Source organism: Musa acuminata, chromosome BXJ3-9, assembly GCF_036884655.1.
Source record: "Musa acuminata AAA Group cultivar baxijiao chromosome BXJ3-9, Cavendish_Baxijiao_AAA, whole genome shotgun sequence".
In the NCBI taxonomy this organism is placed as follows: domain Eukaryota; kingdom Viridiplantae; phylum Streptophyta; class Magnoliopsida; order Zingiberales; family Musaceae; genus Musa; species Musa acuminata.
Window position 1 is genome coordinate 41,371,681 of NC_088357.1, and position 58,022 is coordinate 41,429,702.

The window sequence follows — 58,022 nt, forward strand, 5'->3', positions numbered from 1 at the left end:
CGAGGATAAAAAGGTCTTTGTAGCTAAGAGATCAGTGTTCCTTGAGAAGGAACACATTCTTGGCGGAGATAGTGGGAGAATGATAGAGTTGAGCGAGGTTGGAGAACCAAGCTCAAGCACAACTCTACAGCCCGAGTCTGTTCAGGTACCTAATACACAAGTATCAACTTTACGCAGGTCTGATAGAGTATCCCATCCTTCTGAGAGATATGTGGGACATATTAGAGGAGAGGATGTAGAGGATATTGATCCTCAGACCTACGAGGAGGCTATTATGAGTATAGACTCCGGGAAGTGGCAAGAAGCCATGAATTCTGAGATGGATTCTATGTACTCCAATAAGATTTGGAACCTAGTTCATGCGCCCGAAGGTATTGTACCCATCGGTTGCAAGTGGATCTTTAAGAAAAAGATCAGAGTAGATGGAAAGGTAGAGACCTATAAAGCAAGGCTAGTTGCTAAGGGGTATCGTCAAAGGCAAGGTGTTGACTATGACGAAACCTTCTCACCCGTAGCAATGCTAAAATCCATCAGAATTCTATTGGCTATTGCAGCACACTATGATTATGAGATCTGGCAGATGGATGTGAAAACCGCATTCCTCAATGGGAACCTTGAGGAGGAGGTGTATATGATGCAACCTGAGGGATTCGTGTCTAAGAACTGCCCAGATAAGGTGTGTAGGTTGCTTAGATCCATTTATGGACTAAAGCAAGCTTCCCGAAGTTGGAACATAAGATTTGATGAGGCAATCAGATCTTATGACTTCGTTAAGAACGAAGATGAGCCTTGTGTATACAGAAAGGTAAGTGGGAGCGCTATCACCTTTTTGGTGTTATATGTGGATGACATCCTCATCATTGGGAATGATGTAAGAATGCTATCCACAGTAAAGGCTTGGTTATCTAGACACTTCTCCATGAAGGACTTAGGGGAAGCATCCTATATCTTGGGGATTAGAATCTATAGAGATAGATCCAAAAGGATGCTTGGCTTGTCCCAGTCCCGGTACATAGAAACTATTGTCAAAAGGTTTGGCATGGAAAATTCCAAAGGGCAAACATGAATATGATACCTTATGCCTCAGCAATAGGGTCTATCATGTATGACATGCTATGTACTAGGCCTGATATAGCGCATGCTCTGAGTGTCACGAGCAGGTATCAGGCGGATCCAGGCTTGGAGCACTGGAAAGCAGTAAAGTGTATCCTTAAGTACTTGAGAAGGACTAAGGATCTTTTACTGGTATATGGAGGTAATAGCCTTAAGATTGAAGGCTACACTGACTCAAGTTTTCAGTCTGATGTCGATGATAGCAAGTCAAATTCAGGGTATGTGTACACCTTGAATGGAGGAGTAGTGTGCTGGAAGAGTTCCAAGCAAGATACCACTACTGACTCAACCACAAAGGCGGAGTACATTGTCGCATTAGATGCAGCAAAGGAGGGAGTTTGGGAGTCGATACAGATAGCGACAAGTCGACTTCCTTATATTGCAACAACTATGGGGTGATTACTCAAATAAGGGAACCCGGGTCTCATCAGAAGTGTTCTGAGGAGGTTCTAGCTTATAAGAGAGATCGTAACCCGAGGAGATGTAGCAGTGGAAAGAGTGCCATCCGAAGATAACATTGCAGATCCACTGACAAAGCCATTGTCTCAGATTGTCTATGAGCGTCACAAGAGTCTGATGGGGATCAGACACATAGGTGATTGGCTTTAGGTCAAGTGGGAGATTGCTAGTCATAGGTGCCCAACAAGCCAATCACGTGAGTGATGGCACGTGTGACTTGATACAGAATCTTTTTGCTTATTATATTTTGGCATATATCACTTTATAACTGTTGCATAAATGCATACATATATTGTGATGTCCTTGGATTTGTGCAATGGGAATCGGATCGTGATGAGATCACGATAATGAGATCGATTCACCTTTAAACACATATCCTAAATAATCCCGGTCATAGGTTACTCGAGAGGGACATCGTGATAACCGGATAGACTGGTGTGCTGTATACCCGTTCATATGATGGATGCAGCTTGTCTCATAGCTGCTCGTGTAGGGACACTAGGGATATAGTACAGGTGCTCATTGGAGAATGAGTTCACTGATTGATCCGCTTACGGAATGCTGGATGGTTGATGATGCCTTATTGTCAGACAGTGATTCCATAGTCCTTGTGGTGTATCTGGTCCTTAGACTTGAGACACCAAGGATGTCCTGTATGAGTACTCCACTCTTTGATACTAGACTTATAGGTTTGACTGTCCCCAGATCTAGTACAGTTGGTCATTGGGAGTGATAGTCGACCTTACGAGGGCTATTGAGTGTCAATAGAGGATCATCCACTCTCGGCGTCATGAGAGGAATATCCTATGTGTTCTTGCTCAGACAAATCCCTGGCCAGGGTCATTCGGGTTGAGAGAGAAAGAGTTCTCCGGGAGAATCCGATTAGAGCGAGACTCGAGTAAAAACCGTATGGGTCTGACAGCACCATGCTTGATATACGGTCTCTGGGATATTAAATGGATGAGGGACTATAGGTACATGGTAACTGAGGACAGACAGGTCCAATGGATTGGATTCCCCTGTATCGTTTGGGGACTACGGCGTAGTGGCCTAGTACGTCCGTAGTCGATGAGTCGAGTGAATTATTACAGAGATAATAATTCACTGAGTTAGAAGGAGTTCTGACAGGTATGACTCACGGCCAGCTCGATATTGGGCCTAGAGGGTCACACACATATGGTAGGCATTGCGATGAGTAGAGGTTCGGATATGAGATATCCGACGGAGCCCTTGTCTTATTGGATGCAGATCCAATACCCACTAGGGAAGGACCCATTAGGGTTTGACATGGGATCTCTATAAATAGGAGGGATTCACAGCCTCATAGGCTAGAGTCTTTGCTTGCCTTTCCTATTCTCCTCTCCCTCTCCACCTCAGAGTAGGCCTGGAGTTTTGAGGAGCGCCGTCGCAACCCTGCTGTGTGAATCACCGCTAGAGAGGAGGACGCTTGACCTCCTTCACCCTCTCCTAAGGATCTGCAAGGAAACAGGGATATACGATCTCCCTAGGTAACACAATCAATATACGCAGTTTTATGTTTCGCGGATTTTTCGCACCAATCTTCGCACGACGACGAACATCTTTTTGGGAATCGGGGATTTTGTTTTCTTGTTCTTCCACTGCGCATGTGATGTCGCCCCCATTGATTTCCCAACAGCTGCCCTTGCGGTTGCTTCGCCCGGGGCCTTTTATGCTCTCTCGCCTTCCCGACATCCATGCTTCAGCTGCAACATATTAGTTGGCTCTCTGAAGCATTTCTGAAACTGCAGTGGGGGGCCGTTCCACGAGGGACCAAAAGAACCTAGAGGGGTGGAGACCCACCATGAACACCTGCATCAACAGGGAGGGGTGAGCCTCTGACAAGCCCCGGATTTCCGTGGCAAACCGATTCACATAATGGGAGAGGGGTTCGTCCTCTTTTTGGTTTAGCCCGAGGAGCAAGGCGACAGATGGCTTTGGTCGAGCCAAAGCTAGGAAGTTGAGCTCGAACTCCTTGACGAGCTGATCGAAGGAGGTGACTCCCCTGATCCTCAGGCCGCTGTACCACGTGCGAGCAGGCCCCCTCAGGGTTGTAGGAAACGCCCTGCACATTAGAGCGTCAGAAGTTCCGTATAGCGCCATTTGAGTCCGAAAGGCGGACACATTGTCCGCCGGGTCAGTGGTGTCGTCGTAAGCGTCTAAGGAGGGGAGTCGAAATTCTCGGGTCGGTCGGCAGGGTTTTCCACTGCTTGATCTCCTAGGGGAAACATCTAGGCCTGGGGCGAGCCAGGGGGTACCAGGGGGGCAACGTGCGTGGGCACGGAGGGGTCCAGTCGATGTGCAGTCTGGTCTGCCGACGAGTTTGCCGATTGGGGAATGAGTGGAATGATGGTCTGCACCATTCCCGTTAAAGTTCGAACCTGGTGTGCAAGGTTCTGGAAGGCCTCGGTCGACACGGGCTAAGGGACGCTAGGAACGCCTTCGGGCGGAAGCAGACCTGGGTCGTTGAATAGATGCCAGTAGCGTTCCGAAGTCGCGGCGAGGTCGTCTGCCCGCGGCCCTTCGCGCGAGGGGCGTACGACCGGCGCCTCTGCTAAGAATGACCCCTCGGCTGCGGGCTCGTTGGTGTCAGTTTGTGGATCCCTCGACATTGGCGGGCCCTTCCTCTAGCGCCAATCTGTTGTGGTAAACAACCTTGAGCCGTGGCCTCGGGGCTGACGCGGCTTGGTTCGGGTCCGGGTGACAGGGATCTTCATGAGACGGCCTTTGAGCCCGCCGAGGCGGTCGACACTGAGGTCGGGACGGTGTCGTCGTGCCCTCCGTGTAGGAACTCCTCGCCTTTACACCTCACGGGGACCTTCGGCTTCGCCCTTGCACAAAGGTCGGGTCGGGGTGCTCAACCCGACCCCTCTGACGATCAAGTTAATCAATGACAAAGGGGATTCAGACGAGGAAGTTCCTTTTTCTCCTCCCTCTCTCCGTTTAGAATGCGAGGGTACTTATAGGGAAGCTCACTGTTTCCTGATATGCCCGCTTGCAGAGGGCAGGCTGGTAGCGTCTGACATTGGTATTGGTGTGGCGTAAGGAACCGAGCCTGAGCAAGTCGTTAATGCGCCTCAGTCGGCGTTCTGATCTGTTTGACTAGGAGTTATTGTGTCGATCGAAGCGTGAGGTGTCATATGAAGTCAGCCGAGTTTTATTATAATTACTATCCTCGTCAGGGGGAAATTATAATCTCATCTTCGTAAGTATACATACTGCTCATGAGAATGGCATCCAACGTGGACCTCACACATTAAACTATTCTGACCTAACGCCGAATGTACTATCCAAAGAGATAAGGAAAATGAATTGTAGAACGAAAGGGAGACTGTTATTGCGAAACAAAATTCCTCAAAGCATACTAAAAAGAACTTATATGCACTTCATTTATGTCCAACGCTGCTTTGATTTGGTTCATGATGTTGCCGAGGGCGGCGCGAGATTGAGGTCGGTTGTACACGCTTTGGTATCCCGGTCACAGAGAACGAGCCGAGACCACCAGGAGACCGGTTTGAACCCGAGCGTGAGCTCGAGGCCGAGCTCGTCCTCCTCGGTCTCGTCCGGCTCTCCCTGGCTTACGTGCGACGCCTCCTCCGCGGTGTCCGCCAAGGACATGCACTCGTTCTCCCGGCACTCACCGCCTTTTCTGTTTCGCTCGACCACTGCAGCGGCGGGCTCGGTCGGGTGGCTGGCCTCCGACTCGTGGCTCCGGGCGCGAGGGAACTCGGGCCGGGTGGTCGCCGTCCTGGCAGCCTTGGAGCCGGAGCGCTTGAACAGGGACCGCGGCCTGTTGACGTTGTGGAGCTCCGCGGCGGCTCTGGGTTTCTTGAAGACGTGGCGGATGTCGCAGGCCTGGAGCGGCGGGGCCGGGGTGGAGGCCGCCGTCTCGGAGGGGATCTGGACGATGGGGGCGCCCTTGAGCACCGCCTCCACTGCTGTCTGGCACAGCTGCCAGCTGCCGGACCACAGCAGCCCGACGGATCCGTAGATTGGGTTGACGATCCGGCCGCAAGCCTCGTACAGCAGGGATCGAAATATGGCTGCAAGAAAGAATCCAAGGATCGTTAGCACGCAAATGAATTCATGAGCAGTGGAAGCGGTAGCACGTACTTAGTAGGAGGAAACACTGACCAGGTTGGAGGTGGTCGGGGACCGCGTTGATGAGGTTCATAAGGCCTGCGCGGCCATAGAACTTGGCGAGGAAGACGGTGGCATTGGCCTGCGACTCGGGGCTCTTGATCCACTGCAGACAGGGGCGGATGCTGCAGTTCTCGCCGCACCCCTTGCGCAGCACGCGGCATCCATTGCAGCTCATCCTCATGACGCTAATCCTACTCGATTCTAAACCTCCAACTACTGTGAGCAAGAGACAGAAGACAGCATGACTAGGGAGGAAGGACCAAGGGAGAGGGGCGTATATAAGCGTGTTTCTCCTGGTTTTCCAATCTTGGCCTCTGGTTTCCAAGGAGCAGGAAAGCGGGTTTCGCACGTTTCTGACACCAAGATTACCACCAACCCTAAAATAAAAGCAGAGGCAAGTGAGGTGAACCAACGAGGAGACTGCTCTAATTTACCTCCGCGTCCATTGGAAATGGCCCCACTCGCCATTTCCATCTTTGTAGACCACTCAATAGATTACCTGAATCTCGCAGAGCGAGACAAGACGAGAAAGGAGACAAGAGAGAGAGAGAGAGACAGGTGGCTGACTCGAAGCGCAGCACCTGGCCGATCTGCTTCTCGCCATCAAGTAACGTAAAGAACACAGGTATCACTGACACTTCGTCGTCGTCGGAGGATGAAGGCGGACGTGGAGGCAAGTCGTCGTGGTCACAGCATTCTCTTGGGGAATTTATTCTTGAGTCTTCAACTTACCAGCTGGCCAACCTGCCTTACGATTGGACGCAGTAGGTGAACTGCATTCCGGTACCCCGTGGGTCCCATTTGACCCATTCCCATATTCTTGTGGTTCGGGTTCATCAAATTAGAGCTAAAGTAATCCCAAGTTCTTTAATTCTTTAATTTACATTAATAATCTTCAAAAAATTACTCACATAGGATGAGGAGAATATTGACATCAGACATGGTATTAATTATTGATTAATTTCGATCAAGGACTGTGCAAAACCTTTCATCGACGGATTTGGGATGGAGGGTGGAATTTGAGTCCATTAATTTTATTGCATGATGCGTTTGCGTGCTTCAACTTGTCCGAGGCATGTTATCACCCACAATGGCGAATTCTCCTCCTTCACGGTGTCGTGCCCCCACTCACCGTGAGTCCACCGCTGCCTCACTCCCCGTAAAAGATGGATGAAAGCTCAAGAACACAACCCCACCAAAAGAGACATGACGGTTCCTCCCATCTTCCTCTCTACCAATAATGAAACCTGCTTTTTATTCTTCTCTCAGTAACAAGAACCCATCACCACTTGCCCACTCGGTTGTGATTGATTCCATTCAACCTGGAGAAGAAGAGAGACCCTCACTGAAGAACAATCCATCTTGCAGCAGTCCGCCCCCCTGTTCTACTCTGCTTCTTGCTTGTTCTGCAATCCAATGGGCAGTAGGAGAAGGGAAGTTAAACCAGCATAAATCTGAAAACAGAGGGCAGGCAGATTGTGGTTGGGCACTACCTGCAACTGCAAGCTTTGTGCTGCAGCTGCTGCCAATTTAGTGGATGCATTTAGGGGACTGAGGGATGTCGCAGTTTGGAGACCTCACCTTAAGTCATGATTGGTAATCTTATTTAATATATTTTATTAAGCGAATTCTGGAAAAAGATATTCTTTTTTTATTTTCGGATTTTTTTAATAATATATATATATATATATATATTTGGAATATCCTTTTTCTTTCTTTTCTTTCCTTTTTTTTTTCTATGGACCTGTTCAGGGTGAGTCAATTCAATTACAATATTTTTAAACTGTATTATTATATTTTTTTTTAATATTATTAAAAAACCATAATATAATATAATATAATATAATATAATAGTTTTGTATAAATTTTGTAAATACTGTAATACAATATTGATAATGTATTTATATTATGTTACATTAATTTCAACAATACCAGAAATACAAAAACATTATGACACTCTAGTATTTTCTTAAAATTATTGAAAATACTGTAGTATAATATAAAAATATTATAATTAGACCAATTCTCTATATGAATCGGTTCATAGAAAAAAAACAGTAAAAAAAATACAAATCACTATGGTTTTTATATCAAATTGTTCTTCACTATTTATCCTTTGAAATAAGAAAAAAAATACAAGTGAACAAGTTGACCTGAATAAAATTGATCCATATATTTATTGATGATTTGGACCGGTTTGGGCCGGTGGGTTGAGTTGGTAATGAACCACGAGCTTTGTTCTAATATGCACCTGGATCAACAACTCCTCGCCCGACCCGTTCAATCGGGTTCGACTCATCGCCTACATAAAACCGAGTCCGAGATCTTTGTCCATTACTCGTAGCACGAATCTTAAGGAAACCAATTAATTAGAATTGCGTCCGAACCCCGGTAACTCCGTTAACGCAGGCAGACACCGGTACTCATCGAATTGATGACATCTGTTCGGAGCGGAAAGGGCCATTGATGCTTTACTGTGTGCTGCTGATCTGGTTGATTTCTAGGGTTTGAAGATCTGGATGGGTTGGTCTTTCTCGTGCGGAGATGTCCACCTTGAATTCCATCTTCAATCGAGCCTCCTTCGGGACGAGATGGTTCGTTTTCCTAGATTCATATTCCTGTATTCCCTTCTCTCGTCTTTTTCTTTCTTGGTTTTGTTGGTAGCCTCTCCCTTATGACCAGGGAAAGATGGCTGTTCTGGATCTGGTTTCATTATTGATCGTGGCAAATTAGATTGGAATTTTCTGTTTTAATCAATTTGTTTACGACAATTGATTAGGAAAACTTGGCACCTAATTTGTGCTTCTTGGAACTCCCATGACTGATACTTTGAACTAGTTTGAAGAGCTTGCCATTACATTTGCGGGTCATTCTTATCTCATGTTCTAGGAATTTTTTGCAGAAAAACATGTTGGTGTTTGTGAGGCTTCACTTATTGCCTTAATGTGATTAGAATTAGAAGAAAGAATTGCAACGTTGGTGCTAAAAGACTACGTAGGGAACATGACCAAGCAGAATAAAATTACTTCCACCTCACAGACTTAGTACTGACTCCTAATAGCCTTGAAACCTTCTCTCCATTTTTGCAAAACATATTAAACTAAGGCTGTACCACCAGGAATTATATTATACATCTACCAAAATAGTGTATAGACTTGGACTAGAACTAGGCCTAAACTAATTCTAACAATATGGACCCTGATCATATCACATGAACAGTTCAGAAATTGAAAATGTTGAGAATTAAGTCAATCTCAAATGCCATAAGTTGAAGATAAGCCTTCTATTAAACAATGTAGGGCGTAGAGTACTTTGATTCTGCATACTCAGGTTGCCTTCATAGTGTCAAATCAAATCTTAACCCTGAACCATCACTAAATTTGTTTCGTGACTAATAAATTTGTCCAATCTAGAAATGTGATCTGACTTGCGGTGTTTGGGATTGGTCAGCACCCCATACATAATCATTTGTCTCCTAGATCTATAAGTTTGTAGCAAAATTATTTGGTTCACTTGTGATGACACTTGCTCTGTTCGTTGGCAGCTTTTGTTGGTTGCATAATTATTTGGTTCACTTATAATTAAACTTTCTATCTTCTTTGGGTGCTTTTTGTTGGCTTTGTTTGCAAATGGATATTATGTGTTCTATAGGAGGAACATTTACTGAACTTGTTGTCATGGCTATGTCTGACTATGTGCAGCAAGACCTGTTTGAATCTGGCTATATCATTCCTATTTTCATATTGTTGGCTGTGTACTTTTAAAAAAATTCTTTTTAGATTTTTTTAGAAAGTACTCCTATTTTCATAATTCCCTAACAAAATCGATTTTTTTTTTGCCTGATATCCGGAATACCATAGACATCTACCCCTTTTTCGTTTTCTATGAACCGATTCATATGGTGAATTGGTCTAATTATAATATTTTTACATCATACTACAGTATTTTCAATAATAGTAAGAAAACACTATAGTGTCATAATGTTTTTGTACTTCTGGTATTGTTGAAAATTGAAATTACTATAACATAATATAAATACATTGAATCACAGTAGTTACAAAATTTATTCACAAGTATTATATTATATTACATTATAGTGTTTTCTTAATATTATTGAAAATACTATAATACAGTCTGAACAGGTCCATAGAATAAGCAAAGAAAAAAGAGGAAAAAGGATATTTTAAGCATTAGGAATTTTTTTTAGAAAATTCTAAACATAAAAAACACTTCCCAAGCAAAAAGAATACCTTTTTCCAGAATTCGTCTAATAAAATATATTAAATAAGATTACCAATCATCATTTGAGATGAGGTATCCACACTGCGACATCTCCTCTCTGTCCCTAAATGCATCCACTAAGTTGGCAGCAGCTTCAGCACAAAGCTTGCAGTTGCAGATAGTTCCCACCCACAATCTGCCAGCCCTCTGTTTTCAGATTTATGCTGGTTTTTCTTCCCTTCTCCTACTGCCCATTGGATTGCAGAACAACCAAGAACAGAGTAGAACAGGGGGGCCGGAATACTGCAAGATAGATAGTTTCTTCAGCTAGGGTCTCTGTTCTTCTCCGGGTTGTAGAGAATCAATCACAACCAAGTGGGCATGTGGTGATGGTTTCTTCTTACTGAGATAAAAATAAAAAGCAGGTTGCATCATTGGTAGAGAGGAAGATGGAGGAACCCTCATCTTTTGGTGGGGTTGTGATCTTGAGCTTTCAGCCATCTTTTACACGGAGTGAGGCAGCAGTGGACTCATGGTGAGTGGGGGCACGACACTGTGAAGGAGGAGATGTTGCCATAGTGGCTGAGAACATGCCTTAGACAAGTTGAAGCAAGCAATTACATCATGCAATAAAATTAATGGACTCAATTCCACCGTCCCAGTGGACTCATGGTGAGTGGGGGCACGACACTGTGAAGGAGGAGATGTTGCCATAGTGGCTGAGAACATGCCTTAGACAAGTTGAAGCAAGCAATTACATCATGCAATAAAATTAATGGACTCAATTCCACCGTCCCCAATTACGTCGATGAAAGGTTTGGCACAGTCCTTGATCAAAATTAATCAATAAGTAAATACAATGTCTGAAGTCAATATTCTCCTTATCCTATGTGAGTAATTTATGAAGATTATTAATGTAAATTTCTGTTACATGTTTTGCGGATATTCCTAATAAAAATTTTGATTTGCGATGAAGAAAGGATTCAAGCACAAATATAATAATCTGTCAAAGTCTTTTTCAATTAAGCTATCCAATGCCTTCAATCAAATCTTATAATTGAGGATGAAAAAGAGTACAATGTATTTAAATTCCAATTTTGAAGATAGAGACGCATCTAATTAATCCTTTTGCTTAGTGGGATAAAAAGAAAATAATTAAACAACTTGGGATTACTTTAGCTCTAATTTGATGAATCTGAACCACAAGAATATGGGAATGGCAGGGATGGGTCCATCCTGGTGGGTCAAATGGGACCCATGCGGTAATGGCTTCTAGTTCACTTACTGCATCCAATTGTAAGGCAGGTTGGCCAGTGGGGAACATGAATACTCAGAATAAATTCCCCAATGTTTGTGAGGCTTCACTTATTGCCTTATTGTGAATAGAATTAGAAGAAAGAATTCAGCATTGGTGCTAAAAGACTATGTAGGGAACATGACTAAGCAGAATAAAGTTACTTCCACCTCACAGACTTAGTACTGACTCCTAATAGCCATGGAAACCTTTTCTCCATTTTTGCAAAACATATTAAACTAAGACTGTACCACCAGGAATTATACTGTACATCTACCAATATAGCATATAGACTTGGACTAGAACTAGGCCTAAACTAATTCTAACAATATGGACCCTAATCATATCACAAAAACAGTTCAGAAATTGAAAAAACTTGAGAAGTCAATCTCGAATGCCATAAGTTGAAGATATGCCTTCTATTAAACAATGTAGAATGTAGAGTTCTTTGATTCTGCATACTCAGGTTGCCTTCATAGAGTCAAGTTAATATTAACCATGAACCATCACTAAATCGTTTCGTGACTAATAAATCTGTCACAATCTAGAAATGTGATCTGACATACAGTTTTTGGGATCGGTCAGCACCCCATACGTAATCATTTGTCTCCTAGATCTATAGGTTTGTAGCAAAATTATTTGGTTCACTTGTAATGATACTGGCTCTGTTCATTGGGAGCTTTTGTTGGTTGCAGAATTATTTGGTTCACTTTTAATTAAACTTTCTATCTTCTTTTGGTGCTTTTTGTTGGTTATGTTTGCAAATGGATATGATGTGTTCTAAAGGAGGGACATTTACTGAACTTGTTGTCATGGCTATGTCCGAATATGTGCAGCAAGACCTGCTTGAATCTGGCTATATCACAAATTAAATTACTTCGAAATAAGAGAGAGTTGCAGCTCAAACATATGCGCAAGGAAATATCTCAGTATATTCAGACTGGTCAGGAAGCCATTGCTCGAATTAGAGTAAGTGTATAATTGACATTAACTAAACTACATTGTTGACTCTATACTTAATTAGCTATCTTTGTTCTGTCAGTTATGGTTAGTTATGGTTAATCCTTAGGTGGAGAATATCATCCGTGAACAAAATATCCTGGCTGCCTATGAGATTATAGAACTATTCTGTGAATTTGTTCTTGCACATGTTCTGATTCTCGAAACCCAGAGGTTTGTTATTTTATGTTATTTCATTTATACCTTTCTATTATTTTCTTGCTTTTTTGGACAAACTATTCTTATAACCTTGCTTGCTTTTATGGTTTCATGATTATTTATTGAACTAGGGATACATAGAGAAGAACAAAAAGGCTTAGTGTCATAATCTTTCTTCTCTTAGCAGAAAGTTCATTTATCACTGTTGCTGAATGTTGCATTATGCTTGTTTTGAAATAGTATTGTTCATCCCCAAGTAGGATGCCAAATAATGAAGGGGAAGATAGGATAAATTAAACTGGCAGTCACCTCGTTTCTAATCAATAATCCATCTACAGACACCTTGGGTTGGTTGATTTTGCTCATATGATGGTTTTTAAATATAATACAGCTGAACATGAAGCTGAAAATGTTATTTACATTGGTTGATGTCCATTACCTTATTGTCCGGTGAAACACAACCATATAGAACATCTCCTTTATGTATGATCTCTCTTCCACATCCACCACATATAGGGAGTCTCGACAGCCTTGGAGTACCAGAATGGAATTTTGAATATAACAGTATATTTTACAAAAGAAACATCCACTGATAGGTTAAGTGAATCCAGTGTGTTTATAATTTGATTCTAATGGTTTGATATGGTGCGCACTCCATGCTGTTATGGAATGTTAGGAAAATGGGTTGTTGTCTGCACCAAGGAAAACCTTCTCACAATATATCTGTTGTGGCTGGCACAGTAGGTGCCATTCACCGATTAGGCAATGACACTTTTGATGCAGTTGTGCCAATGAACAAAAAATATAAAATGAAGGAACAGAACAGAAAGGAAGAAAGAGCAAGGAACTCAAGTTTCTTTGATTAATAAAGCTGGTGAACACATGATTGGTCCTCCTTTCCTTGTTGAGGCATGTAAATGTTTGATGATGTTGTATGCTAGAGAAATGGAATTGCAAAATCAGAAATTCATTACAGTATATTAAGAGATGAAGCAAGAGGAATGACTTTTTTTTTCTTTTTTCAGACAGCAGCTGACGACACTGCATTCCCAATGAACAATGACAAACAAAATTTAACTCCCTAAGTAGAAATTAGAAAAAGAGAAATAGAAACTAGAAATTAAACATGTCTCACTTTCTCTCTTTTTCTTTTTATCTTCTGACTATCATCACTGTCCTTACATTCGAACTGCTTCAGTTCAGTCCAGGACTTCAATGATTGAAATTAAACATATTGAAGGTTTATAGCCTAAGACTACTGATTTTGAGCTGATGTTATATGCTTGTATAGCATCAGATTGAAATAATATAAAACAATTCTATCTGCTATAGTATTTACTTACTAAATCTTCTGACTTCAAGATTAGATAACAAACATAATAAAAAAAGAATTTGATAACAAACATAAGGTTTAAGTGAGTCTTTTCTACACATCCAGTGAAATATTAAAATTGTTCATGATTTAGCATCAGTTGAGGGCTTAAGTAGCAATAGAGTTAGGTAAATGGAAGCAGCTGCTTGAATTTAGAAGCACATAAGCTTGGATGGCAATAAAGGAACAATTTGTGAAAACAATATGTTTTATTACTCAGTTCTTATTTAGAGAGATCAGTCTTTCTTTGACTTTATACACAAATCATTCTTGCTGTCATTCTTTTACTGCAAATTTTCAGTGTGATCTATCATGGTCCTAGGATGAGTTCATTCAATTTCGTAGAAGAGATTGCAGAGAAGTTATTGTGTTTTCAAAATCTAAGCTACATATATATAGAAGTTAATTGTAAGGTACATAAGTTTAACGAAAGATAGAAGGGTTCACTTTTAGGGTAGCTTGGCAAGGAACATCAAAAAGACAAAAAGTCCTGGTTGGACCCTCCGAGCAGCAGTCATGGCATGACATGTCAGAAATTGCCTTGCCACTGCCAGCTGTTGCCTCAATTGTGAGCCATTGAACGAACTGATGAGATCTGCTAAGTGTTCAATGATGAATAACTGACATTAGATGTCGCTGGCCCCTGGCACAACCACCTTAATGGTGAAAGACACAGACTAACTCTTTCAAGGTATAAAGGATCATGGCTTTTGCAAAGCCATGTGTTGGATATCTATTTGTTGGATTACTAGCCTCAGCCAAATGGAGTCATACTATCTGAAACCTCTAATCCGTACTGTTACAGTTGGTAGTACAAATAATAACACCTCCATGGAACATAGGCTATAGAAGAGGATACAAGGATCTGTATTCTCTTTATTCATTCAATTTCACCTTGAAGTTTATCTTCAACAATAAGTTATGCTTGCAATCTAAATTTATACTTATCCGAAGTCCTTTACTAATTTGAAGATTCCTGTACTTAATGTTGTTGCTGTACTTGTAATATCAGGGTCAGAATTGTTTGGCATTTATTGTATAGTTGTTATATCCATTTAATAGGGCTTGCCCAGTAGAATTGCAGGAGGCTGTTGCCAGTATCATCTTTGCTTCTCCAAGATGTTCTGATTTGCCAGAGTTGCTCCATATCCGAAACTTATTTTCTACAAAATATGGTAAGGAGTTTGCTGCAGCAGCATCTGAGTTGTGGCCAGAAAGCAATGTCAATCGCATGGTAAGAAACACATTTTATCTGGTGCTTGTTGCTGACTTAATAATTGACCTTCTGCAGTAACTTCTACAGATTATTGAGAAGCTTACAGTGACAGCTCCACCTGCAGAGTTAAAGGTAAAGGTTTTAAAAGCAATTGCACAAGAGCACAATCTAGAGTGGGACTCATCAGACACTGAATCAGAATTAAATAAAAAACATGAAGACTTGCTGGTAAAGCCTTTACACTAGTTGTTTTTGATGTTTTATTTATTATCTGCATAAATCATCTATGTATTGTGGATCAAGGTGCTTTTTGAAGTTGTGATTGCTGCTTCTAAAACTTGGAACTCTGCCAACCCTGACTAGGCTGCCAAACAGTTTTTTATTTGGAAATTACCATATCCTGGTTCACATCAGCCTTTGTTTTGGTCTGTTGTACCAAAACATCAGTATATGTAGAGGACATGTTTGCTAGTGAAGGTGAAACGATCTCCCATCTTTTCTAGTAATCAAACACAACAACAGCAGTGATGGTGATGGTGGCAGTGAGGGTGACATTAAAGCTCTGAATCCAAGCTCCTGTGAGCTGTGGCTAAGAAGAATGGAGGACACAGGCTCAAATTAGGGTAAAAACTGTTGGACAACTTGCACAACTAGAAAAGAAAAGAAAAATATTTTACTTTATTAGTAAGTGATATGTTTTGAATCCATTCTCTTGCAAAATCTTTGAAAATGGAGAGTTTCTATAGATTTATACACCACATTATAACTGTCTATTTTATTTATTCGTCAATTCACAATTCTGTACTCTTTTGGACAGTGCATATCAAAGATGTAATGTTTAAGATAGTCAAGCTATTAGCTAAGGTCACTTGATAATAATTTGTCAATGTCACGGACTTAGTTGGAATTGCCTAAGTCGTGAGGCACCATTGCGGTCAAGACGCGAACTTAGCTTGAGTTGCCTAAGTCGCGACGCACCCTTGTGCCAACTTCTCGGACTTAGCTGGGATTGCCTAAGTCTTGAGGCGTCCTTGCGACATATGCGTCCGCAAAGGTTCAGCCTAGTTGCAACCTTGTATAGGTCCCGAAGGACCTGTAAAACAGAAAGTTAATTAGATTGAAAACTAGTGATGGACAAGTCCCGACGTCTCGCAAAGAGGGAAGCTTTACAAGCAATTCAGTAAGCACCTTGTGTATACAGGAGAAAAGAGAGGAAAGAGGAAAACAAGGACTTTAAAAGATAGAACGAACAATTATAAGTCCACAAACAACTACTCACCGGGTACCGGGCGCGAAGGCAAGTTCCCGTCAAGTCAACGTACGAACTTGTGAAGATTTTTCAACGCCCGACAATATACCAAAGCCCTATCCAGCCCTGTGCCACCCGGGGGGTTCTAGGGTGCTGAGATGGCTGATGTTTTGCGCACTGCTGCAGAAAACAGCCCGCGACACGTGAAAACAGAGCCATTTTAGGGCTTTTTGGCCTGGTGCGGTAAGCGGTCGCACTGCAGCGGTGCAACCTGTTCGAACATGTATTTTTACAAGCAAAACACACAAAACCAAGGCAAAACAGGTTGTCATGTCTCTGTTCAAGCATGCAAAAGCGACAAACGGTTCATTGAACGAAGTTGTTGCTAGTGTGCGATGACTGTTCGTGACATTCTCCCCCACTTAAACCGTCGACGCCCTCGTCAACGCTTGTTGGTAGTTATTGATGATTGCTTCTTCATGTCATAGGGCATCTTCGGGCTCCCAGCTGGCTTCAGTTTGGGGAAGCTTTCGTCACTTCACCAAGTACTCGGTTTGCTAAGCTCTATTGGGTAGCTTTATCTTGCGATCCGCCAGAATGGTTTCAACTCGCTCTTCGTAGGAGGCTCTGGTGGGGGGTAGCCAAGTTGGAACACTTAGAGAAGCATCTTACGGATTTGAGTGATAGGCTTTCAAGTTGCTGGCGTGAAAAACATTGTGAATTTTGAGCCACGCCAGCAACTGTAACCTGTAGGAGACGTTACCCACCCTACTGATAATTGGGAAAGACCCTTCATACTTGCGCACCAATCCTTTGTGTACTTTGTTCCTAAAGAATTGGAGTGATACTGGTTGGAGCTTCACCAAACACCAAATCGCCGACTTTGAACTCCTGCGGTCGGCTTCCCAAGTCGACCCACTTCTTCATCTTTTTGACCGCGTTCTCCGAATAAGCCAGTGCAATATCTGCATTTCAATGCCATTCTTTTGCAAAGTGATATGCTGACGGACTACTCTCAGTATATCCGATAGCTAAGGTATGAGGAGTCGACGATTGTTGTCCTGTAATGATCTCGAAGGGGCTCTTGTTGGACGCAGAGCTCCGCTGCAAATTGTAGGAGAATTGGGATACGTCTAACAGCTTCACCCAATCTCGTTAGTTGGCACTCACGTAGTGCCGAAGATATTGCTCCAGGAGCGAGTTTATCCTTTCGGTTTGGCCATCCGTCTAGGGTGGAGGCTTATGGAGAAGTATAGCTTAGACCCCAACAATTTGAATAGCTCGGTCCAGAATCGTCCCAGGAACTGAGCGTCTCGATCACTGATAATATTGTGCGGGACTCCCCAATACTTCACCACATTCTTCATCATCAACTTGGCCGCCTCTTATGCTGAACAGTGTAGGGGTGCAGCAATGAAAGTTGCATACTTTGAAAATCGATTGACCACCACGAGTCTCAATCCGAGTCCCCCTACCATCAGCAAGCTTGATATGAAATCCAAGGAAATGCTCTCCCACGGTCTTTCTGGTACGGGCAACGACTCCAAAAGTCCCACCGGCTTCCGCTGCTCCACCTTGTCTTGTTGGCAAGTGAGACACGTTCGAAGATATTCCTCCACATCAGAACACCCATCTGTGGCCAGTAGAAGGCCCTCTCTACGAGAGCCAAGGTTTTGTAAATGCCTGGATGTCCAGCCCAAAGGGAATCGTGACACTCTTTTAAGAGCTCACGCCTCAATTTGTCCATTCGAGGGATATAAACCCTATTCCCTTTTGTATAAACGAGTCCCTCCTGGATCCAAAATTGTCGTGCCTTGCCTTCTTTGATGAGCTGCATCAGGATTATTGCCTGGGGATCATTGTACAGTCCATCCCTGATCTTGGAAAGGAAGTTGGAGTACAACTGACTTGCTTGGCCTTTGCCCTCCAATTGTACGACATTCACATGCTCCACTTTTCGACTCAATGCATCGGTCACGATATATTTGCCTTTCCGGGCTTGTACTCCATTGCCCTATCAAACTCAGCCAGGAAGTCCTGTCATCATGCTTGTTTTGGGGAGAGTTTCTTTTGAGTTTGGAAATAACTCAAAGCGATGTTGTCTGTCCTCAGCACAAATCGCGATCCAAGAAGGTAGTGTCGCCAAACTCGTAGACAGTGGACCACCGCTGTCATATCTTTCTTGTGCACCGGATACTGCCGCTCGGTCTCGTTGAGCTTGTGGCTCTCGTAAGCCACCGGATAACCCTCCTGCATGAGTACTCCTCCAATAGCGAAGTCTGAAGCATCTGTATGGACTTCAAAGGGCTCCCCATAGTTCGGCAATTTCAGCACCGGTTCTTTCAACACAGCAGCCTTCAGATCTTGGAACGCAGCTTCACATTTATCAAGCCACCTCCAAGGCTGCTCCTTAAACAACTTCGTCAGTGGAGTTGCACGCTTCGAGTACCCTACTATGAAGCGTCGATAGTAGTTAACGAAACCAAAGAAGGATCTCATCTCTGGTACCTTCTTTGGAGTTCGCCATTTTGTAACAGCTTGCACCTTTGATTTGTCCGTCCGAATGGAGCCATCACCGATTCGATGCCCCAAGAATAAGATCTCTGTTTGAGCAAAACAACACTTCTCCCTTTTCACGAACAAAGTGTTTTCCCTGAGAACCTTGAAAATCGTTCGAAGGTGCTCGACATGCTCCTCGAGCGTTTGGCTGCAGACGATGATATTGTCCAAGTAGATGACCACGAACTTATCCAAATACTCTTTGAATAGTTGGTTCATAAGAGTGCAGAACGTGGCTGAAGCGTTGGTTAAGCCGAAAGGAATCACCAAGAACTCAAACTCTCTATACTTGGTCACGTAGGTAGTCTTCGCTTTGTCGCCTTCAGCAACGCGCACCTGTCAGTACCCCGACTGGAGGTCAAGTTTAGAGAAATACTTGGCTTTGCCCAATTGGTTGAACAAGTCCACGATGAGTGGGATGGGATACTTATTCTTCATCATCACTTTGTTGAGGGCTCGATAATTGACGCATAGTCGGAGGCTCCCATCTTGTTTCTTTTGGAAGAGAACTGAAGCTCCGAAGGGTGCCTTAAAATTGCGAATAAGACTACTGCTTAACAGTTCACCTAACTGCTTTCTGAGCTCTGCCAACTCTGGAGAGGGCATGCGGTAGGGTGGTCTCACTGGAGGCTTCACTCCTGGCTCCAGCTCGATGTGATGTTCCATGCCTTTGCGTGGCTGCAGAGTCTTCGATAACTCGGGTGACATAACATCTGCGAACTCCTTCAGGACGTTCGCCACCACAATAGGTTCATGAATGGCCTTCTTGTCAAGTGGCTCTAGCTTCATAACAGCCACGAATGTTAATTCACTTTTTCATATCCCTTTCTTCAGTTGTAATGCCGATATCTGTTGGGGTTCCCTGGTTCCTCTATGAGAGATGGGAACCACACAGGGGTCGTCACCTCCCATCATACATAGGGAGTTTAGGAACAACATTGGCACCAACTTCGTCATGTACATGAATTTCATTCCAAGAATCACTTGGAAGTCGTCCAGTGGCATCGCCATCATGTTTGTGCTCCCGCTCCATGTTCCGATCTTGACGGGAACTCCTTTTGCCAACCCGGAGATTTGCTTGGCCTCCAAGTTCACCGCCTTCTTTCGACTTGGTTCTTCTCCAAGATCAGCCCAAGTCGTTTTGCTTCTCGATTGGCAATAAAGTTATGGGTAGCGCCCGTGTCCACCATTGCACGGGTCGTTTGACCATTGAGCTTAATGTCTACGTACATCAACTCGTTACTTCCTGTTTTTTGTGGCCTTGTCTTCATGTTCTCCCCCACTTGACCCCGCATAGTGTTCAACAAATGCATTGCTCCCATCCGGGGTCCTTGCGACTCCTCATCGTCGCTGCTAGATTCTGAACTACTTGAACTAAGAGCGACAGCCTTGCCCTTGTCTGATTTGGGGGGGATGGATGGAAGCTGTTAAAGCATTGAGCGCATATTTCTGTGGGCACTCTCTCACCATGTGCGACCCTCCGCACAAGAAGCATCCGTCAGGTTTCGGGGCCTTGTCTTTTGAGCTTGGCCCTTTGTGGGAACTCTTCTTCCTTTGTTCGCCTCCGGGCTCCTTCCCTCAAGAATATTTTGGAGGGCGATTTCCTAAAGATGGTTTCCTTTTTCCCGGGTCCTCAAAGGAAACAAAGTCGGTGAGCCTTTCTGCGACAGCAATTGTCCCGATCACATCAGTGACATTCCTTCGATGTAGTTCTTGTTGAGCCCGTGGCTTCAAACCATCGAGAAAGCTGAATAGCTTATCCTTCTCGGACATGTCCTGTATGTCCAGCAGTAGCGTAGAAAATTGCTTCACGTAGTCTCGGATGGAAGTACTTTGGCGGAGTTGTCTTAACTTCCTCCTTGCAACGAACTCTATGTTCTCGGGTAGAAATTGAGTTCTCAACTCTCGCTTTAAGTCCTCCCATATGTCCACCCGGCATCGACCTTGTTGGATCTCCTTCCAATAGGTTCGCCACCAAAGTTTTGCATCCCCATTCAAATACATGGTTGCTATCGAAACTTTGGTTTCTTCAGAATCAGGCCTCGTAGCTCGAAAGTATTGTTCTATGTCGAATAAAACATTCTCGAGCTCTTTAGCATCTCGGGCACCTCCATAACAATGCGGCTCGGGTGCCGTCAAGTTTTGTGGCGGCGCAACGCGGGTGTTGCTTCCTCCCACATTCAGTGCTCTTGTGAGCATGGTCACCCTAGAAGTGAGTTCTGCCACGACTTCCTGCAGATGTTGCACGGAGTCTTTAGTGTCGTCCGATAGTCGATCGACTAGGGCCTCGACCTTGTCGATTTGGGATTGAACTTCTTGCGAGCTCTCTACCCCAAGAAACCTTCGCTGGCCTTGGTAGAGTTCCTCCAAGCTCGCTTCAAGAACATCCAAGCAGGTTTCCGCCACTGTGAGTCTCTCCTTATGGCTCTTCTTCCCGGTTGGCGCTCTAGATTACGCCTCCTCCGCTCGCGGAGAATAGCCAATTTCTCGCTCATCATGTTCACTGCCACGATCCTCCAAAGCGGCTCCAACGACATGAGAGCAAGTTTGCACTTGCAGCCCACCTATGGCTGCTTGGGGCAAAGGTCCGGCTTACCCCGCCTTGCTTGATTCGTCACAATGCTTTGCCATGGCGAAATTGTGAAGTTCCTTCGCTGCTTGCTCGAATTGCTTGCCCGCTCTGATACCACAATGTCACGGACTTAGCTAGAATTGCCTCAGTCGTGAGGCCACCTTGCGGCCAAGACGCGAACGTAGCTTGAGTTGCCTAAGTCGCGACGCACCCTTGCACCAACTTCTCGGACTTAGCTGAGATTGCCTAAGTCTTGAGGCGTCCTTGCAACATATGCGTCCGCAAAGGTTCATCCTAGTTGCAATCTCGTACAAGTCCCGAAGGACCTGTAAAACAGAAAGTTGATTAGATTGAAAATGAGCGATGGACAAGACCCAACGTCTCACAAAGAGGGAAGCTTTACAAGCAATTCAGCAAGCACCTTGTGTGCACAGGAGAAAAGAGAGGAAGGAGGAAAACAAAGACTTTAGAAGGTAGAACGAACAGTTGCAAGTCCACAAACAACTGCTCATCGGATGCCGAGCGCGAAGGTAAGTTCCTGTCAAGTCAATGTGCGAACTTGTGAAGATTTTTCAATGCCCAACAATATACCGAAGCCCCATTAAGCCCTGTGCCACCCGGGGGTTCCAGGGTGCTGAGATGGCTGACGTTTTGGGCGCTGCAGCGGGCTGTAGAAAACAGCCCACAACACGCGAAAATGGAGCCATTTTGGGGCTTTTTGGCCCGGCGCGGTGAGCGATCGCACTACAACGCTGCAACTTGTTCGAACATATATTTTTACAAGCAAAACATACAAAACCAAGACAAAATAGGCTGCCATGTCTCTGTTCAAGCATGCAAAAGCGACGAACGGTTTGTTGAACGAAGTTGTTGCGAGTGCGCGACGATCGTTCGTGACAATGAGGACCTCATTTAAATCTTTCATACCATAAGCTAGCAGCCCTTTTTTCCCTTTTGAATTATTTTCTTAATGTTATTACAGCAGCATTCAATTTCAGTTTGCAGTGTAATGTATACTAATTTCAATTAGTAATATGTTTGTCAAAGCACTTAAATTGTAGCATAAAACAGGCCATATACTGCAGTGTCTCATATATACGTGACTATCAATGTTATGCTTTTATCCTATTTTACTCTCTTCTTGTAACCATCTCCTCTGGTTATTAACATATCATCTGCAAATGTAGGATGGGTTGAATCATATGGAGTTGCAGGCACCTGTAATTGAGAGCTCCACTAATCCTTCACCCAGGGATGGAGTATTTGTTTCATCTGATAAAAGAAAGCCAGATCAACTGCCACAATCTCCTGCCCCTTCGATTAATAGCCCTTCCTTGCTCACGAACAAAACTTCTTCAACTGTTGCTGACAAACAAGATGCAGCAACTAGTGAAACCGAAGCACCATCTGTTATCCACAGATCATGTTCAAGTCGAAGTTCATCTGATGTCTTGGAGAAAGCACGAGCTGCTATTGCTTCGGCCGATCGTGCATCTGCTGTTGCACGCACTGCTGCTGAGCTTGTGAAGGTCAAACTGCCTCACCAATCTGGCAATTTCAGCCAGTGCAATTAGGCAGACTGTTATTTGCTGGTTGAACTTTAGCAAGCAAGATAAAGCTTAAAAGGATCAAGAGAAGTCTATTCTCTGATTACTTTATCAATGTAATGTGTATCTACGACTGTATGTACAATAAAAGTTATCATCCGATAAATCTTCAGAGAAGACCCTGTCAGTATTGGAAGTTAATATTGTCATTGTAAGGTATGTTAATGTTAGACGAGCTTTTTTGAGGTTACTACTTTGCCTCACAGCAAAAAAAAAAAAAAAAAGGTTTCATGTGTGGCACCAACGTACCATCCGAAAATAGTACGAAATGGTTGGTTTGATGTACCATATGTATCGATTAATACATATGATATACTGTACCCTATAAAATTGATGATACATAATGGTCCCAGCAATCGGTATGAAGATTAATCTGTTTCAAGCAGTATGGTGAAATATGACTTGGTGGGTATCGATCGGTACAATATACGTACGATCGTGGGTCGGTTGCAGTTAAAATTTGATTGTATTGAAAATATAAATTCAAATTTTCCTTCAAATAAGTTAGAATTTTTATTCATTTATGGTTAGATGTATTTATTTTTATTTAGAAATAATTTATACACTGATAAATTAGGATACAAGATTCTAAAAATGATTTTTTATTTTTCGATCATTTGTCGACTTTTTTTTCTATCAAAATCAATGTGTATCGCCCTATCAACCAATAGCTCCCCCCAGCGATCCGTTACCGTGAACGGACAGGTCCTTAGGTGGCAGAACATCTGTCTCGGCCAAGGAAGGAAACACGCGTCCCGTTTCAGAAGACAGGTGGGGGCCGCACACTGTTTAACATCGCCACGTGGCATCACATGTCGTGTGTGTATCACCTACTCTGCCTGCTTCCTGTTCGTGTTGGTGCATAAACTTAGCGCATGGACCAAACCAATCGTCACCCGCCACATCTCCTGTACGTCGTATGAAACCGAAAAAGCATGAGACCTTTCCTTATTATCCATCATCTAGTCACGTCAAGCGACTCATACAACGTAGACTCCTCGTTGTGCTGCTGAAGACCACTTGACGACAGAGAGCGCTTACTCCATCGTTGCTGGTCCTCATCTTGGACTGGAGAGGATGGCATCTGAGGTCTGACGTACGTTTTATAGGTTTTAAGACCAAAAGGACAAAACGCTCTTTGGGTTGGTTTAATAAGGTGACATGATCTCTCATGGTGTGGTACATGAACCCAGACGTTAGGCGTGTGAAAGACGAGATCGTACCTGACATATTGGTATGATGGGAAAAAATATGGTCGTATATCAGTAACTATATGACCAACCGATACTCTACTTTAGAAGATTAAGATTAAATCATAATATGTTTAAATAATGCTATTATAGATTAAAGGTGCCATCTAATAATATAACTTTAGAGTAGTGATGTGAGGATCACACCACATATTTACTTGTGTGCGGTGGGCCCCAGTCTACCTCTGTCACGTAAGGGTAACTTTGGTGGGATCATTCTGGGGGCACGAAATCGGGAATTCCAGTTTCCTTTCCTCGAATTCGTTATGGGGGGGGCACCGATTGGTCACCAAATTTTCTTCCTCTCACGCAGGGAGTCCGGAGACCCTCGGCGGGCCCCAGTCTAACTCTGTCACATAAGGTTAAAGTTGTTGGGGTCGTTTTGGGGGCACGAATCGGGACTCCAGTTTCCTTTCTCGAATTCGTTACGAGGGGTAACTGATTCCTCCTCTCGTCATCTATTTGGTCTCTCTCAACTTTTCGTCTTGGTTGCATCTGTCCATTGTATTGCATTAACGTTGGCCTCTTCGATTCATTTGTCTCCGCCATCGACCGAGGTTGAGGAGGAGGAAGAGGAACGATGAGGTGGGAGGGAGTGGACGAGGATCTCGCGAGGATGGTGTCGGAGACGAAGCTGGACCAGGCGCGCGAGCGTAGGAAGGTCCGCGAGGCCTTCAAGGACGTGCAACTTAACATCGATCATTACCTCTTCAAGGTATGATTGGCCGGACGATGATGATGATGATGATGTTGTTGTTCTTTGCCCTCCCCTGTTAAGAAAAGTACCACAAGATTCCCGTAACTAGTCATTGATATCGAGATCTGATGCGTTTCATTGAATATGGTTATTAGTTGATAATTTCTTGAGGTTCAGTGCATTAGAAAATTACTGCATCAATCGTCAGGTTGTTTGGTTGTGAAGGGTACGACGACATGGATTGATTTTTAAGCATAAAATTGTGGAAATTGTGTAAGAAAGGACAAGGAAACCTTATGGACCCAAAGAAAAGGGAGCAAAAAAGTTAATTTTGGATTAACATGCCCCCTTTCTAATTTGGCTTCTTGGTGTGTAATTTTTTATTAACATGCCCCCTCTACCTGGGGAATGATATTCCTTCTTGTCTTCCTTTCCAAAACGATCGTTCTTTTACTTCTTTCCTTTTCTGATTTGAATCTTCCACAATCTCTGCTTCCTGGTTATATTAGCTCAAACTCGAATCGTTGATGTAAGATTCTGAAATGTGTTTTCAGATTCTGATCGTATAGAACATGGTCTGTGATGAGGAGCCTTTGATATAATTGACGAGGTTATTGCTTTGTAATATTTGGACTCTTTATTGAATTCTCTTAGGACAATTTGGAAATGCTTTTCTTCTTCTGAAATCTTCGAGATTCATCAATGACAATTAACTGTAATTTCTTCCTATCGTTACCTGCAGGCAAATCATACTGGACTGAGGACAAAAGAGGTGAAACATTTGATCTTATTACCGTGTATTTAGTACTGTTAAAAATGGAGTCTGGATGGTTATTGCAAATTTGCTATTCTTATGACAGCCTGTTATGGATATTCTTCTTGGAGAAAAAGAAAATGCTTCTATGCAATTCCAATGTTCTCCTTCTATGTTTCCTTTTTTTTTTTCTTTTTATCTGACCCACACTTATTAAGCAGAAATCCTAATTGGATGACTGCCTCCAAAATATTTATAAGAAACTGCTAATGCAATTCAAACCAAACTAGATCATAATGCCTACTTGCTGATGGTTACTATCCTCAATTTAGTCATTTTTTTTTCTATGATTCATTCAGCTTATTTTAGAAACCTGCAATGTTGGTAGGTCCACAAAACTGTGTGTAGAAATTAGAAGTCCTTCTATTTAAGATTCTTGCTTGAAATGGATACCAATGTAGTCTCTTACATACAGTCATATGAGGTGAATGCCAGAGGTATAGAAATTTTCTCCAAAAGCTGGCTTCCGGAGAACTCCTCTATTAAGGCTCTTGTTTGTTTCTGTCACAAATATGGAGACACCTGCACTTTTTTCTTTGAAGGTATGCAGAAATTCGTAGTTTTCTCATATACCCTGTTTCTGATGAAGATCTACATGTCTCTTAATTGGTACACATGCATGCCTTAGGTGTTGCTATGAAGCTAGCGTCATGTGGATATGGAGTTTTTGCTATGGATTATCCTGGATTCGGTCTCTCAGAAGGTCTTCATGGTTATATACCAAACTTTGATTGCCTTGTAGATGATGTTGTCGAACATTTCTCCAAAATCAAAGGTAGAACGCTTTCACCAGTAATATGCACTGATTTGCAATTTTTTAGAGCTTCTTTTTTTGTAAAATCAATTGAAATATCTCGATCAAAGGTAAATTTACTGCAACACCTTCTGGAAACATGAGTTTATGCAATATCACATTGCTGGTATCGTGTTTTTTCTAACTACTGAATGCATTCCATATCGACTTAGACCCAAGTGAAAAAAAGGAAAAGAACAATGCCAGATATGGAACATGAGAGCAATATATCTATCTAATTAATGTTTAAGTTTTTTAATTGGAATATTACAAAGACACATTTTGCAATATATCTATGCCAGATATGAGCTGTAACCATGCTTTAGTTTTCCCCGCAAACGGTTCAAAATAAAGTTATCCATATGTTTGTTGCCTTTGCTTAAGACAACAACCAAATGCTGCTGGTTATCTGGATTATGAATTCCAGAATTTTGTGTGATGAGATGGAGCCTCGGTCTCTGGAACCAGCCTCTTCAAGTGCATCAAAGACCAGTGACAGAGCCATATGTACTATTGAGTTCAGTTCTTGTATCTTAATCTTTTACCTTCCGTCTTATGTCTTCTTTCTTGCGCCTCATAAGATTACTTGTTTCTGCATCACAGTGCACGCTTGAATTATGTTAGACAAGTTAGTTTTAGTTCTTGTGCTGCTAATTCATTTGGCTTGGTCTTTGATCGTCCATAGGGCTCGAGCCATTTTAAGAATTTCTTAGAATGTTGAACCTTCAGGTATGCAATCATCAGACTACTATTGCTAAGCTTCACTTGTGTGGACATGTAGGAATTGGTCGTCTTTGTTTATCTTTATCAATAAAAATGGCAATCCAATCTCTACTGGTGCCTTTGTGCCACATAATCCTGATTGTAAGTAACTTTTGGTTCTACTCTATACTGTTCAATTGCACTGCTGTGCTAATTCCAGGACACTGGTGCCTTTGTGCCACGTACTCCACACTGTTCATGGCACTGCTGTGTGAAAAGCAGGATACAGGAGTGTTCTAAGTTTTTAGAAATAATTCTCGAGTGTTTTTGTCAAGAGTTTTCCTTAGAAAATAAGCATTGTACTGGCGAAAATCAATGCATTCCTAGGAGTTAGAGTGCAATGATAGGTGCTATAAAATAAAATCTTAAGGCTTACTGATATAGAATCATTTTTAATTTATTTTTTGTTTGAATAATTTTGATTGTGATTAATTTAGGGGTATTTTTGCCAATGCATTATGTTGCCATGTGACAACATTTCTAATATTTCTACCTTAGTTTTTTAGATTACTACAGGGCAAGGAGAAAAATAAAAAATCAAAGTTTGATTTTAGTTGAAGATTACAAAACTTGATTGAAGATTTCATTTCATTAAGATTTAACATATTCTAAAAAGATGAACATCTATCAATTAGAAATTCAAATATGGGAAATATCTTTTTGAGAAAGAGTATAGTGTTTATAACAGTCTGAGTTGTAGTTCTAATTTTGAATAGTCTTGCCAGCTTTTTAATCATGACGTAATGCAAAAAGAGATATTGTTTCATAATTAGATTTTTGTGCTTTCAGAAATACTCATACCACAAGAAATCTCCAGATTTTATTATGTAGAGAGAGAAATCTCCAAAGATGTAGTATTGATACTGTCATATGAAATAGGAGATTTATCGTATCGTATTTGGAAACTTAACTAGTAAAATTGAGTTACTTTGCAACTTATCTTCTGTACTTGGTTTGAAATGCAGAAAATCCGGAATACGATGGACTACCAAGCTTTGTGTTTGGAGAATCAATGGGTGGAGCAGTTGCTTTGAAGGTGCATTTAAAACAGCCAGATTCATGGGATGGTGCAATTTTAGTAGCACCAATGTGCAAGGCAAGTCATTTGGCATGGACATCTAATTTCCTTCAATGTAATAATTTTTTATTCTCTAAATTGAAGCCATTTTCAGTAGATTTCAGAAAATATTATTCCACCATGGCCTGTGAAGCAATTTCTGATTGGCATGGCTAAACTTCTTCCAGAAAAGAAAATAATTCCTATAAAGGATTTAGGAGAACTGGCATATAGAGATCGGAAGAAACTAGAGCAGGTCTGTCTGCAACTCTGAGAAGATTATTCAGAAATTACTGCCCGAACCCGGTGGATTTCTCTTGATTGATATAAAGTAGAAAAGCATTTGGACATCAAGTGAAATACACTTCCTGGTTCTTGAACTGCAACTCTCTTGATTCTTATATGCAAGCTGGCTGTCTTTTTCTGAGTTTGTCAGTTGAATCAATATATACATATATCTTCTTTTGGGTGCAGATTTCATATAATGTGCTTAGATACAAGGGCAAAACACGCCTGAGGACAGGACTGGAGCTGGTGAAAGCTACTCGGGAGATTGAGCAACGACTAGAAGAAGTATGAACATGATCGAACATTTCTTTTTTAGGTTTTGCAATCTATTTGGAACGTGATGTAGAAGTCATACAATATCAGCTCTTTGTTCGTCTAATTCTCTTTTGTTAATTACTATGGTTTTGAATAATGAGTATTACAAACAGACTTTCATATGCATGCTTAAACCCGTAGATGAGGATAGCATGTTTTGATAATATTTTGCAAAAAATTAGGTTCAACAGTGCCTTTCTGGTCTTAATTACCCACAAAATTTGAGTTAGACATAATTACTATGCATGTTGTTGCTTTGTAGAGTTACAAAGTAAATATGAAAATTAGGTTAGATTTTGCCTGGCTATAGTGTTGCAGTTTAAGTGATCCAAGAACTTGTCTTAGTAATCAAATGCTGATGTTAACTTGAAGCTGGTTAGTTATCACCAAACAAACAAGAAAAAGGGAATTTTTTGTTTACATTTGGTGGGAAGATTAGATAACGAGTATGGCATATGAACCTCTTGATCTGTGGTCAAGAAGTGGTCTAGGATGAAGTTGTACCATTAGTTATAAATTGTAAAACTTGCTTCCCTGAATGACTAATTAGGGAATCACACTTGTAGCCACATGCAATACAAGGAAAATGGTAGCGTGATAAAACTTGATGTAGGAATTTTTCAAACCTTAGTTACATGCGACTTTAAGCACAGAGAGATGCATTAATTAGCATCACCATCATACTCTTATTTCCTGGTCGAAGCTAGGAGTTCCGTTTTGATGATTATAATATCATTTGCATTACCTGAACTTGATACTGTGCGTGTTAATTTTATTGAAATATCTGGCAAACTCTTGGATTTCTTATTTCAGGTGTGTCTGCCGTTGCTAATACTCCATGGTGAGTTTGACAGTATAACTGATCCTTCAGGAAGCAAGGGTTTGTATGAGAAAGCTAGTTGCACTGACAAGAAGTTGTGCCTTTACGAGGATTCATATCATGCTCTGATGGAGGGTGAGCCTGATGAGATAATATCCCAAGTTTTTGATGACATCTTCTCTTGGCTGGACAATCAAGTTAATAGAGTTAGGCGGTAACTGGTCATTTTGTTTCGCTTCATGCATAAGCTTAATCCATTCATGAAAAGGGCATTCTGGTCTGCAGAGAAAACTCTTATGTTAAAGTTGCCGTGACATTCTTAAAGAAAAGATCTATGCTACATGTAATACAGCAGCTCTATTCATAAGCTTCCGCTGTTAAATTATTTACCGCTGTGAATTCATCTGAAAACATAATCCATTGATAGAACATTTGATTTTCTATTTTTCGATGAAGCCTTCAAATATGTTACATTTGAATTTTTACTGATAATTCATTAGTTAGCATTCTAATGAAAGAATCAACTGAAATTTTATTATAGAGAAATTCAAGATTATATTCTTATTACGTTTGTTAAAGTTATAAAGACAAAAATATTAGCTATGAATATAGTAAAATATTTTTTTGTTTAATTTATTCTTAATTTTATTTATTTAAAATTTACTATAATAAAATTAACGATAAGTATAACTTAAATGAGTTAACTAGTATATGTTTTTAGAAAAAAAAAGATTAGAATAAAAAATATTCATAATATTTGACATACAACTTAAGAAGTGAATAATAATAAAAAAAGTTGAAAAGCAAATAATAATAAAAAAAAGTTGAAAAGAAAATCACTTGAGTTTATATATTATATAAATTTATAAAAAAATATTCATAGTAAAATGTTACTTCAATGACAAGAAAGGTCATGCGAAAAAAATTATAAGACTTTAATTTGAAAGAAAAATATATAAGTCTAACATTTACATGTTTTGAATCAATCGTTACAAAAGTCTTTTAAATTCCTCTTATAAATTATTTGGTAGATTGATACTAACACTTCAACTTATTTATTAATAATAGATATTTATTTTAATATAAAAACTAAAAGAGTATGAATTATTTATCATTACATGGAATCATCTTAAAATGAAAGCGAGAACAGTTGATACTTATTATCTATGCCCAGAGATGATTCATTTGATATTATATTTTTATATTTTTAAAAATTTAGTTTCTTCATCTAAAATTTGTTGAATCTCGAATTTTGATAATGAAACTAATTGATTGTGTTTAAATGTTTAAAAGCATTTTGAGTGATGCAGGTCTACTCGATCAGGATTAGACAGTTGACGCAGGAGGAATTGACGTTGCGCCGGAGGAGATCACGTCAGGATATTGGACGGCAGAAGGCTTCGGACGTCGGGCATCGGGCCACGGAGAGCGGAATTATGCCAAGGATATCGGGGTTGCGGAGGTCAACCACCGATTGGGCAACAAGCCGCAAGAGAGGACGATGCGCTGAAGAATCGGACGAAGCGCCAACCAATGACGTGCCGAGCAACAGAATGTCAATTTGCGTTGTAATAATTGTCTAAATCGGAATAGAGTTTTAGCTTGTGTGTGCAGGATTAACTACGATAACGACGAAGACATAAAGCAAAACAAAGTGTCGGAGTCAAGCGCGAAGGATTCGTTGCGAGTTCGAGAGTTCGACGGAAGTCCGAAGGTTCGTCGGGAATGCTGCCGGAACTAGCCGAGAATGAGTAGGGAGCTTGCCGAAGGGTTTTTCGGAAGCTCGCCGGAAGGTTCGTTGGAAGTTCGCGGAGCTCGCCGAGAAAGATCGGAGCTTGCCGAAGAAGCTCGTTAGAACTCGTCAAGATCAAATCGTAAAGTCTAGGAGCTTGCCGAGAGTTCGCAGAATGGTTTCCGAGAGTTTATCGGAAGACCGCCGGAAGTTCGCCAGAAGCTCGCCAGAAGAAGTCTTGACTTACAGACTTTGTAATAGCTTAGAAAATGTCTTTAAATTCATAGTTAGCACGTTAATTAGGGTTAGGATTAGGTGTTAATCCTATAACCCAAGTAGGGGCCAATTGGGCTCGAGTTCGGACTGGTTTGGGCCAAGTTTAGAGCCCAACCAGTGAGCTGAAATAGTGTAGGCGGTGGCACCGCTAGACTAAACGGTGGCGCTGCCCAGCACTCGAGAGGTCCGACGGTGGCACCGCCACCGACAGGCGGTGGCACCGCCGGCCTCGGAAACCCAAGAGAATTCAAAATTTGGAGCCCAAATTTGAATCCTCTTGGGGCCAATACCTCTCATTTCTCAGCAGAGAAAACAACCTTTGAGAAGCAAGAGATTGAGATAAAAGTCTTAGCAAAGCCTTTAGTAAGTTTTTATTTTCAATAACTTATGTGTTCACCTCCCTCTTTCTCTTTGAAAATTTGTAAGAGTGTGAACCACTTGTAAAAGGTTGTAAGAGGGGTATTTGTCCTTCCCCTTCAAAGTGATTTGCTAGTGGAAGTTGAAAGCCTCTTCGAAGAAGGCTTCGCAAGTGGATGTAAGTCATTTTGACCCAACCACTTTAAATTGGTGTGTTCTCTGGTTTATATTTACTTATTACTATTTACCTTACTGCAAACCTTCATACGTGCTTTACTTCCTCATTACTTTTGTTGCACACCTTTACGAACACGCTTTCAAGTTAAGAACTTCCGAGTTCGATTTTTTTTTATTTTATCGTACGAAAGAATTTTCCAAAACCGAAGTTTTAATCCGCTGCATTAATTCACCCCCCCCCCTCTTAGTGCCGCTCCGATCCTAACAATTGGTATCAGAGCCCGGTATTTCTCATTTCGGATTTACACCCAAGAGAAATGACTCTTCATAGTTTTCAAGAGGGCTTATCAGTTGTTCATCCACCGTTGTTTAACGGATTGGACTACACTAATTGGAAAACTCAAATGAGAGTTTTCTTGATTTCTATGAATTTGGATTTATGGAATATCATTGAAAACGGTTTTCAACTTCCCTCTAAACCGATGAACGAATGGTCGGATTTGGAGAAGAAGTATTTTTCTTTAAACGCAAAGGCTATGAATGCCTTATTTTGTGCTTTGGACAAAAATGAGTTCAATCGGATTTCTACATACGAAACGGCTTTTGATATTTGGCGAACACTTGAAATCACGCATGAGGGAACTAGTAGAGTCAAAGACTCGAAAGTTAACATTTTATTGCATGATTTTGAGCTTTTTCGAATGCAACCAAGCGAGATTATAGGCGACATGTACACCCGTTTCACGGATGTCGTCAATAATCTAAGAGTTCTTGGTAAATATTTTTCGAATTTTGATCTCGTAAGCAAGATCTTAAGATCCCTTCCAAAAAGGTGGGATCCTAAAATAATCGCAATACAAGAAACAAAAGATTTAAATATTTTTCCACTTCAAGAACTAATTGGTTCGTTGATAACATATGAAATGGTGCACAATGCACATGATGAACAAAATCACCTTCCAAAGAATAGAAAGGATTTGAAACTCCGGACAAATGAATACCACTTGAGCGATGACTCAAGTGATGAGGACAATGATGAACTTAGAACTTCGAACACTAACTCTTAATAAGTTTATTAAATAAAAATCTAAAAGAAACAATGAACTTGAACGGAGGAAGAGGCCAAAGAAGAGGAAGGCAACCAAAGACGAATCAAAAACTTCCAAAGGTGAAACGGTGAATTGGGCTTTGACGAGCCTCGACTACAAGGTAAGTAACTCAACTCTCTTGAATTATTTTGAAATTACTTGAAGTTTTTCATGAGTGCTTAATTTAGATAGTAGGAATAGGAAATAAAAAATTATTTTTCAAAAATTATATCATGTTTTTCTTTTTAGCATCTTTGAAAAATTAAAAAATTTAAGCATGAAAAGATAGATTCACCTAAAAAGAAAAATGTATGACTACAACAAATAACAAAATGATTTTGTTTGAAAATGTCTTATGCCCAATGAAACCATCATTGATGAATATGCTTTATATTTAATAGTTTCTTTGGCTTATATGCCTTATCATGATAAACGTTTTGAAAAGTTTATATCATACTTGATGATTGTTATACATGATGATTTATTGGTCTTGAAGTTATTATTAAATGAAATCATGTTTGACATGAAGTAATGAGTTGAAATAATTTTTTTTTGAATTATGTGTTGCACTTTTTTTTATGATTTTTTATCTTTCCGTTTTAAATGATGATGCATGGATTAAAAAAAAAAAAGGGACATGCATGTATGGAATCAATCAATAAGTTGAAACAAAAGGAGGAAAGAATTTTTTATTAAAAATTTTCTTTTTCTCTATCTTATTGATTTCTACCTAAGAGACCAATAAAATTATTTATGCCATTTTGAATCTCTTGAAAGAAATATTGAGATTTTGATGATTTGGACGATTTGAATTTGAATGAGTTTTATTCAAAATCATGATCTTGATTCCGTGATATTTACAAATTAAGATTTATTATGAATCAAGATTTTTTCATTAATCGATCTCCTAAGATTTTCTTTTGATTATTTATGAGTAGGTTTTTCAAAAAGAAATCATGCCTTTTGGTATTCATATGATCTAATCTTTCATGATATGATTTTTATACAATTCCTTGTATTCATGAAATGTTTATCGCATCACCCAATTACTTTCTTCTTGATATTCCTTATGTGGTGATATAAAATTATGCATGAAATACTCTTGATATTATTTTGATGCATACAAATGAAAAGTTATGATCATGAATGGTCGGATGAAATTTGACAAGTTAATACCATCATGATTTGAAACATTTATAATTTGAAATTATGCATGCAATTGCTTTGTATTGTGATGATATATGCATATAATGTGTATCATGAATACTTTATTATCATACATGAAAATAGTGATAAATATTTTAAAAATAAATATTTGTATCATGTTAGATAATTTTACATTTTGTGCATGATGAGTTATAGTGATGATTGAAATGATACGAATGATGATTTGGAATCATGTATATAATGATGAGTTTATATGTTTTGAAAATATATATGATGATTTGGTATTATGCATGCAATAATGATACACACAATGATGAAATATTCATGATAAAATTATTATTTTGATATTCATGACTTGAATCTTCGTTTCTTTTTGCCAATGACAAAGGGAGAGAAAGAGTTGCTAATGTACTATCTTGAATTGATGTAAAGGATAATCTCAAAGATAAATTAGCTACCTTGCACAAGTCAAGAAAATGTAAAAATTTGCTTACTTTCTTGCACATCTAAAGAAAAGATACAAATGTAACACTTGCCAAATTGTTTGCTTGCCTCATGTAAAACATGGTCCCTTGTTAGTTTGGTATTTTGCTAAGGAAGCAAAAATGACATTTCTGAAAAGAGAAGAAAGAGCTTACTTTCTTGAACATCTTTAATATGCTAGCTAGCATGATGTACAATTTGCTATCTTGAACATTACAAAGAAATACTATCATGCACATTGCAAAGAAAAGCAAATATGCCAACTTGTACATCTTTAAATTTGCTAGCTTATATGTAGTAAAACTTGCATATCGTAAAAGTTGTAGCTTATAGAGAAGCAAAGAATTGCTATCTCGAAAGAAGCAAAAAATACAAAACTTAGAAAACTTGCAATATAATTGCTCTTGCCATGCTTTGTATCAAAAATAGGTTGATATCCTTAAAAGCATCACATTAAATTTTTTAGTATTGCAATGTATCACATGTATTGCAAATTGAAAATTTTGAGACTATTATCATATCATGTTTAACAATTGATGTCTTTCATGACATGATTTCTTTGCATTTTTGTCTTATATGTATCATGTGATGATTGAAATATTGATTGATGCAAATTCATAATTTATGTAAAAGTTTAAATCATTGGTTCATCTCCTTCTTTTCGGCAATGACATAGGGGGAGAAAGATTGCTAGCTCAAGACAAATGTTGGCTAGCGTGTACTTTTTCCTTCTTTTCGACAAAACCAAAGGGGAGAAAGCTTTTGCTAGTTAGAACATGCAAAGAAAAGCAAAGTGCAATCTTGCACAAGAAGCAAGTGTTGAATTGCCATGATTGAACTTAAGAATTTTGCTATGCTTTTGTGCTTATATGTTGTGATGAAAATATAGCTTTATGTTGCAAAAACTTGCATATCTTTTAAAATAGCTAGAGCTACTTCTCCTTTTTGTTGATGACATAAGGGGAGAAGTATATTGATGACTTCATGCATTGAATTGAATATTTTATATATATATTTATATGATGGTTTAAATATTTTTCATAACATGTGATAAATGTTACTTGGATTTGGGATAATCCAAGTGTTCTATCAATGACATATTGATAGGGGGAGTTTAGTTAAACTCCGGGGAGTTAAGGTTAACTCCGTTAGTCATCAATTAGTTGTCATCATAAAAAAGGGGGAGATTGTTGAATCTCGGATTTTGATGATGAAACTAATTGATTGTGTTTAGATGTTTAAAAGCATTTTGAGTGATGCAGGTCTACTCGATCAAGATTAGACAGTTAGCGCAGGAGGAATTGACGTTGCGCCGGAGGAGATCATGTCAAGATATTGGACGACAGAAGGCTTCGGACATCGGGCATCGGGCCAAGGAGAGCGGAATTGCGCCAAGGATATCGAGATTGCGGAGGTCAACCGCCGATTGGGCAACAAGCCGCAAGAGAGGATGATGCGCTGAAGAATCGGACGAAGCGCCAACCAATGACGTGCCGAGCAACAGAATGTCAATTCGCGTTGTAATAATTGTCTAGATCGGAGTAGAGTTTTAGCTTGTGTGTGCAGGATTAACTACGATAACGACGAAGACATAAAGCGAAACAAAGTGTCGGAGTCAAGCGCGAAGGATTCGTTGCGAGTTCGAGAGTTCGACAGAAGTCCGAAGGTTCGTCGGGAATGCTATCGGAACTAGCCGAGAATGAGTAGGGAGCTTGCCGAAGGGTTTTTCAGAAGCTCGCCGGAAGGTTCGTTGGAAGTTCGCGGAGCTCGCCGAGAAAGATCGGAGCTTGCCGAAGAAGCTCATTGGAACTCGTCAACATCAAATCGTGAAGTCTAGGAGCTTGCCGGGAGTCCGCAGAATGGTTTCCGAGAGTTTATCGGAAGACCGCCGGAAGTTCGCCAGAAGCTCGCCGGAAGAAGTCTTGACTTACGGACTTTGTAATAGCTTAGAAAATGTCTTTAAATTTGTAGTTAGCACATTAATTAGGGTTAGGATTAGGTGTTAATCCTATAACCCAAGTAGGGGCCAATTGGGCTCGAGTTCGAACTGGTTTGAGCCAAGTTTAGAGCCCAACTAGTGAGTTGAAATAGATTTGGCGGTGGGACCGCCCAAAACCCGAGAACTGAGCGGTGGCGCTGCTGGACTGAGTGGTGGCACCGCCCAACACCCGAGAGGTCCGGCGGTGGCACCGCCGGCCTTGGAAACCCAAGATAATTCAAAATTTGTAGCCCAAATTTGAATCCTCTTAGGGCCTATAAATACCCCTCATTTCTCAGTAGAGAAAACAACCTTTGAGAAGCAAGAGATTGAGATAAAAGTCTTAGCAAAGCCTTTAGCAAGTTTTTGTTTTCAATAGCTCGAGTGTTCACCTCCCTCTTTCTCTTTGAAAATTTGTAAGAGTGTGAATCACTTGTAAAAGGTTGTAAGAGGGGTATTTGTTCTTCCCCTTCAAAGTGATTTGCTAGTGGAAGTTGGAAGCCTCTTCGAAGAAGGCTTCGCAAGTGGATGTAGGTCATTTTGACCGAACCACTTTAAATTGATGTGTTCTCTGGTTTGCATTTACTTATTACTATTTACCTTACTGCAAACCTTCATACGTGCTTTACTTCCTCATTACTTTTGTTGCACATCTTTACGAACATGCTTTCAAGTTAAGAACTTCTGAGTTCGGTTTTTTTGTTTTATCGTACCAAAGAATTTTCTAAAACCGAAGTTTTAATCTACTGCACTAATTCACCCCCGCCCCTCTTAGTGCCGCTCCGATCCTAACAAAATTGTCAAGATATTATTTCTTTTTAGTGCTGAAAATCTCATCATGATTTAATAGAAAAAATTTTAAATTCTATATGATTGTTTATACATAATTAATATGAATATTAAGTTTATAGTGATTCTATAATCAAATATTAGAATGACGCATGGTTTCATAAACTCCTTAAGATTATATATGCTTATATCTGTGGGTTATTTCATATTCCCTATTTTAGTATAGAAAGATATTTTATCATCTTTATAAATTACTTATTGAGATATGTCTATATATACCTAATTTATGTAAGGTCTTAAGTTGTTGATATTATTAGGTATCCATAAATAAAATAAAACATAATTAGATAGAAAAATCAAAATTATTAGATCTAATAAGGGTGATAAATTTTATGGTCCTTACGATGAATCCGATCATAATTCTAGGTTTTTTTGCTAGATTCCAAGTAAAGCGAGGAATTTATACTTAATATGTTTTACTAGATGTGTCACAACATAGCAGGATTACTAGAAGACAAAATTATGATATAGTTAGGAGTATGATGGATTATTTTTCTATACTCTGAATTAATATAAGGAGAAGCTCTAAGGACAATTATATATATATTGAATAAGGTTCTATTAAGTCAATTTCATCTAATTTCTTTTAAGTTATGGATTAGTAGGAAACCCAATTAGAGATATCTATATATTTAGGATAGTCCTGTAAAGATAAAAGTCTTCAATTTATATAAAAATAAATTTGATTCAAAAGATTTCTTTGAATATTTTATTATTTATCCAAATCATAGTACAAGGATAGTTGAATATGACAATGTAGGATTCTTAGAAAAAGCAAATAAGTATAAGTGAAAATCTTAAAATTTAATCTTGATATTTAGGAGATATAAGTTGATATTTATTTATTATTTTATATTAAAAATATTATTCCTTAAATTAGTAAACAAACCGATGAGGGTGAATAACAAAATAATATTAATGAACTCTAATATGAGATTGATGTTATCTCTAATGATCTTATAAAATAATCATAACTAGTCGTCTTGAGATCTGAAACATATCATTTCTAATTATTATATGGTATATCTATAAAAATCATATTATGATATAGGAATCAAAAGGATCTTTTGTTGTTTTCACACATTATAAAAAATAATGATTATGAAAAGTAGTATAATATAATAAAAGAAGAGTTAAAATTAATAACTAGAATAGTGTTTAAGAACTCATCAAATTAACTAATAATTAAAAAATTTTGTTATATAAACATGACTAAAAAGGTAATATCGAATAATATAAAAATCAAACTAGTGATTAAAGGTTTTACTTATAAAGAATACATTAATCATAATAAGATATTTTTTTAAAAATTTTTAAGTGAACTCATTAAGAATCATCGTGACATTAGTAGCTAATTATAATTTTGAGTTACATCATATAAGTAAAAAAATTAATTATCTGAATATGGATATAGATTTATATGAATTAACTTAAATGATTCACAAGAAAAATGAAATAAATATAAAGTCTAATATATATATTTAGGATATCTATTTATAACCTTAAACAAGTCTTAGTATATAAAATTTTATGATGCCATTACTTTCTTCAGATTTAAGAAAAATACTATTAATCAGTATTAATATCTGAAGGTCAGTAAGAGTTAGTTTATTATATTGGTTTATATATGGATAATTTTTTAATTTCTAGTAGTGATCATGGTTTATTATACCAAAGTAAAAAAAATTATCATGAATTTTAAGATGATTGATATGAATAAATATCTTATATTATTAACATTGGGATATTCAAAAATAGATTCTAAGAATTATTAATATTATCTCAATAATAATATATTAATTAAGTTTCAGAGAGATTTAATGTACAATGTTGTTCAGTATATAACATAAGTAGAAATTTCAATTAAAACAAATATTTTTAAAATTATTTAAAAAGAATCAGATAAAGAAAAATATTCATGTATATGTTGTTGGAAGTCTATTACATGGTTAAACATATACCATACCATATATTAATTTTATAATTAGAATACTAGTTATATATTAGAGTTACGAAACATTAAAATACTATAAAAAATAATAAGATATTTAGGAGAGATAAAAAATTATATCTCATATATATGAAATTAGATTAGTTTAAAATGATAGAATTTTTATATGTTGATTATGTCAATTGCCTTGATAATAAGAAGTCCACTTTATGTTTTATATTTATTAGTTAAAGGAGTAATTTATAAAGAAAAATATTAACCAATATATTATTATATTATCAACTATAGAAGTTGATTTTGTGATATGCTTTGAGGCCACTAATCAAACTTTATAATTGTAAAATTTTATATCAGGACTTAGTACAATCACTCAATTGTTAAGTTGCTAAAGATACTTTGTGACATATTATAGTAGTTTTCTTCTTTAGAATAATAAATACCTTTATGGTATATGCATTATAGTATAAAGTACCTTATGGTTAGAGAAAAAGAGTTAAGAAATAATTAATATTAATTAAGATATTAAGTTTTAATATATTGAGTACTAATTAATTCACTTGGGACTTATAGCCTAAAAGTGTTTGAAAGAACATGTTCTTATGATTGAGTTTATAAATAATCTATAAAAGATATAGTGATACATGTTTGAGTAGACATTATAATTGATGTTCTTATTAAAATTATTTATTTATATTATCTTATTCAGATTTATATATATACATATTATGATTAAATGTGTAAAATAGAACTATCTTGATAAAACAAATTATACGGGTTATTTTAGACTGTATTAGTAAGGACTAATAGTGTTATAATACATAGACGGAAATTTAATATTGATGACATACAACCGCTATGACTCACATCAGACCCAATGTGATATTATTATATTTATTGACTTATTGGCTTATTTTATAAAATTTATGTGCATGTGTAAAATATTTTTTTTGAAGTTTTAAAATCTAGTTAAGTAAAATTATTTTTAAATAATTTTTTATTTTAATTTTTTTATATCTTATCAATTAATGGCCAAGTGGGAGTATGTTAGAATATGTGACCCTATTTAATTTAGTAAGATATATTATAGATGTGATTATGACTGTTTACGGTTATCGATCAATAAAAAGAAAATCTAATTATGATAAAATTTCTTAGGAGATACCCTTAATGAGATATGGGATAGTCTCTCATAATTACTTATTTTGGACCATCTTCTCTTGCATGTAAATAGATAATATCTCCTAGGGACTCAACATAGATATGTGATGCAATGTTATTGAAAGATTACATATCTTCTCTCATCTTTCCTTAGTCACGTAAAATTATTGATATATTATAGATCTTCTTCTTATAGATTAACATCAATATAGTTTTCGAATTTGACAATAATACACTTGTAGATTAGATAAAGGCTTTTTGAGTAATATCGAAAGGAACGTATTGTAAATCTAATAAATCATTATTTGAATTTGACAATAATACACTTGTAGATTTTAATTTTAGCCCTAATTCTTATAAGAATTCTTTCATCCGTAATATTTCTTTACAAACCTTCTATAGTAGCAATATATTATGCCTCTATGGTAGAGAGTAATACACCTTTAAAATATGGATTATCATGACATAACTCCCATTGTAAAAATGAGTACAAAACTTGATGTGGACTTTTTCATATCAATATCTCTTGTCATATCTGTATCTATATAATCTGTCAATACAAGTGGTCTACCTCCAAAGCTTAAGCAAACCTTAGAGTTTCCTTTAAGATATTTAAAGATCCACTTCACTATTGCCTAGTGCTCTTTGCTTGGATTTATAAGAAATCTACTAGCAGCACCCATTTCATATACGATACCCGACCTCGTATATACCATCACATACATTAAATGTTCAATTACTGAAGCATAAGTAATATTTTGCATTTTCTTCTTCTCCTCATCACTTGATAAACTCTACTCTAAGTACAACTTGAAGTGACCTGAAAGAGGAGAACCAATTGGCTTTGCATTACTCATACTAAACCTTTCTAATACATTCTCGATGTATTTCTTCTGTGATAACCAAATCTTCTTGCTTTTTCTATCACATAAAATATGCATACCTAGTATTTGCTTTACTGATCCCATATCCTTTATTGCAAAGGATGTTAGGATCAAGAGCACAAAGAGGGGGGGTGCTGAATTACTGTAGCGGAAAACTTTCAACGATTGAAACTGTGTTCGTACGTTGAAATCCGATTCCGACATAAAAGTCATTTCATGCAAATAATAACTTTGAAAGCTTACGGAAACATATTTGAAGCAAAGTAAGGAAGACAGTTTGCAGTTAAGATAAATAGCATAAAGGAAATGCAAACCAGATTTTAGAGTGGTTCGATCAAACGTGACCTACATCCACTTTCGGCTTCCTCCTCCGACGAGGTTACCGACGTCCACTAGAGGCCTTCCTTTAATAGGCGAAGGCCAATCACCCTTTTACAGTTTCACTCCTTTTGACGGGCTTAAGAGACAACCCTTATAGAATTTTCTCTCCTCTCTTGAAAGATCAAAACTTGGAAGAAAAGAGGGAAGAGAACTTCTAACCTTTACAATACTTTTGAGCTCTAAAATCATAGAGTAAGATCAAGCTTTCGGTGCCCTTTCATGCAAAAAAGGGTGGGGTATATATAGGCCATAAACTGATTTAAATTTGAAGCTCGAAAATATCTTTTCCCAGATTTTCGGGGTCCTAGCGGTACTACCTCCTAACTAGGGTGGTACAACCGCCAAGCAGCTCGGAGACTGAGCCCAGGTGGTGCCACCGCTTGACTGGGGCAGTTGCACGCCCAGTCTCACTCGGAGACTGAGCCCAGGTGGTACCACCACCTGACCTGGGCGGTTGCACCGCCCAGCTTTCCTGGGAGACCATCTCTTGGGTGGTGCCACCGCTAACCCTGGCGGTGCCACCGCTTGGCAAGAATTCTGGTCCGAATGGGTTGATCTATTCGGCCCAATTTGGGTCTATCAAGGGCTTAATTGCTCTCAGATTAAGTTAATGGGATCACCTCCCATTCCTAACTTAATCTACATGCTAACTACGATATTTTTTAAGACATTTACTACAACTTGCTCCGGTGCGTTAATAGCTTCTTCCGGCGAGCTTCCGGCGAACATCCAATGAACCTTCGGTGATGCTCCGGCGGACTTCCGGCCAACTCCTAGACTTGCAACGATCCACTTGGTAAGTTCCGATGAGCTTCTTTAGCAAGCTCTTTGACTTCTCGGATTTGTTCCCGTAGAACCTCCGACGATCGTTCGGACTTCCGTCGAACTCTCGAACCCCCAACATGATCATGGTCTCGACTCCGGTGCAACTCCTACTGCATGTCTTTCTTCCATCGTAGTTAATCTTGCACGCTTATCTCAACATATGGATTAGATAATAAATAACAATTGACTTCATCATCAAAATCCGAGATTCAACAATCTCTCCCTTTTTGATGATGACAATCAATTAATAACGAAGTTAACCTTAACTCCCCCTATCTTTATGTCATACTTGAGATAAGTTATTCTTGAATTTAAAGCTTTTGAATTCAAGAGACATATTGATAAGTTAAGATCGTTTAATCTTATCAATACTCCCATCATGATTCCTATCATGATGTATTTCTCTAAAAATGATGTCAAGGCTTGACATCCATTTTCAGGTTTTATATTTCAAATGTGAAAGATAGCAATCGTAGCAATTCATCATATGGTAAGATATCAGCAAGTAAAATTATGATGCAAGTTATTGATATCTTAACATGATGCAAACATGGCATATGACAATCATAGCATTTCTTTCATCAATTTACCATATATTTCGTTGCAAGTTTTTTTTTTATATCTTAACATAATTCAAATTCAAATATGGCACTCATAGCATCAATTCATATATTTCTCTCACTTTGTCATCAACAAAAAGGAGAACGATATAAGCAAATTTTAAACGTAAATGCGTTAATGATTCATGCCATAACTAGGTTTATGTCACTTTTCAATAATGAGTGATAAGATATCAATTATACAAACATCTCAAGGAAAACGTGACATGGAGATAGCTTTCATTACTTCTTCCTCTTTATTTGTTATTATCTTTTTGCATGAAGAAGGAAAATCACTTGTGAGCTTACTTGAATAAATTTAAAATTGATAAGATATTAAAGCACACTTCATTTTTACAAGGATTAAGATATGTGTGTGAATCAAATCCTTGCATGTAAAACTATTTCTCTAAAGATATAAGAAGGAATCATCAAATCCATTTCTCGAAAGATATTTTTCACATGATAAGTCTATGAGAGATACATTTACTAGTTGATTCCATATGTCAAAAATCAATGATATGAATCAAACTCGATATGTTTATTAAGTCCAGAAGAGAATAATGTATCGAGAAAATCCGATTATTAGGATCAAGAAGATCCGAAAATAAAATTTAACACTTTCATACATTCGGACAAGGTTTTGCTATAGATTTTCAAATTCAATCATGAAGATAAAATATACTTATTATCATGAAAATTTTTTATCCAAAACACATAATTTCCAACATGTTATTAAGGCATGTAATTGTGTAAAATTCTCATTATAGCAATTATATCCTACCATGATCAAAATTTCTCCCCATTTTATCATTATAAAGAAGAAGGGAAGAACAAAATAGTATAAAATATTTTAATCATTTCAAGACATACAAGCCATAAATACAATCACATCATGTCATGAAAGATAAAATCACTTGAATACCAAAAGACATGATTCATTTTGACATATCTCCACTTTAAATAAAAAATGAAAAGAATTCTTAGGAGATCATGATATAGATAGAATTCATTCAATCTTGTAAGAGAACAAGATATTAATTCATGCATATAAAATCTTGACTTAAGCATAAGAAATCTCAATTTCTAAATTTTAAAAAATCAAGATAAAGCTCATTTAAATCATCAAATCAAGATTATTTTCAAGAGATTCACAAAAGTAATATAAATAGATTCATTAATTTCCCTTTTTGAAAAATCAATAAAGTCAGAAAAATAAATTTTTCAAGAAGAAATCTTTCCACTTTTTAGTTGTTTTAATTCATGTGATTTATTTCATACATGCATATTCTTTTCATTTATGCCAAATAAACACACGCATCAATGTTTAGGATCGAAAAATGAATTTCATCACAAAAACCGTCAAGACCAAATCATCATGTATAACTTTTAAAATCTCATTCATAAAATAGTCAATCATGGTATCAAAAATATTTAATATTTTCATTACATCATTATGCATTACTTCAAATCAAACATGATTTCATTTAATCAAAATCGAGAAATTAGTTAATCAAACATGATACCATTCAACAATGTTAATCAAACAAGATACACATTATTATTTCTTAACCACATATAGCATGATTTCATAAGACATTTTTAATTATTTTATTTATCATAAACATGTAATTTTCATGATTATTTTCAAAATTACTAGAATGATAAGCATGATTCCTAATTTTTGCATTTTCATTATAAAACATGTAATTTTCAAGAAAATTAATTCTAAAAAAAAACGAAAATACATAATGAAAAATATCAAGTAATTTCAAAATAAATTAAGGGGGTTTCGATTATCTCATCGTTGAATGTCCTTAAGGCATAGTTTACCACCTTGCCTTTCTTGATTTTCTCATCATCTTCGGAGGAGCTCGATTCATCCCAAGTTGTATTTTTTTTCTTGCGTTCAAATCAAGTAGTTATGTTCTTTTTGCTTTTTAATTTTTGTTTTATGAACTTTTTAGATTTCATTTGTAGTTCTTGTTCACTATCACTTGAGCTTATGCTCAAGTGGTCTTCAAATGTTCTATGTCCCAAATCCTTTCTGTTCTTTGGAAGGTTGTTTTATTCATCATGTGCATTGTGCACCATTTCATATGTCATCAATGAACCGATAAGTTCTTCAAGTAGAAAAATATTTAAATTTTTTGTTTCTTGTATTGCCGTTACTTTTGATTCCAAAGCTTTAGAAAGTGATCATAAAACTTTCCTAACAAGTTCAAAATTCGAGAAATATTTGCCAAGAGCTTTTAAACCATTGACGACATCCATGAAATGAGTGTACATGTCAACAATGGTTTCGCTCGGCTTCATTTAAAAAAGCTCGAAATCATGCATCAAAAAATTTACTTTAGAATCTTTTACACTACTTGTGCCTTCGTATGTGATTTCAAGAGTGCGCCAAATATCGAAAGCCGTTTCACACATAGAAACCCAATTAAACTCATTTTTGTCTAAGGCACAAAATAGAGCATTTATAGCTCTAGCATTTAAAGAAAACGTCTTCTTCTCCAAATCATTCCAATGGTTCATTGGAAGAGAAGACATTCGAAAACCGTTCTCGACAATATTCCATAAATTTAAATCCAACGAAAGCAAGAAAACTCTCATTCTAGTTTTTCAATAAGTGTAGTCCGTCCCATTCAAAAAGGGAAGACAAATGAGAGATTGAACCTCTTAAAAGCCGAAATGAGCCATTTCTATTTGGGTGTTAATCCAAATTAGAAAACCGTGACTTCGATACCAATTGTTAAGATCAAGAGCACTAAGAGGAGGAGGGGGGGGGGGGCGGGGGGCGGGCGGGGGTGAATTAGTGCAGTGAAAAACTTTTGACGATTGAAACTGCGTTCGTACGTTGAAATCCGATTCCGACGTAAAAGTCATTTCGTGCAGATAATAACTTTGAAAGCTTACGGAAACGTATTTGAAGTAAAATAAGGAAGACAGTTTGCAGTTAAGATAAATAGCATAAAGGAAATGCAAACCAGATTTTAGAGTGGTTCGGTCAAACGTGACCTATATCCACTTTCGGCTTCCTCCTCCGACGAGGTCACCGACGTCCACTAGAGGCCTTCCTTCAATAGGCGAAGGCCAATCGCCCTTTTATAGTTCACTCCTTTTGATGGGCTTAGGAGACAACCCTTATAGAATTTTCTCTCCTCTCTTGAAAGATCAAAACTTGGAAGAAAAGAGAGAGGATAACTTCTAGCCTTTACAACACTTTTGAGCTCTAAAATCACAGAGTAAGATCAAGCTTTCGGTGCCCTTTCATGTAGGAAAGGGTGGGGTATATATAGGCCCCAAACTGGTTTGAATTTGGAGCTCGAAAATGTATTTTCCCGAATTTCCGGGGTCCTGGCGGTACTACCTCCTGACTGGGGTGGTACAACCACCTGGCAGCTCGGAGACTGAGCCTTTGGGCGGTGCCACCGTCTGATAGGGGTGGTTGCACCGCCCAGTCTTGCTCGTAGACTAAGCCCAGGCGGTGCCGCCGCCTAATTGGGGTGCTTGCACCACCTAGTCTCGCTCGGAGATTGAGCCCAGGCGGTGCTACCACCTAACCTGGGCGGTTGCACCGCCTGACCTGGGCCGCCTGAGAGACCATCTCTTGGGCGGTGCCACCGTCGACCCTGGCGGTGCCACCGTCGACCCTGGCGGTGCCACCGCCTGGCAGGAATTCTGGTCCGAATAGGTTGATCCATTCGGTCCAATTTGGGTATATCAAGGGTCCAATTGCCCCCAGATTAAGTTAATGGGATCACCGGGACTTAATCTACATGCTAACTACAATATTTCTTAAGATATTTACTGCAACTTGCTCCGGTGCGTCAATCGCTTCTTCTGGCGAGCTTCCGGCGAACTTCCGGCGAACATCCGATGAACCTTCGGCGTTGCTCTCGCGGACTTCCAACCAACTCCTGGACTTGCGATGATCCACTTGGTGAGTTCCGATGAGCTTCTTTGGCAAGCTCCTGGGCTTCTCGGATTTGTTCCCGCAGAACCTCCGATGACCGTCCGGACTTCCGTCGAACTCTCGAACCCCCAACGTGATCATAGTTTTGACTCCGGTGTAACTCCTACTGCATGTCTTTCTTCTATTGTAGTTAATCCTGCACGCTTATCTCAACATATGGATTAGATAACAAATGACAATTGAATTCATCATCAAAATCCGAGATTCAACAAAGGACTCACTCAGTTCCTACTTCATTCTGTTAATTATAGACATATCTTTCCCAAGGATAAGTATGTCATTAATATAAAATAAGAGAATGATAAAATCTTCATCATTCTCTTATTTTATATTAATGAATTAGTGCAGTGAAAAACTTTTGACGATTGAAACTGCGTTCGTACGTTGAAATCCGATTCCGACGTAAAAGTCATTTCGTGCAGATAATAACTTTGAAAGCATACGAAAACATATTTGAAGTAAAATAAGGAAGACAGTTTGCAGTTAAGATAAATAGCATAAAGGAAATGCAAACCAGATTTTAGAGTGGTTCGGTCAAACGTGACCTATATCCACTTTCGGCTTCCTCCTCCGACGAGGTCACCGACGTCCACTAGAGGCCTTCCTTCAATAGGCGAAGACCAATCGCCCTTTTATAGTTCACTCCTTTTAATGGGCTTAGGAGACAACCCTTATAGAATTTTCTCTCCTCTCTTGAAAGATCAAAACTTGGAAGAAAAGAGAGAGGATAACTTCTAGCCTTTACAACACTTTTGAGCTCTAAAATCACATAGTAAGATCAAGCTTTCGGTGCCCTTTCATGTAGGAAAGGGTGGGGTATATATAGGCCCCAAACTGGTTTGAATTTGGAGCTCGAAAATGTATTTTCCCGAATTTCCTGGGTCCTAGCGGTACTACCTCCTGACTAGGGTGGTACAACCACCTGGCAGCTCGGAGACTGAGCCTTTGGGCGGTGCCACCGTCTGACCGGGGTGGTTGCACCGCCTAGTCTTGCTCGTAGACTGAGCCCAGGCGGTGCCACCGCCTAATTGGGGTGCTTGCACCACCTAGTCTCGCTCGGAGATTGAGCCCAGGCGGTGCTACCGCCTAACCTGGGCGGTTGCACCGCCTGACCTGGGCCGCCTGAGAGACCATCTCTTGGGCGGTGCCACCGTCGACCCTGGCGGTGCCACCGCTTGGCAGGAATTCTGGTCCGAATAGATTGATCCATTCGGTCCAATTTGGGTATATCAAGGGCCCAATTGCCCCCAGATTAAGTTAATGGGATCACCGGGACTTAATCTACATGCTAACTATAATATTTCTTAAGATATTTACTGCAACTTGCTCTGGTGCGTCAATCGCTTCTTCTGGCGAGCTTCCGGTGAACTTCCGGCGAACATCCGATGAACCTTCGGCGATGCTCTCGCGGACTTCCAACCAACTCCTGGACTTGCGACGATCCACTTGGTGAGTTCCGATGAGCTTCTTTGGCAAGCTCCTGGGCTTCTCGGATTTGTTCCCGCAGAACCTCTGACGACCGTCCAGACTTCCGTCGAACTCTCGAACCCCCAACATGATCATAGTTTTGACTCCGGTGTAACTCCTACTGCATGTCTTTCTTCTATTATAGTTAATCCTGCATGCTTATCTCAACATATGGATTAGATAACAAATGACAATTGAATTCATCATCAAAATCCGAGATTCAACAAAGGACTCACTCAGTTCCTACTTCATTCTGTTAATTATAGACATATCTTTCCCAAGGATAAGTATGTCATTAATATAAAATAAGAGAATGATAAAATCTTCATCAAATTGTTTGATGTACACACAATGATCCGAAGCCATCTTTTTGTATCCATTTTCAATCATAAATGAATAACTTTATGTACCACTATCTTGGAGCTTACTTCAGCCCCCGTAAGCTCTTCCTCAACTAACAAACAAAATTTTCTTTAAAGTCTTCTAGTTGCTTTATATAAATTTTCTCTCTAAATCATCGTGAAGGAAGGCTATCTTCATATCCAATTGCTCAACCTCCAAGTCTAGGCTAACAACAATACCAAGAGCAACACAAATAAAAGATATTTTAACAACAGAAGAAAAAAATCTCTTCAAAGTCAATACATTTATTTTGAAAAACCCTTTCACAATCAATCTAGCTTTGTACTTTGGTTGAGAATAATGTTCTTGAGTCTTCAACATGAAAACCCACTTGTTCTTCAAGGCCTTCCTTCCCTTTGGTAGTTGCACTAAATCATATATGTGGCTTTTCTATAGTGCATCCATCTCTTCCTTCATGGCGACTAACCACTTCTTTGTCTGCTCACTTTTAACTATTTCATGGTAACTCTCTGGTTCACCTGCATTAGTAAACAATGCATACTCATATGTAGAGTATCTTCTACAAGGTTGACGTTGTCTAGAAGATCTTCTAAACTGAGATTTTATAAGAAGTTGCTCCCTATCTTCTTCCTAATCAGCATGTGTAGATCAACATCAGGCTCTACACTATCTTCCTGCATATCTCTCCCATCATCTTGATGTATTGGAAAAGTAATTGGGTCATAGTTTGCTAATCCTTCTACAGAAGTCTTGGCTGGTGCCTCCTTATTCAAATCCTCAAGGGTTTGATCATCAAAGAAGACCACATATCTATTTCTAAACACCTTATGATTTTCTAGATCCTAAAACCTATAACCAAACTGATCATATGAGTAGTCAAGAAAAATATATTCTTTTATCTTACTATCTAGCTTAGATCTCTCAATGTTTGAAACATATGCAAATGTATGATAATCAAATAGTTTTAAATGCTTGTAGGAAATATCTTTCCCTGACTATATATACTTAGCAACATCACCATCTAGAGTTATATAGGATGACACATTTTTAAAAAATTTGGGGTTTTCATTTTCTGTTCTTTCGCTACGCATATGATGTCGCCCCTAGATTTCTCTATATTTATAGCATATGCCCAAACTTTTTTGGAAAAGTCATATATAAAAATGACTAAATAAGTACACCATTGATACTAGGAACATTAATAGATCCACTAGGAGTTTTTATCCTCAAATAATCATATACATTTGTATAAACACGGTCCAAAGCATATATTTTTCTAGATAAAGTATAGGAAAATCTAGGGGCGACATCACATGTGTAATAGAAGAACAAAAAGAAAAATTTTAAATTTTCATAAAAAAGTTTCATCGTCATGCGAAGATTGGTGCGTAAAACCTGTGAAACTAAAAACTATGTGTAAGATAGTTATGTTACCTAGGAAGATCGTATATCTCTGAATTTCTATAGATTTGTGGGAAAGGATGAAGGAGGTCAATTTACCTCCTCTCTAGCGGTGATCCACACGACAAAGGCTGCGAAGATGCTTCTTGAATCGATGCTCAAATCTCCACACACCCCAAATATAGGCTATTGGCTGATGAGAATGAGAGAGAGGAGAATTGAAGGTGGCAGCCAAAAAGGTTTAGCTTATGGCCCTTTGGTTCCCTCCTATTTACAGAGACTCACTATCAATTTAACCCTAATTGATCCTACCCTATTGGGTATTGAATCTTCATCCAACAACCAAAGCCTCTTAGATTAGCAAATCTCTATCTAATAATCTCTCATTGGCTCTTATTAGATCTCATCTATAGGATCTAATAATTCAGGGACTTATTAAATATCTAATAAGATAGAGGCTCCAACGGATATTTTATCTCTGAACTTCTACTCATTGGAACACCTACTATATATATATGACCCTCTAGGCATAATATCGAGTTGGCCATAACTCATACCTGTTATAATACCTTCTAGCTTAGTGAATTATTTTCTTCATAATAATTCACTCGACTCATCGACTACAAACGTATTAGGCCTCTACACCACATTCCCCAAACCTTTGGACTTATCTATCTTTAGTTACTATGTATCTATAGTTCATCATCCATCTAATACCCCAGAGATCGTATACCAGACATGGTGTTATCAGGCTCATACGATTTCTTCTCGAGCCTTGCTCTAATCGGATTCTCTTAAAGAACTCTTTCTCTCTCAATCCAAATGACCCTAGTCATGGATTTGCTTGAGTAAAAACACATGAGATATTCCTCTCATGACATCGAGAGCGGATAATCCTCTATCGACACTTAATAGCCCTCGTAAAGTTGGCTTTCACTCTCAATAACTGGTTGCACTAGATTTATTATGTTATCTTCGGATGGAACTCTTTTCATTGCTATATCTCCTTGGGTCATGACCTCTTCAATAAATTGGAACCTCCTCATAACACTTCTGATATGACCCGGGTTCCCTCATTTGAGTAATCACCCTATAGTTACCGCAATATAAGGGAATCAACTCCTCGATCCTCGGCATGACTCTAGATTTATGATAAACTTATTTATCCAAACTTCCTCCCTTACTGCCTCTACCACAATAATGTACTCTGCCTTTGTGGTCGAGTTAGTAGTAGTATCTTGCTTGGAACTCTTCTAGCATATTGCTCCTTCATTTAGGATGAACACATACCTTGAATTAAACTTGCTATCATCGACATTATACTAGAAGCTAGAGTCCGTGTAGCTCTCAACCCTGAGGCTATTTCCTCCATATACTAGTAAAAGATCTTTAGTCATTCTTAAGTACTTAAGGATACACTTTACTGCTTTCCAATGCTCCAAGCCTAGTTCTGCTTAATACTTGCTCGTGACACTTAGAGCATATACTTGCTTAATACTTGTACATAGCATAACATACATGATAAATCCTATCACTAAGCAATAGGATATCCTATCTATGTCTATCCTTTTCTTCAAGAGTCTTTGGGGATATACTCTTAGAATGCGATATCCTATGTCTCATCAGTATGAAACATCTATTGAAATTTTTTATGTCAAACCTTTTGACAATAGTGTTTATGTACTTGGATTGGAATAAGTCAAGCATCTTCTTAGATCTATCTCTAGATATCCGAATCCCCAATATATATGATGCTTCTCCTAAATCCTTCATGGAGAAGTATCTAGATAGTCAAGCCTTTACTGTAGAGAGTATTCCTATATCATTCCCAATGATTAAGATGTCATCCACATATAACACCAAGAAGGTGATAGTGCTTTCACTTACCGTCCTGTATACACAAGGCTAATCTCCATTCTTAATAAAGTCATAAGATCTTATCACCTTATCAAATCTTATGTTCTAACTTTGAAAAGTTTACCTCAGTCCATTGAAAGACCTAAGCAGCCTGCACATCTTTTCTGAACTATTCTTAGATATAAATCTCTAAGGCTATCGAGATTGTCATTGAGGAACGTGATTTTGATATCCATCTGTCAGATCTCATAATTATAGTGTGCTGCAATAGCCAACAGAATTCAAATGAATTTTAGCATGACTACAGGTGAGAAGGTTTCACTAGAGTCAACACTTTACCTTTGACGATACCCCTTAGCCACTAGCCTTGCTTTATAGGTCTTTACCTTTCCATCTACTTTGATCTTCTTCTTAAAGATCTATTTGCAACCAATGAGTATAATACCCTTGGGTGCACCAACTAGGTTCCAAACATTGCTGGAGTATATAATCATTCTCAAAATTCATGACCTCTTGCCACTTTCTAGAATCTATACTCTTAATAGCCTCCTCGTAGAGTCTATACTCATAATAGCCTCCTCGTAGGTATGATGATCAATATCTTCAACATCCTCTTCTTTGATATGCTTCACAAATCTCTTAGGAGGATGAGATACTATGTCGGGCCTATGTAAAGTCAGAACTTATGTTCTAGGTACCTGAATAGGCTAGGCCTGTGAAATAATGCTTAAGCTAGGTTCTCCAATCTAACTCAACTCTATCATGCTCCCACTGTCTCCGCCAAGAATTTCTTCATTCTCAAGGAACATTGCTTTCTTGGCTACAAAGATATTTTGGTCGTCATGATGATAGAAATAATACCCACAAGTTTTCTTTGGGTATCTCATGAATTTGCACCGCTCTATCTTAGATTCTAACTTATCGGGATTATATCTCTTAACGTGGGCATGATAGCCCCAAATCTTAACAACCTTAAGATCGGGCTTCTTCCCTTTCTAAATCTCATATGGTGTGGATACTTTCGACTTAGTTGAAATTCTGTTCAGAAGGTAAACTATGATCTCTATGGCATATCCCCATAATGAGACAGGTTAGTTGGCATTATGGACTACACCATGTCTAACAGTGTGCAATTCCTTATTTCGGATACACCATTAAGCTGAGGTGTATAAGGAGATATCTATTGGGACAAAATCTCATAGTCCTTGAGGAATTGGGTGAATTTTGTACTTAAATACTCACCCCCTTGATTTGATCAAAGAGTCTTAGTACTCTTTCCAATCTGGTTCTCCAATTTATTCTTATACTCCATGAATTTCTCAAAGGTCTCGGACTTATACTTCATCAAGTACACATGTCCATACCTTGAGAAATTATTAAAAAAAATAATGAAATAGGAGTAACCACCTATGTCATGAGTTGACATGGACTACATATATCACTATATATGAGTTTCAACAACTTATTGGCTCTCTCTCTCGAGTTCCACTAAATGGAGAGTTGATCAATTTTCTACGAAGGCAAGGCTCACAAGTTGCATACGACTAATAGTCAAATGAATCTATGTGTCCATCCTTTAGCAACTTTTGAATCCTTCCCTCATGGATATGACTTAGTCTAAAATATCATAGGTATGCATTGTTTACCTTATCTCATTTTATCTTAGACTCACATTCATGATATGTGGAGCAATGTCTAGTATAAACAAACCATTATGCAATGTTCCTTTTGTAATGATCTTATCATCTAATAATAATGAACAACTATTGTTCTCAAAAACTAATTTATATCTATTAACTATCAAATATGAAATGAAAATAATATTTTTGATAATAGAAGGAATAAAATATCATGCATCCATAAAATAATAGCTCCACCAAGCATATGTAGGGTAACCTCACCAATAGCCATTGTAACAACTTTTGCTCCATTACCTATCTTGAGGTCCATTTTGCTACTTGCCAATCACATAGGTCTTGCTAGAACTTACAACAAATTGCAGATGTGATAAATACTGCTGGTATCCAATACCCATGTATTATTATAAGATTCTAACAAATGGAGACTAATCATGAATGTACCTAAAGCTTCTGGTTTGCCCTCTCTATAAGGTACTCATTGCAGTTCCTCTTTCAGTGCTCATCTTTGCTATAGTAGAAGCATTAGCCTTTATCATTTGTCGGGTCTTTCTTAACAACTTTTGCTTTACCTAGTCTCCCCTTACCCTTGCCCTTCTTAAGGGACTTTTCTATCTATCTTTTTTTTTGTCTCACCAGTATAAAGAATTGACTTCTCCTTTTTGATAATGCTCTTTACCTCCCTCAACAAATTGAGGAGCTTAGGGAGAGTCACATCAAGTTTGTTCATATTAAAATTTATTATTAATTAAGAAAAAGAACCTGATAAGGACTGAAGCACAAGGTCAACATACAGGTCAACATCTAGGACCATTCCCAGACTTTAGGACATGGTTCTAAATCGATATCCCCTCAGACATCTTGGCATAGAAGAGGCTCTTGGATATTTCATATCGTTGAGTTATTCTATATTCCTTAAATAATTTACGGAGATATAGGAGAATGGATCCGACATCCATCTATTCATGTTGTCTCTATAACTTAGGAGTCATAGAGTCCAACATGTAACATTGAGTAAGAGTGGAGTCATCTATGTACTTCATGTAGTGAGCGATCTTATCTTCGCTTGCCCTTTCCTCGGGCATAAGCATCATTGTATCAAGGACATACGTAATTTTCTCCACCGTGAGAATAATTCTTAGGTTGCGGAGCCAATCATTATAATTTAGACCAATAAGATGGTTAACATCAAGTATATCACGTAAGAGATTTGGAAGCAATATATTTTTTAAAAAATAAAGATATGACAAATAAATAGCATGCATATTTCATAAATATAAATAATTAAGATAAGGACTTCTATTTTAATCTACTCCCACTATTTTCTCGCAAAACACACAAATCACTCCAGTATGTGAATCAGAGACCCCCGATAAATCTCTAGTGGAGATCGAGATCCAATTAATGTCTTAACATGACCTCGAGGGACTTGATCAATCACGCTAAGCCCGTAAAGATAGGCAACTCTTGCCAATCACAACTCTTTGTGATTCCCATCCTATTCGACCTCTAAACCATTATGGCCTCGAGAGACTCAACCAACCATAATGTTATGTTAAGTCATCACCATCATTACAAAATGAGTCTGATTCGATGATATATCCTCGAGAAACTCGACCAAGCATACCATGTCCTTAAGTCACCGATGATATCTCAATGTCATAGGCAAGATATCGAATCGTGATATAGGTGAGCCTCGAGGGACTCGACCAACTCAACCTACGTCGGGAATTGGTGCCTACCTATAATGATGGAAGGCCACGTGAGGCAATCTAATTACCTTACATTTACTAACTTAATATTATTAAGAGAGGGGATTTTGATTTGGTCTCCATGTAACACATATACATATTTAATATATATATCTAAATCTTATGTAAGTATATAAACATATCTAGTAGGTGTATAAGCAATCACACATAATATGAGCAATCACACTAGACGATTATGAATCATATTCTAATATGATCAGGCCCAAACCAATAGGCCTAATCATGTATATCAAGATCTATGTGTATAGCGGCGTATCTCTATGTCCTATGATCATCCATCTCATCCTCGTTGTTTTTATCGATATCTCGATGTATCTCCATGTATCGTGATCGTCCGTCTTAGTCTCGTAGGTCCCACTACTACCTCTATGCTCCCGCTGCGCCTACTCATATAATTACAACTTAATCACAAGCACACAAGCTCGACAATACACGAGAGAAAAAATTGGAGGCACGTAGGCCCTAATAATAATAATAATCACATCACAAGTACACACATCACATGATCTATGATCATCTGTCTACATCATATATCACATATATATTATTATATAGGACTATTAGATAAATAATAATAGTTAATTAAACTTTTAATTAACTAATATTTTTTGAAATTCGAGACATGTAAGAAATTTTCTGAATTGTAAAGGGTATGTTGGTAATTTGGATAGAAAGGATATATTATAAAATTTTTAAAATTCACAAGGGCAAAATAGTTCTTTTAAAAAACCCCCTTGCCTTTGCTCTACCTTGCTGCCATTGCCACCCCGTCGGCAATGACCACTATGTCGGGGGGCGCCACTGCAGGTGTTGTGCTTGTAGGCGTCGCCCATGCGGGTGTTGATGTGGGTGCTACCCGTAGGCAACCGATTGCAGGCCATTAGTGCAGACGACCTACCTGCGGGCACTTAGCCTGTAGGAGCCACCTGCTACAAGTAGGCCGCCAACCGTCGACCACCTACACGCAGGTGGCCAAGGCTTCAAGCAGCCTTTGGCCACTTCTACTAGGGCAACAAGGGCAACAATAGTTGTTGTCCTTTCACGCCTTTACATTAATGATTTTAACGTCAAAAACTTTTCTAAAATATAACACATGTAGTTCAACGTGTGAGATAGTTATGTTACCTAGGAAGATCATATATTCCTAAATTCCTATAGATATGTAGGAGAGGAAGAAGGAGGTTAAGTGTCCTCTCTAGTGGTGATCCACATGGTAGGGGCTGCGAAGATACTTCTCAAATCACTGCCCAAATCTCCACTCTTACTATTTGAGGAGGAGAAAGGTAGAGGATAATAGGAGGTAACAACCTAGAAGCCTAGCCTATGACCGTTTAGTTCTCTCATATTTATATAGGTCCCTTATCAACTTAGACCTAATGGATCTTTCCCTATTGGGTACTAGATCTCCATCCAATTACCTAAATCTCTTAGATTAGTAGATCTCTATTCAATAATCTCTTATTAACTCTTATTGGATCTCATCTATAGGATCCAATAATTTAGGGGCTTAATGGATATCCAATAAGATAGGGGCTCTAGCGAATATCTCATATCTGAACCTCTACTCGTCGCAACACCTACCATATGTGTGTGACCCTCTAGGCTCATAATCGAGCTAGCCATGAGTCATACCTGTCAAAACTCCTTCTGGCTCAATGAATTATTATCTTCATAATAATTCACTCGACTCATCGATTGCAGACGTTCTAAGCCACTATGTCGTAATCCCCAAACGATATTGGGGAATCCAATCATTTGGACATATTTGTCCTTAATTAATGTATACCTATAGTCCCTCATCCATCTAATATCCTAGAGACCGTATACTGGGTATGGTGCTATCAGGCCCATACAATTTCTTCTCGAG

At 38.8% G+C, this 58,022-nt stretch overlaps 3 protein-coding genes across 3 annotated transcripts; 2 read left to right on the forward strand and 1 right to left on the reverse strand.

Annotated features, from left to right (window-relative positions):
* Positions 1 to 4,902: 4,902 nt before the first annotated feature.
* Positions 4,903 to 6,049, reverse strand: LOC135648278 (LOB domain-containing protein 40-like). Its single transcript, XM_065165770.1, has 2 exons — positions 5,725 to 6,049; positions 4,903 to 5,633 (listed from the first exon to the last, which is right to left on the reverse strand). Exons 1-2 carry the CDS (start codon positions 5,912 to 5,914, stop codon positions 5,008 to 5,010), a joined length of 816 nt encoding a protein of 271 aa, XP_065021842.1. The 5' UTR covers positions 5,915 to 6,049; the 3' UTR covers positions 4,903 to 5,007.
* A 2,023-nt stretch (positions 6,050 to 8,072) lies between these two features.
* LOC103998595 (uncharacterized) lies at positions 8,073 to 23,122 on the forward strand. Its single transcript, XM_009420098.2, has 6 exons — positions 8,073 to 8,327; positions 12,085 to 12,217; positions 12,318 to 12,421; positions 14,841 to 15,012; positions 15,082 to 15,222; positions 22,562 to 23,122. Exons 1-6 carry the CDS (start codon positions 8,278 to 8,280, stop codon positions 22,946 to 22,948), a joined length of 987 nt encoding a protein of 328 aa, XP_009418373.2. The 5' UTR covers positions 8,073 to 8,277; the 3' UTR covers positions 22,949 to 23,122.
* A 1,511-nt stretch (positions 23,123 to 24,633) lies between these two features.
* LOC135649687 (caffeoylshikimate esterase-like) lies at positions 24,634 to 30,218 on the forward strand. The gene is made up of 8 exons (XM_065168327.1): positions 24,634 to 24,946; positions 25,671 to 25,700; positions 26,158 to 26,284; positions 26,371 to 26,517; positions 28,263 to 28,393; positions 28,473 to 28,610; positions 28,829 to 28,927; positions 29,771 to 30,218. The coding sequence occupies exons 1-8, from the start codon at positions 24,812 to 24,814 to the stop codon at positions 29,993 to 29,995; spliced, it is 1,032 nt and encodes a 343-aa protein (XP_065024399.1). The 5' UTR covers positions 24,634 to 24,811; the 3' UTR covers positions 29,996 to 30,218.
* The last annotated feature ends 27,804 nt before the right edge of the window (positions 30,219 to 58,022 follow it).

Excerpts from the sequence above, each read along its gene's own strand:
- LOC135649687 (XM_065168327.1), top strand. The coding sequence starts at position 24,812 with ATGAGGTGGGAGGGAGTGGACGAGGATCTCGCGAGGATGGTGTCGGAG. Across the intron at positions 24,947-25,670 it reads TCGATCATTACCTCTTCAAG|GCAAATCATACTGGACTGAG; the intron begins GTATGATTGGCC and ends CGTTACCTGCAG. Across the intron at positions 28,394-28,472 it reads TAGTAGCACCAATGTGCAAG|ATTTCAGAAAATATTATTCC; the intron begins GCAAGTCATTTG and ends CATTTTCAGTAG.
- LOC103998595 (XM_009420098.2), top strand. The coding sequence starts at position 8,278 with ATGTCCACCTTGAATTCCATCTTCAATCGAGCCTCCTTCGGGACGAGA. Across the intron at positions 8,328-12,084 it reads GCCTCCTTCGGGACGAGATG|CAAGACCTGCTTGAATCTGG; the intron begins GTTCGTTTTCCT and ends GAATATGTGCAG. Across the intron at positions 15,013-15,081 it reads AAAGCAATGTCAATCGCATG|ATTATTGAGAAGCTTACAGT; the intron begins GTAAGAAACACA and ends TAACTTCTACAG.
- LOC135648278 (XM_065165770.1), bottom strand. The coding sequence starts at position 5,914 with ATGAGGATGAGCTGCAATGGATGCCGCGTGCTGCGCAAGGGGTGCGGC. Across the intron at positions 5,634-5,724 it reads CCCCGACCACCTCCAACCTG|CCATATTTCGATCCCTGCTG; the intron begins GTCAGTGTTTCC and ends TCTTTCTTGCAG.